This window comes from Eleutherodactylus coqui, chromosome 2 (assembly GCF_035609145.1).
Source record: "Eleutherodactylus coqui strain aEleCoq1 chromosome 2, aEleCoq1.hap1, whole genome shotgun sequence".
NCBI classification, from domain to species: domain Eukaryota; kingdom Metazoa; phylum Chordata; class Amphibia; order Anura; family Eleutherodactylidae; genus Eleutherodactylus; species Eleutherodactylus coqui.
Genome location: NC_089838.1, coordinates 89,309,365 through 89,381,453, shown reverse-complemented (window position 1 = coordinate 89,381,453; position 72,089 = coordinate 89,309,365). Strand labels below are relative to the sequence as shown.

Genomic DNA, 72,089 nt, shown 5'->3' with positions numbered 1-72,089 from the left:
CAACAGGATCCCTTTAGTATGGGAATCCTCCGGCTCAGGGGCTCCAAAACTACGAAATAAAGCATTCGCTCTGACATTCTTAGAACGTGGAATGTATGTAACCACAAAATTAAAGCGTGAAAAGAACTAAGCTCACCGGCCTGTCGCGTATTGAGACGTTTGGCAGACTCTAAATATATCTAATTTTTATAATCAGTAAATACTGTAACTTGATGCTTAGCCCCTTCCAGAAAATGTCTTCACTCCTCAAACTTCCACTTGATAGCCAATAATTCTCTATTGCCAATATCATAGTTTCTCTCTGCCAGACCGAACTTCCTGGAAAAGAAGGCACATGGTTGCAACTTAGTCAGGGAGGCGGAACCCTGCGACAAAACCGCCCCGACCCCATCTTCGGACGCATCTACTTCCACCACAAAAGGAAAGTTAAGATCTGGTTGTACCAGTACAGGGGCTGATTAGAATGCATTCTTCAAACTTACAAAAGCCTCCGTAGCCTCGGGTGACTAGTCAACCAAATCAGCACCTTTCTTAGCTAAGTCCGTCAACGGTTTGGCTACCACAGAAAAAGTTTCTGACAAACTTATGGTAGCAATTTGTGAAATCAAGAAAGCGCTGCAGTGCCTTGAGACTGGTCGGTTGGCACATTCGATTATGGCACGAACCTTATCGGAATCCATTTGTATGGTGGAAGGAGTTATCACACAGCCCAGAAACAACAGTTTCTGCACCCTGAACTGACATTTCTCCAATTTGGCAAACAAATTATTGGGAGAGCAAATTAATGTCATCCAAATATACCACCATGAGACCCCAGAGATATCGTGAAAAATGGCGTCCATGAAGCCCTGGAAAACGAGCATTGCATAATCCAAACGGCATTACTAGACATTCAAAATGTCCAAACGGGGTATTAAATGCAGTCTTCTATTCATCCCCTTCACGAACCCTAATCAGGTTGTAGGCTCCCCTGAGATCGAGCTTGGAGAACCAAGTAACCCCCACAACGTGATTGAGTAAGTCGAGTATCAGTGGAAGCGAGTATTGATTTTTCACAGTAATCATATTTAATGCTCGATAATCAATGCAAGGCCGGAGACTGCCATCCTTCTTCTCTACGAAGAACAAACTGGCTCCTACAGGAGACTCAGAGTGGCGAATGTGGCCCTTGGCCAAGCTCTCCATTACATACTCCTTCATAGCCTCACGTTCTGGCACGGTAACATTGTAAATACCCCCCTTTGGGATCTTACTTCCAGGAAGGAGATCAATCTTGCAATCCCACTCCCTGTGGGGGGGTAAGGCTTTCAAAAGCTGTTTGGAAAATACATCTAATTCTTCTAAATACTTAGGAAGGCCGGCCATTTCACAACCCGAGGAATGCAACTGGACAGTTGTTGAATGGTCCTTGCATCCAGTACCCCGCTGCACCAACTCCAATCAATAATGGGGTTATGTAGTTGCAACCATGGTAAGCCCAGCGCAACATCAACCGAAGGGCCTTCCATCACCAAAAATGTATAGATCTCGGAATACATAGCTTCCACCGAGAACCTAAATTACGGTGTAACCTTCTTTATCAAACCCACAGCCAGTGGGGTAGCATCAATTCTAGAGATCTGTAAGTTGGGCTTTAGATCTGGCAACTCGAAAGCTATAGACTTAACAAACTCGAAATTCACAAGATTAACTGTAGCCCCCGAGTCGACAAAAGTGTGACCAGAAATGAGGCAGTAACCCAAGCAAATGAAACACAGGAGAAGAAACTTGGAAAAAACAGAAGTACCTGAGCTCCTAGGCGATCCTTCTGGAGATCGCCCAGGAGCGGAAGTTTTCCTGCTGCCGTCTCAGGTCCCAGGTGGTGACAAGATGTCCAGGGTCCCCGCAGTAGAAACACAGCCTATTTCTTTGTCGGAAGGCCCAGCGCTTTGGTGCTGCCATGTATCCCAGTTCCATCTTCTCCACCTGGTTGCCGGAGGAACTGGGAAAATTATCTTTACAGGCCGAGGTGAGGTTCTCTGGTCTGACGACCGTTCTAGCCCTCAGGCGCCTGTCAGCCCGTACAGCTAATGTCATTGCCGTCTCTAACGTCTTAGGTTCTGTGTGACCCAACAGCAAGTCCATTACAGAACCAGAGAGCCCAGTCAAAAAGAGGTCCTTTAAAGCCTGATCGTTCCATCCTGAATCTACACAAAACTGTCTGAATTGTGAACAAAATTCCTCGGCCGTCCTCTGACCCTGACACAGGCTCAATAAATGAGCAACTGCATAACTTGCACGATCTGGCTCATCGTATATCTGACCTAAGGCAGAGAAAAATGCATCCACTGACTGACAAGAAAGGGAATGTGATAGTAAAGAAAAAGCCCAATTCTATGGGTCTCCTCTTAGTCTGGCAATCACAATTGCAACTCTCTGATGTTCAGACCCAGAGGAATGTGGGTGCAAACTAAAATATAGTTTACATTCCTCACGAAACGCAAAAAAATGCCTTAGGTCACCGGCAAAGAAGTCAGGTAAAGTCGCCTTAGGTTCACAAATGGGTATGGCCCCCGTGATACTATTGCTGAATCCCCCGCCACCGCCTGTTTCTGGTGCGAGAGACGAGCTGACAAGCCCTGTACCACCTCAGTCAAATTCTGGACTTGATTTATAACTGCTGTCACAGCCTCCATACTGCACAGATACTCGGGGTTCAACTTCAGCCCCAAATCTTTGTATGGCCAGTGTTTCTGTAAGGGTTTATTAGGAACGGAAAAACTGGAAGTCCCTAACAATCAACCCTCTCCCCTGTCCCTGCCTACTTGCCCCCCTGGGCTAAACCCCAGGGTGACAACTGGGTGGCGGTCCCTACCCAGCACTGATGGGATCCCATGGGCAAGGACAGGAGAGACCAACTAACCAGAGAGACAGAATGTACAAAAAAACAAAGTGCAAGAGAGCCAAGTGACCAACAAGAAGCAAAACAAGGTAAAGGCTAGTCAAAGTCAGAGCAAAACCGGGTCAGCAGACTGGAGAGAAACCTGAGCGGGTGTTAGCTGGAGAACAACCAAACACTGGCAGGGACTGACAGTGTCTGTGGGGCTAAATACCAAAGGCCCTGCCTAGGTCGGGGTGGTAATGGGTGACTCGCTGGCTGGTAATGCATATAGGCTGTCCCTCCGCCGGCCATGCCCGCTAACAGGGAAACTCCGAGCCCGGGCAGCGAAGCCACGACCAGCAGCGCCGCTGACCCACCGCCTGACACCAGTTCGCCCCCCAGGGGTCCTGGGCATGCTGTCACGGCCATGCCACGCCCCTTCCCCCCCCCTCCCGGCAACTGCAAGTCTCCTCCTGACAAAAGGCTTATTTTTGGGCAGATGACTTGCAGCTTTTATTGATACCATTTTGAGATGCAAGCAACTTTTTTATCACTTTTTAATACAAATTTTTTTCTTAGAAACATGGGGACCGTGGTATTTTGAATATTTTTGCTTACGGTGTTCATTGTGTATTGTGTTCAATATGCCTGACTTTAATAGTAATGACGATGCCAGATATATTGATTTTTAAAATAAAAAAAAATTGATGTTTATTCTACCACCTGCAATGTGCCAAAATTTTTGGTTTTGGGGGGCGTTTCCTCGCCGGTAGGACTGGGAATAATATCTCTTTAGCTGGGCATGAAGCAAGCACATCAGAAAGGGATACAAGCCAACCACCTGCATCCCCAAGCATTACCCAAACTGAGCCAGTGGCAGCAGCTGGAGAGGAAGTGGGACCTAGTTTACCAGCTCCAGAACAATCGCAGGATCAATGCCTGGCCCATACTACCAGTCACCGACATCAGCCAAGGGAGGAGCCGCTAGTAGGTTGTATTGTAGTCCAACAAATCCTAAATTTTCTACAAGGTCATTGCCGGGCTGACTGGGCAGACGGTTTAGCTCAGAATGTGGCTGTCACATCTCGTTGTCTGCCGGCCAAGATATAGATGCCGCTGCAGACTGCCATTACAGCTCTAATGACAATGACACAGAACCCCCAGGCATCACAAACCTATTCCATTTAGTTCAATGATACTATGTGAACTAGTCCACCAATCATCAGCAGCTCACCACTTTTCAGGGCCAATAGCAGCCCCAAATGGGCTAGTTTGAGGGGGATCAGCGGCTGTATTTCTATGGGCAGCAGCCAGAGGGGTACATGTTACCAGCATATTCTGCCCCCGCATGCGTCACGATTTGAAGAAGCAGAATCAGAGCCCTCTCACCAGCAAGCAGGAAGCCTTCACTTTTACGATTCTCGGGACAGCCAGGGGTCCTTGTTTGTTGCACTATAGGCCACAGTTTTGTTAGTTTTATTACAAGTTTTTCTGTTGGCGTGGGCCATTTTGCTTGGCCTTTTGGTAATGACCTGAATTTGTGTTCCTTATTTGTTCTTTTAAATATTACTCTATGCTTCTATTTGAACTTACACCCTTCACTACACATGTATTGTGTTTCCCCGAAAATGAGACACTGTCTTATATGATTTTTGCCCCAAAAAGGGCACAGTGTCGTATTTTTGGGGGAGCTGGGGGCCTTATACTAACCTGGTCCGCAGCGTCCTGATGTCTCCCAATGGTCTTCGGCGGCGCTGCGGTAAGCTGCGTCCTCCTCATCTCACAGCGGAGCTTCTGTTGATGATGGGGTTTTGAATACCCCGCCTCCAGCAAAGCGAGCACTGTCATTGGCTAATTGAGTGCCGGCAGTCAATCACAGCCGGCGGTCGATGACCCAATCACAGCCATTCAATGATGTCATTAACTGAATGGCTGGGATTGTCTCATCGAGCACTGGCTGCGACTGGCTGCCGGCACTCAGTTAGCCAATCACAGCGCTCGCTTTGCTGTAGGCGGGGTATTCAAAACCGCGTCACCAGCAGAAGCTCCGCTGTGAGACGAGGAGGACTCAGCTTACCGCACCACCGACAAAAACCATCGGGACGCCGTGGAGCAGGTGAGTATTTTGGGGTTTTTTTTGTGCGGCACCTTAGCTAGGTCCTATTTTTTGGGGGAGGCCTTATATTTCAAGCCTCCCCCGAAAACCCGATAGTAAGACCTATCGGGGTAGGACCTATTTTCGGGGAAACATGGTATATGTCACCACTTGCCTGCAAAAATAGGTCTCAGAACTCTTCATTTCTCGCAAAATTTCATGGGGTCTAATCTTATGGGTGCAATCATACCCCTTACCAGAGCAAGGCAATGTGCACCCAACGGCAAACAAAGCATTCAAGAATACACTTTTCCTTCCAGCTTGTTTGAATATGGTAAAGCACCACGCGTAGGCTTGTCCATAGGAATAGAGCATAACACAAACATTCTCACGATGTTTCAGTTGCTGCACGGTTTTCTGCTAGGACAGGACTTCCATTCCTTGGGGATCCACTGCTATCATGTGCCATGCATAGAAAATCTCATCACTTTCAAAAGCCTCAAACATAGTGTCTGTCTTCATGGGTAATTACCGGTGGGAAACAAAGGCACTCTTCACAAACAGATAGAGTGCTTTTGAGTGGACCACTGCGTGGACAGTGCAGGCTTTGTCCTGACAAGGCCTAGAAAATTCCTGTTATTTCATCGCTCTGCATGACAAAACTATACCTAGGGATGGCCAGGTAGCCTTTGCCTTCTCTCTGCATCCACAGGGGACAAGTTTGTAGAGTATGGCAAATGTCTTGGTGCAGCAACGGGGATTGACACACACTCCTTTGGGCTCTGAATGAGTTTAGTTACTCCTTCCATGTCCCGACTTATAGGTCCCAATGGTTCCAATCCACAGGCACCTCATGTTGCTCCAGAAATCGCCAACCACAGTAGCCACATTGGGAGGTACAATGTTGTCAGGAAAAGGTTATCTTGACCTTTTTGTATATCAGGTTTTTTTTTTCTCCTTTAGGGTGCCCACCCACTGGCGTTTTTTTTTTTCCCTGCGAAATTCGCAGCATTTTTTTTCTGCAGGGGTCTATGGGACTTGTAATGTTAAAATCGCGATCGCGCAAAATCGCAATTTACCCCTGCAGAAAAAAAATGCTGCGAATTTCGCAGGGAAAAAAAAACGCCAGTGGGTGGGCACCCTTATGCTTATATTTTTGATCTGCGGTGTTACAGAAGTTATTTTTAGGGTATAATCACTGAGAAAAAATTCAGTCAAGTTATTATCATTATTTTAAAATTTAAACAAATGACATTTTATATCAAATGTTGTAAAACATTAATTGTATAATTAAATTACAATCAAGAAAAGTGAAGTATAAAATGCATGCGTCGGCCTCTGCCTCTACGACTGCCATGAAGCACTGAACAAGCTTCTGCACAAAAAGAAGGTGAACTTCCTCTGGTCTCTCAAGCATTACGTTAAGCGTGGGAAAAAGCAGGACGTGAATCTGATATTTCTTTTTGCGCTGCTTCTGGTTGTAAAAATAATAGATCCTCAAAATAGAAGCTTACTGTAAGGCTAGTCTCACACATGCCGTCGGGAAAACACTGCGATTTCGATCGCAGAGTTTTGCTGCAATTTTACTGTCATTTTCTGATGCAAGTTACTGCCTCAAACAACATTTTTTAGCACACCCGATCATTGTGACGGGTGATGAGGTGCATTAGGGTGGCTTCACACCAGCATGCTTTTGCACGTACATAGGTGAGTACATAGGTGCACACCCATGTATGTGCAAAAACACGCATGAATGCAGGTCCGTGCATTGTCTTCAACTGAGCTACGGCTGTTGCCGGCGGCTCCATTGAAGGCAATGACCTGCCGACATCCCTGAGTTGTTTTTTAGGGAAGGGCTTTACATATAAGCTCTTCTCTGAAAAAAACAGAATTTTAGTGTAAAAAAAATATACTTACATCTCTGCTGCTGCCGTCACCCCCGCCGGGATGAAGAACACATGTGACGCATACGGCAGATGTTTCCTTCATCCATGCTAGGTTAAATAATTCCTTGCTGCTACATCTGCCACATCTGTGACAGATGCAGCAGAGGAATTCTTCAATTCTTTACCGCAGCTGTCACACATGCCAGGTACGGTAGAGGATTATGCTGCCGGCAGCCGCTTCAATTGATTTCAGGGAAGGGCTTTAAATATAAGCCCTTCCCTGAAAATCCAGTAAAAAGACATTTAAAAACAAAAAAATAAATACTCACCTCCCTTCAGCTGCTGGGGCTCAGTCATGTCTTCTTCTGCTGTCCCCTGCACTGTGGTACTGATCTATCAGCAGGCGAGGATTTAAAATGCCTGCCTGCTGAAAGAACTGAATGTGATTGGCTGAGGTGCTCAGGCAATCACAGGCAGCTCTCCCCGAATGAATGATGGGCAAGATCTGGATTTCACATATCTGGAAAATGGCCAAATAGCAGACGCATGTGCAAAAGCCGCGGGTTGCCTGAATAATTTAAAATCTCTCTGCTCCTGGATACAAAACATAGGTGAAAGACTGGAGGTAGGCGGTCCCTGGTCACATGATCGCCGTTATCTGTTGGATAACGGCGGATACGTAAAAGAAAAAAAAGTTACTTTCACTTACCATCACAGGTCTGATCAGTGAATGAAGGTAAAATTACTTACCTAAGGCCTCCGGCGATTTCCCCTGGCGGGATCCTTCTCTGCAGACCTTTCCCCATTTGTATGCAAGCGCAGATGCTGGGGAGGGCCTGGAAAATTTAAAATCTCCTTGCTTCTGGCTACTAAAGGTAGCCGAGAGCCTGGAGCAGTGACCGAGGGCCATGGTAAGCGGTCCCTGGTCATGCGATCGCTGCTATCCATTGGATAATGGTGATCATATAAAAGTTAAAAAAAACAGTGGAAGTTTAATGCTTCTTTCGCTTTGGGCTCCTTTGTGCATACGGACAACAGGTGTGTTTCTAAACACCCCACAAATGGGTATTTATTTCGAGTTAAAGCCTTCCTTCATATGTGATTTATACAAAAAAAAACTGTTTAAAACGACACAATTGCCAAAAAAATGGAAATCATAATTTTTTTCCTTCTGCTGTGCTTAGATTCATTCAAAAACTGTAACAGTAAAATATGTAGTACACCCCTAGATGAATTCGTTAAGGGGTCTAGTTTTCAAAATAGGGTCATTTGTGGGGGTTCTCCATCGTTATGGCTGCTTAAGGGCTTTGCAAGTGTGCAATGGGGCTTAGAACACCTTCAGGGCTTAGTCACACAGGCGCATCGGCGCCCGTGTTACTGCAGGAAGAAGACGGCCACACTTCAGGACGGACGTCTGTCTGTAGCGCCAGGAGAAAGAACATGTGACCAGCTTCATTGCCAGTCATGTGTTCTTTCTTCAGCACTGTGGGCAGTCGTCCATCTTGAAGTTTGGCCATCTTCTTCCTGCAGTAAGGGCTCAGTCACACGGGTGCATCGGCACCCGTTCATGGGCGCCCTCAAGCAAAGCCCTCAAGCAAAATGTCTGTTCCGAAAGCCACATGCTGCTCCTTACGGTTTGGGCCCCGTTGTGCATACAGACAGAAGATTGGGGCCATAACGGGTATATTTCTCAACACAGGAAAATCAGGGGTATCCATCTAAGTGTGTAAATCCTCATTTTCATGTGTACTATAGAAAAAAAATAGGTTTTTAAAAATATGAACTTTTATTTTTTCCCCCCTAAATTGCTTTAAATCCTGGAAAAACTGTGGGGTCAAAATACTCATGACACCACTCAAGGAATATAATAAGGGGTGTAGTTTATAAAATGGGGTCACTTGAGGGGGTATCTATCATTCGGAAACCTAGCCTTGCAAGCTTGGCTTGGTGTTCCTCAAAATGTTGATAACTAATGTTAAATTTGTATGTCTCCTAAATGGTTTAAAAAACTAAAGTATTTCAAATGTGCGTCCAGAAGAAAGTAAACAGATGGAAATACATATCTCATAAAAATGTACACAGTATTTTTCCACGATTTTGAGTGAAAAAAAACTATTTTTTCCAAATTTTCTTAATTTACACAAATTCTATCAGTCTATTTTGACCACCTAAATTAAGTATAATATCCAGCGAAAAATAGCAGAATCACTTGGATATGCAAAACCTTTACAGAGTAAATATCCATTGCCTTTCCAGCGCTAGTCATGGCGAAGGATCTTAGACGCGTGTGTTTGAGTGAAAGTTTTTATTTGCCAGAAAGGTGCGCTGCGGTTTGGTAGTGCTGTTTTCAACCACAATTTCTATATTGCCATTAGAAGGGAATAATAATATGAGACAGGGCACATAATTCGTGGTGATATAATGCAATTACAATGCTGTGACCTCACTTTTTTTAACATGCACTGCGTATTTTTGAGCGATAGTCATTATGTGTTTCCACACCTGCTATGGCGCTCCCCTTTGTTTGCATATGTCAATCTTCCACTTCCCCATGCAAAATGTGCTTACGCACGATCACTTAAAGTATGCTTAATTTATTATGTATGCAGCTCTGCCTCTAGGGCCGTCTATAAAACCCTTCAATTCAGCATGGGTTAATTACGGCAGACACTTATACTTGGAGCTTTGGCTTCTTAGGCTGTCTCTGCATGGGAATCCATTGCTTTTATATAACAAAGTGGATAAAAAAAGCACTTTACAGGGCCGCAGAGAATAAGCCTGCTCTTTGGGACATGCTCTGCACCTCCTATAAAAACCGTAGCCAGAGGGCGCATTTCTGGGAGGTGGTGTGCCAAATGGCATACAGGAGGCGCTGGCAAACTTTCAGTCCCACAACACGGCGGGCAAATGGTGAGTTTTTTTGGATAAGCTGTTTTGCCATGTTCACACTATGTTTGTGCTGATGCAATATCATTAGAACCACAAATCCCCTCTTTTGCTTGCAAAAGTTTTTTCAATGTTATCTGTGTGGCTATAGTTGGCCCTCTTTGTAAGTGCTCTCCGGTTGCCTTGTATGTAGGCCTAGGTGCTTTACCCTGGGGTTTTTTTTGCCTAATGGGCTCTAACACCTGCATGCCTTTTCAGTCTACCTTGCCCCTCTTTATAGGAGTTTTTTGTAGGTCATGTTATTTGTGCACACTATTGTATTTAGATGTAGTTTTCTGCCGTTTATTAACTTAATTTTTTTTCCACCGCCACAATTAAACTCATGAAGACAGCCTTGCATTCCATCCGCGACCATTTCAAACATGAGATGGCTCGACAAGGGCAGCCTGGATCTGCCACAAGGGATCTTTACAAATTTTCATACTTACTGCAATTTCTGAAGCCAATAATGGAGTTGCCCCTGTAAGTATATAAAGTAATCGCACATTTGGGAGAAAGTGGTCGTGGTGGTCTGGAAATGGACTCATTAGCACACATCGTGCAATTCAGTATGCATCGTGCTGGCACTAACAGCGTTTTGTATTCACTCAGTGCTGGAAATAGGTAGTCCAGCTTTTTAAAACCTCACATTGCTTTGTAACCCCTTTTGCCCTGCTGTAATTAGGCAGCCAGTGTGTACAAACCCTGAGTCTATTTGCCTCCATTATGGCCATTTTGGTGTCCATACAACTTGCCTCTGGCAAATGGTTGGACTTTTCATACGCTCTTCATTTTCCTTTCCTAAATACAACACATGAAATTTTTTAGCCAAGTTGCTGTATGGTTGTCCATCATCTCCAATCCTTATACAGGGTAAAGCGCTCTATTGTAAAGGGGCCTGCCACCAATGCAAGTATGGCCTTTTTAGAAGGTGCGTGTGTTTTTAGCCTAATGGCTCCTGTCCACTGGCACAGTGATATCCAGCAGCTGATCTCCGCCGCGGATTCTCTTCTCAAGGACAGTGGGGCTGTGCTTGCTATAGTAGTCTATGGAAAGTGGTCACTGCGTTCCCCGATTATTGCAGCGGGAATGCAGTGAAAATTCGCCTGAGGACAGGAGGCCTAAGTCAACACATCACAGATAGTCTAAATAGATCTGGGCCAAACAATATTATTATTTGGGGCCACAAACAAATTGGTTATGCACAATGGAGGCTACAAACTGAACTGAGCTTATTTGTGTCACTTGTTTAGACATGTGATAAGGCCCACTTAGACACAACGATTATTGCTCAAAAGAATCTTTTGAGTGATAACCATTCTGTCTAAATGCAGGGCCATTGGTCAGTTTTTGTGCACAAGTCAATGATCGCTAACTTCTAGTTTGCTAGAAGTGAGCGATCAGCTGTTATCAGGGGAGCAGGCTGTTATCACAGCAGGCTGCACTGATACGATTCTCTCTGCCTATGTCCCACTGTCAATATATAGCAGGAATGCTAGCAATAAGCGAGAAGAACAATAAAGCTGTTTGCTTATGCAGAACAGATGTATTATTCGCCAAGAAATAGCAGCAGTGTCCCGCTCTGCTTGCATAGCTCTATAGTAGCTATTTAGCTATTATAAAGTATGCAAAGATGATCGCTCAAATCTGTCACTCAAACTGTTGTTAGATGATCGCTTCAAAGTCACTCAATCAGTGTAAATGAGGCTTAAGTTTGACTTGGAATTTTGACTAGTATGCAGAATCTTATTGGGTTTTTTTTTGCTTCCCTTTCCTGCCCTTAGGAGATACAGCAATATTGGGAAAGAGGATGAAGAAGAGGAGGAACCAGAGATGGCATCTCCCACGTCTGTGGGCTTGCATCTTTCTAGCCATGATCAGCAGTGCCCTGTGTGAGAGAGGCTACCTCAGTGGGGTCACTCGGATCTCAGGTTCAGGGCTCCCACTTGGGCTTCTCCTTGGGAAACCCTAGCAGGGCTGTCCAATGCTCCTTCGTCCGGCATTTAGGTACAGATTTGAGTGTTGGACTACTTGAAAATCCGGATGCATGAGGATTGGGCTGACTTTTTCTGCTGAGTGCTCGCACTTCCTTATGACAGCTCCCCAGGAGCATGGGGTGTATAGTGAGGGTAACCGTTGAGATGCTTTTAGATGCCGCTCGGCAGCCAGAACCAGGATTGGACGTATTTTGGTTTCTTGCCTTGTGGCATCCTTATGGCAGGAAAATGCACCACCAGAGGGGGACCTATGAGCGCTGGGTCCGAGATATGCTGATGCCTAAGTGGTGGATGTGTATTCCCCCACAGTTGTCTTCAGCTCTGGAAACTTCAATGCCTTCCTCAGGTCTGGAGAACAGGGCCAGGTGCCAAGGAGGGAAGACAGAGTGTTAAACTGACCTGACTTGAATGCAAAAGTACACATGGGAGAAGAACCACCAGTTATAGGCAAATTTGGATCAGAAGAACGGAAGGAGGCTGCTGATCATTTGGTTCAATGCTGTAAAGAACATTGTTTATTTTTTCAAGTGCATGCTCCTTTAAAACTCCAATAAAACTATATTGATGAGATGTTTTCTACTAGTTGTTGCTGAACGCATCCCTCAGCACACAATGATGGACATGCATATAGGACACTTCTTATTGTGTTTCAGCAGACTAGTGATCATCAACTGAACAGACTGTAATCTCCTGGCATTTTTTAAACAATACAGTTTCTGCTAATCTACATTGGACTGATGTGTCTTCAGGAACCTGATATGTTTTGTCCAGTGATAGTATAACCCAGTAATATAGCATTCTGCTAGGAGCTGCTGAATGACTCTTGCATCAGCTTTAGAACTTCATAGCCGTTTCTGCCCGCAGATAGAATGCCCAAACCCCTCCAAAGGTCCTCCCACAGGGGCAGCATCTCCAACACAGGGCTCCGTTCCCCCTGACACACAGATGTAATGCTGAATGCAAAACTAAGGGCCCCTGTCCAATCTCTGACCCCTGCTGAACCACAAGGTCATTTTTAGACCCCTGCTGGCCAACTGGTTCCCCTACGGATCTTGCAGGCCCTTCCCAGGCATTTCAGGTGTCTCACTTCCCTGCTGCCCAACATGACATTTCAGGCAGCTATTCGAGCCAGCAAGTAGTTGGCTCGGAGTCCTAGCCACTCTCCCCTTATCCTTCCCTTAAGGACAGCTAAGAGGTGACGTGGCCACCCGCCCAGGGCAATACAGGCAGTACAACAACAGCAACCAGGGTCGGCCAGGCCCTGGTATCACCTTTAAGTTTAAAATTACAAATGCTACCCACTTGGCTTTTTCTTTGTATAATATTGTCATATTGAATTATGCAGGCCATGGCCTGTGATTTTTGCTGTGGTCGTTTGTCTTTACATTCTGTCAAAATAAATTTTTCTTGGTTGACATTGGAATTGGTTGTTTCCTTTCTTTTATTTATGAGGGGTTTTTTTTGTTTTGTTTAACCAATATAAATTTGGGGCCATGTTTAGCAAAGGGCAAAAACTCCGAAACAGGATACAGTCTTGGGAGGCAGCGTTGTCTATGGTTTTGTTTGCAGAGTCAACATAGTGTAAGGATTTGGGGCTAAGGTTTTTTCCAGTTGCATTAGGGGCTCATGTTCCCCAGTTTTTTGTGGCCAGGCCTTTGGTCAATAGGCTGTTCAGAGAAGCCTCCAAGCCCCCCACAGAAGCATGTGCTGGGCGAGGTGGTGCGGCACATCCACATCAAACCCTTACAGTAGCCCATATTTGCTCCAAATTTTAAAAGGCCGAGGCATGCCTTGGTTTTCCCCCATGTGCGTTTTTCTTTTGTTATTTGCCAGCAACCCTTTTAGTGGTTAGTTAAACAATTTGGCCTAGACTTTGTTCCAACAATCATTTGGGCCTTTACCTTTTTTTTCTCTGTGGAAACTTTGAAGCATGCATAACAATCTAAGATGGCCCAAATCTGGTGGCAATCTTTGGTTTTGTTTAGACATGGCTTAACCAACCTCTTACATTGACTGCAAAGGCGCTGTAGCTACATTGAGGGTTGCTGACTATGTATTGTAGTCTTCTCCTCAATTTTCAGTGTGTTAAACTAACCTGACTTAAAAGCAAAAGTACGCATGGGAGAAGAACCACCAGTTATAGGCAAATTTGGATCAGAAGAACAGAATGAGGCTGTTGATCATTTGGTTCAATGCTGTAAAGAACATTGTTTATTTTTTCAAGTGCATGCTCTTTTAAAACTCCAATAAAACTATATTGATGAGATGTTTTCTACTAGTTGTTGCTGAACTTATCCCTCAGCACACAATGATGGACTTGCATGTAGGTCACTTCTTATTGTGTTTCAGAAGACTGGTGATCATCAACTGAACAAACTGTAATCTCCTGTCATTTTTTAAATAATACATTTTCTGCTAATCTACATTGGACTGATGTGTCTTCAGGAACCTGATATGTTTTGTCCAGTGATAGTATAACCCAGTAATCTAGCATTCTGCTAGGAGCTGCTGAATGCCTCTTGCATCAGCTTTAGAACTTCATAGCCGTTTCTGCCTGCAGGCTACAGGTGGAATTATAGAAGAGGAAGACTTCCTTGTCTGTTTTGGCTGTACAATGAGACCTCCTGATGAAGTAGGTAAATATCTAATGTTCCACGGGTTTTTCTGAGAAATGCTTTTGTACGGCAGCCAGCAAATTGTCTGTTATGAAGATCAACACAGAAATCTGCAATAGTTCAGCTACAGAACTGGGGTTTTATTAAATTATAATTTATTTTGATTTAATTAAACTATAATTTACAGTAATGCAGTTCACTATGCAGAGTTAATAAAAGCATCACTTTTCTGCCTGTCGTTACGGTTGCTACGATGCCAAAATTTAATATTCTTTAGCTTTTCTATATAATTAAAAAATAAGGACCTGTTTTTAGAAATGATTTGCTTTTTGCATTGTTGGCAGCATGGGGCGGCTGTTAGGCCTGCAAGTTGAGATGCTTTTAGATGCTGCTATGCAGCCAGAACCAGGATTGGATGTACTTTGGTTTCTTGACTTGTGGTATCCCAATGGCAGGAAAAGGCACCCCCAGAGGCGGGCCTATGAGCGCTGGGTCCGAGATATGCTGATGCCTAAGTGGTGGATGTGTATTCCCTCACAGTTGTCTTCAGCTCTGGAGAATTCATTGCCTTCCTCAGGTCTGGAGAACAGGGCCAGGTGCCAAGGAGGGAAGATAGAGTGCCCAAACCCCTCCAAAGGTCCTCCCACAGGGGCAGCACCTCCAACACAGGGCTCCATTCCCCCTGACACACAGATGTAATGCCGAATGCAAAACTAAGGGCCCCTGTCCAATCTCTGACCCCTGCTGAACCACAAGGTCATTTTTAGACCCCTGCTGGCCAACTGGTTCCACTACGGATCTTGCAGGCCCTTCCCAGGCATTTCAGGTGTCTCACTTCCCTGCTGCCCAACATGGCATTTCAGGCAGCTATTCGAGCCAGCAAGTGGTTGGCTCGGAGTCCTAGCCACTCTCCCCTTATCCTTCCCTTAAGGACAGCTAAGAGGTGACGTGGCCACCCGCGCAGGGCAGTACAGGCAGTACAACAACAGCAACCAGGGTCGGCCAGGCCCTGGTATCACCTTTAAGTTTAAAATTACAAATGCTGCCCACTTGGCTTTTTCTTTGTATAATATTGTCATATTGAATTATGCAGGCCATGGCCTGTGATTTTTGCTGTGGTCGTTTGTCTTTACATTCTGTCAAAATAAATTTTTCTTGGTTGACATTGGAATTGGTTGTTTCCTTTCTTTTATTTATGAGGGTTTTTTTTTGTTTTGTTTAACCAATATAAATTTGGGGCCATGTTTAGCAAAGGGCAAAAACTCTGAAACAGGATACAGTCTTGGGAGGCAGCGTTGTCTATGGTTTTGTTTGCAGAGTCAACATAGTGTAAGGATTTGGGGCTAAGGTTTTTTCCAGTTGCATTAGGGGCTCATGTTCCCCAGTTTTTTGTGGCCAGGCCTTTGGTCAATAGGCTGTTCAGAGAAGCCTCCAAGCCCCCCACAGAAGCATGTGCTGGGCGAGGTGGTGCGGCACATCCACATCAAACCCTTACAGTAGCCCATATTTGCTCCAAATTTTAAAAGGCCGAGGCATGCCTTGGTTTTCCCCCATGTGCGTTTTTCTTTTGTTATTTGCCAGCAACCCTTTTAGCGGTTAGTTAAACAATTTGGCCTAGACTTTGTTCCAACAATCATTTGGGCCTTTACCTTTTTTTTCTCTGTGGAAACTTTGAAGCATGCATAACAATCTAAGATGGCCCAAATCTGGTGGCAATCTTTGGTTTTGTTTAGACATGGCTTAACCAACCTCTTACATTGACTGCAAAGGCGCTGTAGCTACATTGAGGGTTGCTGACTATGTATTGTAGTCTTCTCCTCAATTTTCAGTGTGTTAAACTAACCTGACTTAAAAGCAAAAGTACGCATGGGAGAAGAACCACCAGTTAAAGGCAAATTTGGATCAGAAGAACAGAATGAGGCTGTTGATCATTTGGTTCAATGCTGTAAAGAACATTGTTTATTTTTTCAAGTGCATGCTCTTTTAAAACTCCAATAAAACTATATTGATGAGATGTTTTCTACTAGTTGTTGCTGAACTTATCCCTCAGCACACAATGATGGACTTGCATGTAGGTCACTTCTTATTGTGTTTCAGAAGACTGGTGATCATCAACTGAACAAACTGTAATCTCCTGTCATTTTTTAAATAATACATTTTCTGCTAATCTACATTGGACTGATGTGTCTTCAGGAACCTGATATGTTTTGTCCAGTGATAGTATAACCCAGTAATCTAGCATTCTGCTAGGAGCTGCTGAATGCCTCTTGCATCAGCTTTAGAACTTCATAGCCGTTTCTGCCTGCAGGCTACAGGTGGAATTATAGAAGAGGAAGACTTCCTTGTCTGTTTTGGCTGTACAATGAGACCTCCTGATGAAGTAGGTAAATATCTAATGTTCCACGGGTTTTTCTGAGAAATGCTTTTGTACGGCAGCCAGCAAATTGTCTGTTATGAAGATCAACACAGAAATCTGCAATAGTTCAGCTACAGAACTGGGGTTTTATTAAATTATAATTTATTTTGATTTAATTAAACTATAATTTACAGTAATGCAGTTCACTATGCAGAGTTAATAAAAGCATCACTTTTCTGCCTGTCGTTACGGTTGCTACGATGCCAAAATTTAATATTCTTTAGCTTTTCTATATAATTAAAAAATAAGGACCTGTTTTTAGAAATGATTTGCTTTTTGCATTGTTGGCAGCATGGGGCGGCTGTTAGGCCTGCAAGTTGAGATGCTTTTAGATGCTGCTATGCAGCCAGAACCAGGATTGGATGTACTTTGGTTTCTTGACTTGTGGTATCCCAATGGCAGGAAAAGGCACCCCCAGAGGCGGGCCTATGAGCGCTGGGTCCGAGATATGCTGATGCCTAAGTGGTGGATGTGTATTCCCTCACAGTTGTCTTCAGCTCTGGAGAATTCATTGCCTTCCTCAGGTCTGGAGAACAGGGCCAGGTGCCAAGGAGGGAAGATAGAGTGCCCAAACCCCTCCAAAGGTCCTCCCACAGGGGCAGCACCTCCAACACAGGGCTCCATTCCCCCTGACACACAGATGTAATGCCGAATGCAAAACTAAGGGCCCCTGTCCAATCTCTGACCCCTGCTGAACCACAAGGTCATTTTTAGACCCCTGCTGGCCAACTGGTTCCACTACGGATCTTGCAGGCCCTTCCCAGGCATTTCAGGTGTCTCACTTCCCTGCTGCCCAACATGGCATTTCAGGCAGCTATTCGAGCCAGCAAGTGGTTGGCTCGGAGTCCTAGCCACTCTCCCCTTATCCTTCCCTTAAGGACAGCTAAGAGGTGACGTGGCCACCCGCGCAGGGCAGTACAGGCAGTACAACAACAGCAACCTGGGTCGGCCAGGCCCTGGTATCACCTTTAAGTTTAAAATTACAAATGCTGCCCACTTGGCTTTTTCTTTGTATAATATTGTCATATTGAATTATGCAGGCCATGGCCTGTGATTTTTGCTGTGGTCGTTTGTCTTTACATTCTGTCAAAATAAATTTTTCTTGGTTGACATTGGAATTGGTTGTTTCCTTTCTTTTATTTATGAGGGGTTTTTTTTGTTTTGTTTAACCAATATAAATTTGGGGCCATGTTTAGCAAAGGGCAAAAACTCCGAAACAGGATACAGTCTTGGGAGGCAGCGTTGTCTATGGTTTTGTTTGCAGAGTCAACATAGTGTAAGGATTTGGGGCTAAGGTTTTTTCCAGTTGCATTAGGGGCTCATGTTCCCCAGTTTTTTGTGGCCAGGCCTTTGGTCAATAGGCTGTTCAGAGAAGCTTCCAAGCCCCCCACAGAAGCATGTGCTGGGCGAGGTGGTGCGGCACATCCACATCAAACCATTACAGTAGCCCATATTTGCTCCAAATTTTAAAAGGCCGAGGCATGCCTTGGTTTTCCCCCATGTGCGTTTTTCTTTTGTTATTTGCCAGCAACCCTTTTAGCGGTTAGTTAAACAATTTGGCCTAGACTTTGTTCCAACAATTATTTGGGCCTTTACCTTTTTTTTCTCTGTGGAAACTTTGAAGCATGCATAACAATCTAAGATGGCCCAAATCTGGTGGCAATCTTTGGTTTTGTTTAGACATGGCTTAACCAACCTCTTACATTGACTGCAAAGGCGCTGTAGCTACATTGAGGGTTGCTGACTATGTATTGTAGTCTTCTCCTCAATTTTCAGTGTGTTAAACTAACCTGACTTAAAAGCAAAAGTACGCATGGGAGAAGAACCACTAGTTATAGGCAAATTTGAATCAGAAGAACAGAATGAGGCTGCTTATCATATGGTTCAATGCTGTAAAGAACATTGCTTATTTTTTCAAGTGCATGCTCTTTTAAAACTCCAATAAAACTATATTGATGAGATGTTTTCTACTAGTTGTTGCTGAACTTATCCCTCAGCACACAATGATGGACTTGCATGTAGGTCACTTCTTATTGTGTTTCAGAAGACTGGTGATCATCAACTGAACAAACTGTAATCTCCTGTCATTTTTTAAATAATACATTTTCTGCTAATCTACATTGGACTGATGTGTCTTCAGGAACCTGATATGTTTTGTCCAGTGATAGTATAACCCAGTAATCTAGCATTCTGCTAGGAGCTGCTGAATGCCTCTTGCATCAGCTTTAGAACTTCATAGCCGTTTCTGCCTGCAGGCTACAGGTGGAATTATAGAAGAGGAAGACTTCCTTGTCTGTTTTGGCTGTACAATGAGACCTCCTGATGAAGTAGGTAAATATCTAATGTTCCACGGGTTTTTCTGAGAAATGCTTTTGTACGGCAGCCAGCAAATTGTCTGTTATGAAGATCAACACGGAAATCTGCAATAGTTCAGCTACAGAACTGGGATTTTTTTAAATTATAATTTATTTTGATTTAATTAAACTATAATTTACAGTAATGCAGTTCACTATGCAGAGTTAATAAAAGCATCACTTTTCTGCCTGTCGTCACGGTTGCTACGATGCCAAAATTTAATATTTTTTAGCTTTTCTATATTTGAAAAATAAAGACCTGTTTTTAAAAAATGATTTGCTCTTTGCATCATTGGCAGTATGGGGCGGCCGTTGGGTCTGCAAGTATCCTGCAGCTGGTGAAATAGGTCCCACCGCCTCTCCAGCTGCTGCCACTGGCTTAGTTTGGGTAATACTCGGGGATGCAGGTGGTTGGCTTGCATCGCTTTCTGATGACCTTGCTTTTTCCAGCAGAAGGAATATTATTAGAGATGAGCGAACGCGTTCGTCCGAGCTTGATATTCGTGCGAATATTAGGGTGTTCGGGATGTTCGTTATTCGTAACGAACACCATGCGGTGTTCTGGTTACTTTCACTTCCTTCCCTGAGACGTTAGCGCGCTTTTCTGGCCAATTGAAAGACAGGGAAGGCATTACAACTTCCCCCTGCAACGTTTAAGCCCTATACCACCCCCCTGCTGTGAGTGGCTGGCGAGATCAGGTGTTCGCCTAATATAAAAGTCGGCCCCTCCCGCGGCTCGCCTCAGATGCGGTGTGAGTTAGATGAGGGACAGTGCTGTTTATACCGGAGCTGCTGTAGGGAAAGAATTGGTAGTTAGTGTAGGCTTCAAGACCCCCCAAAGGTCCTTATTAGGGCCACTGATAGCTGTGTGTTGGCTGCTGTTAGCAGTGGGATTTTTTTTTTTCTCAAAATCGCCTCTGCAGACCGTTGCACCTGGCATTAGGGACAGAAGTGCTGCATAGGCAGGGAGAGTGTTAGGAGTGAGTGTAGCCTTCAAGAACCTCAACGGTCCTTTCTAGGGCCATATTTATCAGTGTGCAGTACTGTCCAGGCTGCTGTTAGCTGTGCTGCATTTTTTGTGGGCTTCTCAAAATCGCCTCTGCAGAGCATTCCACCCTCCATTGATACTGCAGGGAAAGAATTGTATAGGCAGGGCCACAACACAGTTATTATTCATAGAATATACGCAGTGCTGCCTTTTGGTGGGAAAAAACTGAAAACAAATCTATTTGTCCAGCCTCTGTCCGTCCTTACGGGCTGTGGACACGTGTGAGCTGCGTGAAAAACATTGCTAAATCATACGCACCCAGCTACGCTTTACTGCTGGCTTCGCCATTTGCTTTCCTTAATTGGGAAAAAAAATACCTGCTCTGCCAGAGTTATAATAACTCTGCTACCCTCACGTTCTGTGACACATAAGCAGGGACACAGCACAGTTATTAAACTTCTCCTGTTCATAGAATATATGCAGTGCTGCCTTTTGGTGGGAAAAAACTGAAAACAAATCTATTTGTCCAGCCTCTGTCCGTCCTTACGGGCGGTGGAGACGTGTGAGCTGCGTGAAGAACAGTGCTAAATCATACGCACCCAGCTACGCTTTACTGCTGGCTTCGCCATTTGCTTTCCTTAATTGGGAAAAAAATACCTGCTCTGCCAAAGTTATAATAACTCTGCTACCCTCACGTTCTGTGACACATAAGCAGGGACACAGCACAGTTATTAAACTTCTCATGTTCATAGAATATACGCAGTGCTGCCTTTTGGTGGGAAAAAACTGAAAACAAATCTATTTGTCCAGCCTCTGTCCGTCCTTACGGGCGGTGGAGACGTGTGAGCTGCGTGAAGAACAGTGCTAAATCATACGCACCCAGCTACGCTTTACTGCTGGCTTCGCCATTTGCTTTCCTTAATTGGGAAAAAAAATACCTGCTCTGCCAGAGTTATAATAACTCTGCTACCCTCACGTTCTGTGACACATAAGCAGGGACACAGCACAGTTATTAAACTTCTCATGTTCATAGAATATACGCAGTGCTGCCTTTTGGTGGGAAAAAACTGAAAACAAATCTATTTGTCCAGCCTCTGTCCGTCCTTACGGGCGGTGGAGACGTGTGAGCTGCGTGAAGAACAGTGCTAAATCATACGCACCCAGCTACGCTTTACTGCTGGCTTCGCCATTTGCTTTCCTTAATTGGGAAAAAAAATACCTGCTCTGCCAGAGTTATAATAACTCTGCTACCCTCACGTTCTGTGACACATAAGCAGGGACACAGCACAGTTATTAAACTTCTCATGTTCATAGAATATACGCAGTGCTGCCTTTTGGTGGGAAAAAACTGAAAACAAATCTATTTGTCCAGCCTCTGTCCGTCCTTACGGGCGGTGGAGACGTGTGAGCTGCGTGAAGAACAGTGCTAAATCATACGCACCCAGCTACGCTTTACTGCTGGCTTCGCCATTTGCTTTCCTTAATTGGGAAAAAAAATACCTGCTCTGCCAGAGTTATAATAACTCTGCTACCCTCACGTTCTGTGACACATAAGCAGGGACACAGCACAGTTATTAAACTTCTCATGTTCATAGAATATACGCAGTGCTGCCTTTTGGTGGGAAAAAACTGAAAACAAATCTATTTGTCCAGCCTCTGTCCGTCCTTACGGGCGGTGGAGACGTGTGAGCTGCGTGAAGAACAGTGCTAAATCATACGCACCCAGCTACGCTTTACTGCTGGCTTCGCCATTTGCTTTCCTTAATTGGGAAAAAAAATACCTGCCCTGCCAGAGTTATAATAACTCTGCTACCCTCACGTTCTGTGACACATAAGCAGGGACACAGCACAGTTATTAAACTTAGATAATTCATTCACTAGAGGCAGTGGGGCCTTTCGTTTTCCAAAAAGGGCAAAAATTATATTTGGCCTGCAGTCTTGCGCCAATTTATTTCCTGCCTGTGAAATCAAATCACTGGTAATACAGCATGCTGAGGGGTAGGGGTAGGCCTAGAGGACGTGGACGCGGCCGAGGACGCGGAGGGCCAAGTCAGGGTGTGGGCACAGGCCAAGCTCCTGATCCAGGTGTGTCGCAGCCGACTGCTGCGCGATTAAGAGAGAGGCACGTTTCTGGCGTCCCCACATTCATCGCCCAATTAATGGGTCCACGCGGGAGACGGTTATTAGAAAATGAGCAGTGTGAGCAGGTCCTGTCCTGGATGGCAGAAAGTGCTTCGAGCAACCTATCGTCTACCCGCAGGTCTGCGCCGTCCACTGCTGCCAATCCGAATCCTCTGTCTGCTGCTCCTCCTTCCTCCCAGCCTCCTCACTCCACTACAATAACACCTGCTCAGGAGCGGGAGCACTCCCAGGAACTGTTCTCGGGCCCCTGCTTAGATTGGGCAGCAGCGGTTCCTCTCCCACCAGAGGAGTTTATCGTCACTGATGCCCAACCATTCGAAAGTTCCCGGGGTCCGGGGGAAGAGGCTGGGGACTTCCGCCAACTGTCTCAACAACTTTCTGTGGGTGAGGAGGACGATGACGATCAGACACAGTTGTCTTGCAGTGAGGTAGTAGTAAGGGCAGTAAGTCCCAGGGAGCAGCGCACAGAGGATTCGGAGGAAGAGCAGCAGGACGATGAGGTGACTGACCCCACCTGGTGTGCAACGCTTACTCAGGAGGACAGGTCTTCAGAGGGGGAGTCAAGGGCATCAGCAGGGCAGGTTGCAAGAGGCAGTGCAGTGGCCAGGGGTAGAGGCAGGGCCAGACCGAATAATCCACCAAGTGTTTCCCAAAGCGCCCCCTCGCGCCATGCCACCCTGCGGAGGCCGAGGTGCTCTAAGGTCTGGCAGTTTTTCACAGAGACGCCTGACGACCGACGAACAGTGGTGTGCAACCTTTGTCGCGCAAAGGTCAGCCGGGGAGCCAACACCAACAGCCTCACCACCACCACCATGCGCAGACATATGATGGCCAAGCACCCCGCAAGGTGGGACAAAGGCCGTTCACCGCCTCCGGTTTGCACCCCTGCCTCTCCCCCTGTGCCCCAACCTGCCACTGAGATGCAACCCCCCTCTCAGGACACAGGCACTACCGCCTCATGGCCTGCACCCACACCCTCATCTCCGCTGTCCTCGGCCCCATCCAGCAGTGTAGTTCAGCGCACCGTTCAGCCGTCGCTTGCGCAAGTGTTCGAGCGCAAGCGCAAGTACGCCGCCACGCACCCGCACGCTCAAACGTTAACCGTCCGCATCGCAAAATTCATCAGCCTTGAGATGCTGCCGTATAGGGTTGTGGAAACAGAGTCCTTCAAAAGTATCATGGAGGCGGCGGCCCCGCGCTACTCAGTTCCCAGTCGCCACTACTTTTCCCGATGTGCCGTCCCAGCCCTGCACGACCACGTCTCCCGCAACATTGTGCGCGCCCTCACCAACGCGGTTACTGCCACGGTCCACTTAACTACGGACACGTGGACAAGCACAGGCGGGCAGGGCCACTACATCTCCCTGACGGCACATTGGGTGAATTTAGTGGAGGCTGGGACAGAGTCAGAGCCTGGGACCGCTCACGTCCTACCCACCCCCAGAATTGCGGGCCCCAGCTCGGTGCTGGTATCTGCGGAGGTGTATGCTTCCTCCACTAAAGCACCCTCCTCCTCCTCCTCCTCTGTCTCACAATCAAGATGTGTTAGCAGCAGCATGTCGCCAGCAGTCGGTGTCGCGCGGTGTGGCAGCACAGCGGTGGGCAAGCGTCAGCAGGCCGTGCTGAAACTACTCAGCTTAGGCGATAAGAGGCACACGGCCCACGAACTGCTGCAGGGTCTGACACAGCAGACCGACCGCTGGCTTGCGCCGCTGAGCCTCCAACCGGGCATGGTCATGTGTGACAACGGCCGTAACCTGGTGGCGGCTCTGCAGCTCGGCAGCCTCACGCACGTGCCATGCCTGGCCCACGTCTTTAATTTGGTGGTTCAGCGCTTTCTGAAAAGCTACCCACGCTTGTCAGACCTGCTCGTAAAGGCGCGCCGGCTCTGCGCACATTTCCGCAAGTCCCACACGGACGCTGCCACCCTGCGCACCCTGCAACATCACTTTAAGCTGCCAGTGCACCGACTGCTGTGCGACGTGCCCACACGGTGGAACTCTACGCTCCACATGTTGGCCAGGCTCTATGAACAACGGAGAGCTATAGTCGAATACCAACTCCAACATGGGCGGCGCAGTGGGAGTCAGCCTCCTCAATTCCTTTCAGAAGAGTGGGCCTGGTTGGCAGACATCTGCCATGTCCTTGGTAATTTTGAGGAGTCTACCCAGGTGGTGAGCGGCGATGCTACAATCATTAGCGTCACCATTCCTCTGCTATGCATCTTGAGAAATTCCCTGCAAACCATAAAGGCAGCTGCTTTGCGCTCGGAAACGGGGGCGGGGGAAGACAGTATGCCGCTGGATAGTCAGGGCACCCTCCTGTCTATTTCTCAGCGCGTACAGGAGGAGGAGGAGCATGAGGAGGATGAGGAGGAGGGGGAAGAGACAGCTTGGGCCGCTGCTGACGGTACACCGGCTGATTGCCTGTCATCCTTTCAGCGTGTATGGCCTGAGGAGGAGGAGGAGGAGGAGGAGGAGGAGGATCCTGAAAGTGATCTTCCTAGTGAGGACAGCCATGTGTTGCGTACTGGTACCCTGGCACACATGGCTGACTTCATGTTAGGATGCCTTTCTCGTGACCCTCGCGTTGCACGCATTCTGGCCACGACGGATTACTGGGTGTACACACTGCTCGATCCACGGTATAAGGAGAACCTGCCCACTCTGATTCCCGAAGAGGAAAGGGGTTCGAGAGTGTTGCTATACCACAGGACCCTTGCGGACAAGCTGATGGTAAAATTCCCAGCCGACAGCGCTAGTGGCAGAAGGCGCAGTACCGAGGGCAAGGTAGCAGGGGATGTGCGTAGATCGAGCAGCATGTACATCCCAGGCAGTGCAACAGTCTTTAAGGGCCTGGCCAGCTTTATGGCTCCCCACTAAGACTGTGTCACCGCTCCCCAGTCACGGCTGAGTCGGCGGGAGCACTGTGAAAGGATGGTGAGGGAGTACGTAGCGGATCGCACGACCATCCTTGGTGACGCCTCTGCCCCCTACAACTACTGGGTGTCGAAGCTGGACATGTGGCCTGAACTAGTGCCCTGGAGGTGCTTGCTTGTACTGCGGCTAGCGTCTTGTCGGAGAGGGTGTTTAGTGCGGCTGGGGGAATCATCACAGATAAGCGTAGCCGCTTGTCAACCGACAGTGCCGACAGGCTAACACTCATCAAGATGAACAAAGGCTGGATTTCCCCAGACTTCTGTTCTCCACCAGCGGACAGCAGCGATACGTAAGCAATACGTAGGCTGCACCCGCGGATGGAAGCTACGTTCTCTCTCACCATCCAAAACGGGGACATTTCTGCTTCATCAATCTGTGTCTAATATTCCTCCTCCTCCTCCTCCTGCTCCTCCTCCTGAAACCTCACGTAATCACGCTGAACGGGCAATTTTTCTTAGGGCCACAAGGCTCACTCAAATAATTTTTCAGAACAATTTTTATAAGTTTCAATGCGCTTAAAAGCATTGGAACTTTAACTTGAACCAATTTTTCGTTACACTGGGCTGCCTCCAGGCCTAGTTACCACTTAAGCCACATTAACCAAAGCGATTAATGGGTTTCACCTGCCCTCTTGGCTGGCCATGGCCAATTTTTGGGATGTACATTAGTACTGTTGATACAGCAATTTTTGTGGGCCCTCGCCTACAGTGTAATCAAATTAATTTTTAGCCCACCTGCATTACAGCTGACGTTACCTCAGCTGTGTTGGGCAATGCAATGGGATATTTTTATGTACCGCCGGTGGGTTCCAGGGAGCCACCCATGCTGTAGGTGCACACTGAGTTTTTAATACATCTGTACACTTCTAAAGAACCCGTCTGACTGGGGCATGCAGTGTGGGCCGAAGCCCACCTGTATTACGCACGACATTACTACCTCAGCTGTGTTGGGCAATGCAATGGGATATTTCTATGTAACGCCGGTGGCTTCCTGGCACCCACCCAGGCAGTGGGTCCACAGGGAGTTTAACCTACATGTGTCCACTTGTAAAGAACCCCAGTCAGACTGGGGCATGCAGTGTGGGCCGAAGCCCACCTGTATTACGCACGACATTACTACCTCAGCTGTGTTGGGCAATGCAATGGGATATTTTTATGTACCGCCGGTGGGTTCCAGGGAGCCACCCATGCTGTAGGTGCACACTGAGTTTTTAATACATCTGTACACTTCTAAAGAACCCGTCTGACTGGGGCATGCAGTGTGGGCCGAAGCCCACCTGTATTACGCACGACATTACTACCTCAGCTGTGTTGGGCAATGCAATGGGATATTTCTATGTAACGCCGGTGGCTTCCTGGCACCCACCCAGGCAGTGGGTCCACAGGGAGTTTAACCTACATGTGTCCACTTGTAAAGAACCCCAGTCTGACTGGGGCATGCAGTGTGGGCCGAAACCCACCTGCATTAACCCTTTCCAGTCCACTGTGTGACCTTTGAAGACATTAGGGTTTAAGGCTGTACAGCTCCGTTGTTGGTAGACGTCCGTCGGGGTTCTCTTACTGTATATTGCCAGCCTCTCTGCTGTCGGAGCCTATCCTACGTGTCAGCTCATGCAGTACTGGCTTTAGCCAGCATATAGCGCCGTTGTATAACAGCAGAAAAAGAGTAAGCCCCCTAGGAAAACCATATACAAATTGGATTGGAAAGGGTTAAGCACAACATTACTACCTCAGCTGTGTTGGGCAATGCAATGGGATATTTCTATGTACCGCCGGTGGCTTCCTGGCACCCACCCATGCTGTAGGTGCACACGGACTTTTTACTACATCTGTACACTTATAAAGAACCCCAGTCAGACTGGGGCATGCAGTGTGGGCCGAAGCCCACCTGCATTAAGCACGACATTACTACCTCAGCTGTGTTGGGCAATGCAATGGGATATTTCTGTGTACCGCCGGTGGGTTCCAGGGAGCCACCCATGCTGTGGGTCGACAGGGACTTCACAATAGGGAGTTGTACCTGCCTGTGTCTATGAATTAAAAAGCCCGGTCTGACTGGGGCATGCAGACACCTTGACAGAATGAATAGTGTGTGGCACATAGGTTCCCCATTGCTATGCCCACGTGTGCAGCTCCTGATGGCGGTGGCACAGGATTCTATTTCTCATTGCTTCTGTACAGCATTGTGGGCTATCGCTCCGCCACTTTTAAAGAGGGTCGCTGCCTAGCCGTGCCAACCTCTGCAGTGTGTGCCTGCGGTTCCTCCTCATGGCAGACGCAATTCTAAATAGACATGAGCGTGGTGTGGCATGAGGGCAGCTGAAGGCTGCCCAGGGACACTTTGGTGTGCGCTGTGGGGGGGGAGGGGGGGCGGTTGGGCAGCATGTAACCCAGGAGAAGTGTCAGTGGAGTGTCATGCAGGCAGTGATTGTGCTTTGTTGGAGGTAGTGTGGTGCTTAGCAAAGGTATGCCATGCTAATGAGCGCTTTTCAGAAGTAAAAGTTGTTGGGAGGGGGGGGGGGCCACTCTTGCCGCTATTGTGGCTTAATAGTGGGACCTGTGAACTTAGGATGCAGCCCAACATGTAGCCCCTCGCCTGCCCTATCCGTCACTGTGTCATTCCCATCACTTTCCTGAATTGCCCAGATTTTCACACATGAAAACCTTAGCGAGCATCGGCGAAATACAAAAATGTTCTGGTCGCCCATTGACTTCAATGGGGTTCGTTGTTCGAAACGAACCCTCGAGCATCACGGGAAGTTCGTTACGAATAACGAACACCCGAACATTTTGGTGTTCGCTCATCTCTAAATATTATCAATAGTCCTGCACGCAAGAAACCCCAAGAGACAAGAAAAAAAATTCTAGCACATTGAAGGTGGCAGAATAAACATCACATTGTATTTTTTAAAATGTCAATATATCTAGCATCACCGTGACTTTAAATACAGGTCTATTAAAATGATGTATTATTTTCCTACACAATGAACACCGTAAGCAAAAATTACACTATTTTTGTCACTCTGTTTCCAAGAAAAAGCTGTATTAAAAGTGATTAAAAGTTGTCTGCACCTCAAAATGGTATCAATTTTATCCCACAAAAATAAGCCTATACAAAACCCCATTGACAGAAAAATAAACACATCATAATGGTTAGAAAATGGCGACAGAAGGTAATTTTGATGAAAAAGTTATGTTTTTAAAGAAGTAGGACAAAAAAAAAACTGTTACGAGTTTTTACGTTTTGCAGTTTTCATAAATCTATTCCCAATGCAGTAGAATGACAAATAAGCACATACTCACATCTCCCTGGTAGAGAGACCAGCCTGTAAATGTAATGTCAGAGAGAAGACCAGAAGGAGCGCCGCGGGACACAGAGGGAGTGCCGAGAGGTGAATATATCATTATTTTTTATTTTATGGCATAGGAGTCTGGATTTACAGTAAATGTAGATCGTGGAAGACCCATTTAAGGTCCTAAGGCTCTTAAATACGGATGTGTATTCGGGCTGTGTGTTGTCCATATATTCCATGGACAGCTTGCTTTTTCATGTCTGTCCCTTCATCATTCTTCTCATTATTTTTCCCCCTTTGTATTTTCTGGATAATACCCAGCTATCTGGGAGAATATTATTGTTATATTGGAAGTGGCATGTTACGGTTTATCATTGCCTTCTCACAATTTTCTAAGTGAAGCTCTTGTAAGACTCCAATAAGAGTATATTGATGTAATATGTTTTCTACTAGTCGTTGCTGAACTTATCCCTCGGCACACAATGATGGACTTGCATATAGGACACTTCTTATTGTGTTTCAGAAGACTAGTGATCATCAACTGAACAAACTGCAGTGCAGCCATCTTATCCTGCAGGAAGACGGGCGCATCGGCGTCCAGATGCGCCCGTGTGACTGAGCCCTTACACTATAATTTACAGTACTGCAGTACACTATACAGAGTAAATGAAAGGATAACTGTTCTGCTTGTCGGCACGGTTGCTGCGATGCCAAAATTATTATTTTGTTTATTTTGCACATATGGAAAAGTTAAAGACCTGCTTTTTTGGGTCTTCCCTCTGATGTCACATCTACAGACTGACCTCTCAATTGCTGAGCGCTGTTATTGGCTACAGTGACTACGATATTCCGTAAACTCCGTGGGATTACAGCCTGTACACGAAAACACACACAGAGGACCAAGGAGCCCCGTGGGGGATCAGGAGACGGTATGTGCTTATTTGTCATTTTACTTTATTGGGGCTGGATTTATGGAAGTTGCGAAACTTAAAAATTCATTTCATGGACCCCGTCATTTCTCTTTTTCCGCTGCGTTTTCTGCTCTCCACTTTCATAAAATTATATTTTTTTACATTTATTGTCGATATAGCCATATGAGAACTTGTTTTTTGCAACCCAATTTTTATTGAGAGGTAATGACTAGTACACTGTACCATATAATTTACTGAAAACCTTTTAAAATTGTATACATGGGTTAAAATAGAAAAAGCACAACGCCATTTTTTTAGGGTCCGGTTAATGGCGTATATGTTACTCCGAAATAACCTTGCTAACCTTAGGCTGCGGGTTCGTATAATTCCAGCAATACCAAACTGTAAGTTTTTTGTTGTCCTACTTCTTTAAAAACAATCTTTCCATCAAAATTACCTTCTGTCACCATTTTTTGACCACCATGATGTATTCATTTTTCTGTCAATGCATTTTTTGTATAGGCTTATTTTTGGGGAGATGACCTGCAACTTTTATTGATACCATTTTGAGGCGCATGCAACTTTTTATCAGGTTTTTATACAAGTTTTTTTCTTGGAAACATGTGGACCGTGTAATTTTGGCATTTTGAATATTTGTGTAGGAAAATTATTTTAATAGACCCAACTTTTACAGTCATGATGATGCCAGAAATATTGATTTAAAAAAATACAATGTGATGTTTATTCTGCCACCTGCAGTGTGCCAGAATGTTTGTATTTTTTGGGTGGTTCCTTGCCTGCAGGACTGTGAATAATAATTCTTCAGCTGGCCATGAAGCAAGCACATCAGAAAGTGATGCAAGCCAAGCGCCTGCATCCTCAAGCAATACCCAAACTGAGCCAGTGGTAGTAGCTGGAAGGGAGGCTGGTCCTAGATCACCAGCTCCAGTACAATCGCAGGCACAATGCCCGACCCATACTACCAGTCACCGGCATCAGCCAAGGGAGGAGCCGCTAGTAGGTTGGATTGTAGTCCAACAAGTCCTAAATTTCCTACAGGGTTATTGCCGGGCTGACTAAGCAGACAGCCCAGAATGTAGCTGCCATGGCTCGTTGTCTTCTGGTCAATATATAGCTGCTGATGCAGGCTGCCATTACAGTACTAATGACAATGACACAGAACCCCCAGGCATCACAAACCTATTTCATACAGTTCAATAATAGTATGTGAACTAGTCCACCAATCATCAGAGGCAGCAGCTCACCAATTTTCAGAGTCAATAGCAGCTCCAAATGGGCCAGTTTGAGGGGGATCGACACACACTCCTTTGGGCCCTGAATGAGCTTAGTTACTCCTTCCATTCCTTCAATGTTTCTGTGCATCCCAAAGCAAGGGTCAGGGTGTGGTAGTCATATCATACCTGTTTGGGGCTACACTACATCCCAGGATGCTTTTGTAAAGCAGGATTTTTAACAAGTATGCTTGATTTTCAAAAAAGGCTAACATGGCCATCTATCTATTGTTATCTTGTCATTATATCCTGACTTAAAGGTCACAAAGGTTTCAACCCACATGCACCTCATGTTCCTCCAGAAAACGCCAACCACAGTAACCACATTGGGAGGCACAATATTTTCGGGAAAAGGTTATCTTGACATTTAATGTACATCAGGTTTTTTTCTTGTTTAGGTTTATATTTTTGATCTGCGGTGTTGCGGAAGTTATTTTTAGGGTATAATCACTGAGAAAAAATTCAGTAAAGTTATGATTATTATTTTGAAATTTAAACAAATAACATTTTATATCAAATGTTGTAAAACAGTAATGTATAACTAAATTACAATCAAGCAAATTGAATTATAAAATGCATACGTCGGCCTCTGCCTCTACGACTGCCATGAAGCACTGAACAAGCTTCTGCACGAAAAGAAGGTTCCTGGTCTCCAGATGAACTCTCCCCGGTCTCTCAAGCATTACGTTGAGTGCGGGAAAAAGCAGGACGTGAATCTGATATTTCTTTCTTTTTTTTTTAAATCATTTTTTTTTTTTTTTTAAACTCCTTTTTATTGTCATTTTTTCATATTAACAAAAGTAACAATATCACAGTGAACATATAACATTACATTGTTATCTTACTTCTGGACCGTTGTCGCATATGTAGAGATTACATCTTGCATTGGTTACACATAAAGAAAAGAAAGGTAAGTGGAAAAGCACCACATACTTATATGGTTCCAGAATTTCGCATAATAGCCATTGTCAGCTGTAGCTCTGTTCAAGTGGGCCAATTAAGATAACAAAAATTCGACAAAGTCAACCTCAAAATTAAACCTAACGATCGTATAAATAAAAATAAGAATATAGGTGGTAAATTACTAACGTATCCTCTTAGTCTCATCTTTGTTTAAAGTTAAATTAAATTGAAGCTGCAATGATAACTCGCACCTCAAGGCTTATACATTTGTCGTCTAGAGCATCTCGTGTATATTCAAATGTCCCTAGTTATGTTATTTTTAGTTTCCCCAGGCGATCCGCACCATCTTGAATATGATACCAGGTTGTGTTGCTGAACGGCCTCATACATTCAATGATTTCGTTTGAGTCTAGGAACTTTTCTATAAATGTCCGCCACTTTTCAAAAAAGCCCTCAGCCTGAGATTCTGCACACCTCTCCAGCTCTAGTCTCTCCATCCGTAAAAGATATTTCAATTGTTGTAGGATATCTGATACTGATGGGGTTTGGGCTTGCAGCCATTTTGTCAATAAGCATCTCTTACTTATTAAAAGTATAGTATGTGTCATTTTAAGACTTTTTGGTTGCTCACGGAAAGAGTGAAATATACATTCTTGTGGTAATAACTGTATTGTGTGGCCCCCAATTACGTTCACGAGCTTCTGAGTATCTTTCCAAATTAAATAATTTTTTATTAAGTTTTATTAATAGTTACATACATTGAAAGATTGCATAAAATAGGCAAAAAAGACAATGTTGTCTTTACTAACATAACTTCTAGAACAAATCAGAGTACGTGGTTACAATTTCTTGGGATGTGTTTTTGGATAAGGCTATAGTTGTCTGAACATCCCTACAAATAGTCTTACAATTAACAAACTACTTAGTACTATGAGATTCTGTACCTCCATTAGTATTCGCATTCCCACTTAACTTAAGGAACTGCGTGTTGGGTACAGACATCAACTGACACTTATAACACATGGTACAGAGACAAGGGAGCAGGGAGGGTGGGTAAGTTGGGGGGTGGGATCATGGGTAGACGAACATGTGAGGGGTGGGGGGGGAGGAGGATTGAGGCAGGAAAGGGTGATTTGGATTTGAGGCAATATATCTTGTTATGGTACTTGCTCTGCATTTCCCATCTTTTCCACTGGTTCGCCACCCGGGGTCTCACCGCGTTGATACCTGTACGCAAATACATTAGCATCTGCTTCCTATCCTCACAGGAGACTCAGACCAAGGCCTTCCAGGAGGTCCACATTTCCACAAACCCATCATGTCTATTGTTTGCCCAGCTCACTAGTTCCTCTAGATTGCAAATTAGGTCTACTTTTTCTTTCCACTGATTTAGAGTAGGGGGGATTTTCTGGAGCCAGAGAAGAGGAATCAAGGCTTTTGCTGCATCTATCAGTAGTGCTGTTAGTTAATTTTAAATGTGGGAAAGTTAGCTGATGGTCTCCAGAGGTAGGAAATGTCGGCTGTGATGACAAGGTTAGGTGAGATGTTTTGGAGGGCTCTCTCTACTTCTTTCCAGAAGGGGGTAATGACTGGGCATATCCCCCAGATGTATATGTAGGAGCCTATATTAGTGTCGCATCTCCAGCATTTATTGTGGGGTGTCAATTTGTATGCGTATAACCATTGTGGGGTCCTGTACCATCTTACTAATAATTTATAATGGCTTTCGCTGCCATGTTCCCGCTGGGATGAAGAACACATCTGCCACATGCGGCAGATTTTTCCTTCATCCCCCTGAGGAACAAGAGTTACCTGCTGCACCTGCCACATCTGTGACAGATGTAGCAAAGAAATTCTTCATCCCTGTGGGGAATAAAGAATTCTTTACCACAGCTGTCACAGATGAGAGCTGCAGTAGGGGATCCAGCAGCCGGCATCCTGTAATTCTTTTTCAGGAAAGCACATTAAATATAAGCCCTTCCCTGAAAAACAAGAAAAAAAATGGTGATTAAAATAAAAAAAAAAACCATACTCACCTTTTTTCAGCTGCCGGGGCTCAGCCGCATCCAACCAGCTCTTCTCCCTGCACTGCTCTCAGTAGTATTCAGCAGGCGGGGATTTAAATTTCCCACTTGCTTAATGGGCTTCCGCTGATTGGCTGAGCACTGTGACCAATCAGAGGCAGCTCTCATTCAATAAGTGCAGGAAAAGAGGCGGCTAGACGCGGCTGAGCCCTGGCAGCTGAAGAAAGGTGAGTATTCATTTTCATTTTAATCACCATTTCTTCTTGTTTTTCAGGGAAGGGCTTATATTTAAAGCCCACCCCTGAAAAAAATTACGGGATGCTGGCAGCTGGATCCCCTACTGCAGCTGTCATCTGTGACTGCTATGGAAAGGAATTCTTTATTCCCCGAATGGACGAAGAATGCCTTAGCTGCATCTGTCCCAGATATGGCAGGTGCAGTAGGGAATTCTTTTTTTCTCGCGGGGATGAAGGAAACATCTGCCACATGCGGCAGATGTGTTCTTCATCCCTGCGGGAACATGGCAGTGGTGGACAGGTACATTTTTTTCTTTTTTTTAACACTAAAATTATTGTTTTTCACGAAAGGGCTTATATGTAAAGCCCTTACCTAAAAAACAATTCAGGGGTGCCGGCAGACCATTGCCTACAATGGAGCTGCCGTCAGCAGCCACAGCTCCATTGAAGGCAATACACAGACATTCATACACGTGTGTTTTTGCATGTACATAGGCACTCACCTATGTGCGCACCCATGTAACATGCTCGTGTGAAGCCACCCTTACTATCAACTACTGCCAACAGAAACACATATGTCAAAAGAACTGCTTATAGTTAAAATATCAAAACCCTGAGTTTGGTGGCTTTCTGACACAAATATGCTTCCCATCCAGTGCCCCGATGCAGTTTGGAAACTGTGCAGCATCCAGAAATCCTCCAGTGAAGTCCATCCAATCTTAACGAGAGGGCGGAGCCATCACCTAAGGCACCAGATGCTACCAAATGACATCACAGGTCTCCCTGACAATTCCACAGATAGTAGAGCTGCCAAGCCAAAAATCCAAATGTGGTGAAGCAAAAGAATTCCCAGTGGCCAGGAACCTGGTGGAAGAAGAGAAAGATCAGAGATATTGTAAAGAACCCTTGCAGCTTTAACTGACAAAGACATCGGTAAAAACCACAACCACAAAATAAAGAAAAACAATGTGAAAATATGGCCTCACAGTGACTTACCATACCCCACCAACAGTGTGGTTGGTTGAGTGCAAAAACCAACTACAATAGCCGCATGTTGACACTATGTGTTTTGTCCAACATTTTGCATAAAGAATTTATTTTCTCTATTCACACAGGCTCAGTTTGTGGGCAGTAGAAACGGCTCCAAAAAGGGCATTTGCAATACTTTGTGTGTTTTTGGCAAGAATTGATCACAAACATTGCACAAAGGCCCATTTTGGGACGGATGTAATAGCAAAAGATATGTCCCATGTACATGTAGCCTTTTACATTATTTTATTTACAGGTCTACAGTTGTCCCATGTGCATGAAGCATTTAAAGCTGCATGCAAAAAAAACAAACAAACTGGCAAGTAAAAGAGCAAAATCCAACAGAGGGCAGGAAAAAAAAAATGTACTGATAAGCATCTTAGAACATTGAGGCACACATGAACTTACTGCATAGTGCTCATGACTAGGGTATAACGGAGTCGTCTGCTGTAAACCCTCCCCCTTTAACACTTATCTAAAATAACCACTGACAACTTTAATTTTTTGGATAATTTTTCGGACACAGCAGCCAATTTATTAAAACAAACACAACAATAAACATACAATCTTCAACCCCAATGGAAAACTATTTTGGAAGAGATCCTTGGAGCCCCTATGTCTGTTGCCTCACCAACCATGGGAAATAGGTGAAACTGCCTCCCGTCGCCTACCATGGGACTCGGGAGACCCTATTTCCCAACGAACCACGCCTCCCGACGCAAATCACCTGACTCGGGAGGCTCGCCAACTAGCCTCTAGTCACCTTCCTCCCGACACCGAGGCCCACTAGCCATACTCAGGCCAGCCACACACACCATCGTTGCAGGGCCACCCCTGTCAAAGCCAATAGGCAACAGACCCACCTAGTAATTAATCACCACCAAGGATCCCTACGCACAACAGCCAGCATGGCTTGACCCCCTCAAGCCTGCGCCACCCTCCATAAGACTAAGGCGTGCTCTATTCCCTCCTGAATGGCCTCCAGCCATAAGTCCATTTTCCAAGTCAATAATTCCCCGGTCCATCTTCCAAGTCAATGTGACATACCGCTACACTTCGATTTCTGGCCACAGAGTGAGATACTTCCCTGTTCAATTTAATTCTCGCCTTATCAAGCCCTTTGGCCGAAAGCACACACCTCAACATTTTACGGGGAACTATTTTTGACCATATCACGATTAATTTTTTATGGGACGCTAACAGCCTCAAGATATCATGTCTGATATCCAGAGACAAAGACCTTCTTCCCAAATCATTCCCCCCCGCATGTACTACCAATATATCAGGCACCCTATCCAGGCCCGCCATCCTCTCAAACTCCTGTAGAAACTTGCACCAGGACATTCCCCTTATGCCCAACCAGTGCAACACAGCTTCTTCCCTCGGAAACCGAAACTGCCTCCCATCTCGCCTAACCCCTGTCCTCTCTCCACCCTAAAAAACGTATGAGTGCCCCATAACCCACACAAGGGCCGGTTGATGACCTGCAACAAAAGAAAAACAACATTGAAAAACCCTCCATATCCCTCGATAGCACCCATCCTAAAGCAGCTGAGGTCGCACATATAACTTGTACCTCCCCCGACAGCCATCTCCCAATCCTCCTAGCTATCTCACCCCCCACCGCCTGAACAGAAGCCTCCGGGCTGCCCCAATCCTAAAGGAGTGTGTCCCGAACTGCGAACTAATTAAACCTATCTTCTCCAGCGCCTTCTTAAGGATCGCCGAAAACTGAGACCTGCCCATTCTCATGTTTCAATAGGGGTCCCGAGTTACCCTTCGCCATGCTTCTGTAACTCTCCCATGCACGCAGAGGGCACATTACTGCCCCCTCTACTTCCCCTAACCGAACGACTTGTCCCCGACCAGTCTGATCTGTCTTAGACCGCCGGATCCGCAGTTTTTCTATCCCCCTTTTATGGGTTTCACATCGTCGACCTGTAAACCCCCCCCCCCCCAACCATCTTGCTAGGCGAAACTAGCTCCCCTACATGTAGTGCTCCAAAAAAGGCCAGTGAAAAGCCTAATCTAAATAAAGCCCTTTCAAAAACATCTCCGCCACCCTGCCCTAACACGCACCCCATTCTTTTCAATTAATCAAATGGCCTACACGCATCAACTCTACTTTGTCCCCTCCTAAAAGTTTTTAAAGCTTGTTTAACTAAGAATTGCTTTATGTCCCCCACTCCCCGTAACTTGCACCCAAATGCCACCCCTGTAATAAAACAATTAACCTGAGCTACTGTCCTCTCTTCTGACCCTACTGTGCCCAGCCAAGTTAATAACGCCCCCACCCATTCCTCCTCTGAGTTTCTAATGTGATTGTGCACCAACCACCCCTCCCACTCCCTCCATGCTGCCCCGTAGGAAGCCCTAGTACCCTGAGCCAGTGACCTGTCAATCAGGTGCCCCACAGCTCTCTTACCGGATTCCATAGCCAAGATGGGGACGTCATCCCTTCCTCTTCTGCCATGGGGGCCAAAGTCCTGAACCGCTTCCACTGGAAACGAGAGAGAGCATCCGCAATTAAGTTTTTAACCCCCGGAACGTGCACCGCCGTCACCCACATATTCAGCTACAATGCCTCCAATACATTCACCACCGGGGGAGACGATACCGTCAGAGAATTAATGACCTGCACTACTCCCATATTGTCACAATGGAACCTCACCTTCTTGTTCTGAAAGCGAGTGCCCCATAGCGCAATAGCCACCACTATTGGAAACAGCTCAAACAGTACCAAATTTTTTAACAAACCCAACTTTCTCCAATCTGCAGGCCACTCACCCGCGCACCATTGCCCTTGGCAATAGGCGCCAAATCCTCCGCTCCCTGCTGCGTCAGTAAACAACTCCCAATCTACATTCTCGCTCACCTCCTGCATAATAACCGTTTTTCCATTATATCTGTCCAAAAAGGATGACCAAACCATCAGGTCATCTTTATGGTTTTTTTCTAAACGTATGAAATGATGTGGGGCCCGCGCCTCTGCTGTAGCCGCTGCTAGTCTCCTACAAAAAACTCAGGCCATAGGCATTACCTGGCAAGCAAAATTAAGCTTGCCCAATAATGACTACAACCCTGGCAATGTGATCTTGTTCATACTCCGTGCCCTAGCTACTTCAAGTCCCGCAATTTATCACCGTGTAATCGACACACCATTGCCGATGTGTCAATGGTGATACCCAAAAAATTCAAACATGTTGTGGGTCCTTTAGTTTTGTCAGGAGCCAACGGACCCCAAAATGTTGAGCGACCCACTGCAACGTTCCCATTAAAGTCGCGTAGATTGGCAACTTCTGGGACCAAGAAATCATCGAGGTAGTGGATGATCGACTGCACATTTGCAGTGTCCTTCACCACCCACTCCAGAAACGAGCTAAATGCTTCAAAATTTGCACATGAGATCGAACATCCTATTGGCAAACGCCTATCCGCCAAGTAACTCCCGTTCCAGAAACAGCCTAGTAACCTTATACTGTCTGGCGCCCGTGACAAGAAGCGAAAAGCCGATTCAATATCTGCTTTTGCTAATAGTGCCCCCTCCCCATACTCGCGCACCCAACGTAGTGCTGCATCAAACGAGGTATAAACCACTGAACAAAGTTCGGCTCTATACCATCGTTGACCGACGCCCCGTTTGGGTAAGATAAATGGTGGATTAACCAAAACGTATTTGGCTCCTTCTTCAGGACTTCCCTCTAATGGCGATACCACAAACTCAGGCAGAGGCAGCTCATGAAACGGACCCGCCATGCGCCCCAAAGCAACTTCCTTAGCCAGCATCTCAGTTACTATCATCAGACTCTTCAGAGAAGATTGCAAGTTTTTTGTGGAAAACGGAACTTTGTGTAATTGGGGCGGAATATAAAACCTATCCCGAAAGCCCTTAAATAACAACTTGGCCTTTTCTCTATCATGGTACCTACTTAGGAATGATACCATCTCTGCCAGCCTCACTGGTATCATCCCTTTTTCCAAAACTCCAGGGAGCTTTACCCTTTCCTTTCTTAAAGCATCGAGATGCTCCATGCGACCCTGCATTGCAATGGGAGCAGATATGTTTGAATCTGCAACCCGCCCCAACTTGCATTGGCCTTCATTAAATTGCCAACACAAATCCAGTCTATTGCCTCCTCTTCCTCGCTGTCCCCCTGACTTCTGGCCTGAGGACTGGAGGCCGAGCCTGCTGGCCCAGCTCAACCCTGAAAGGGCTGCCCATAACGCACTGGGGCCATCACCCTCAGCCATAACCCTATGTCCCTTTGATCCCAACAGATGAAGGGCCTGAACGCCTTTCTCTGCCTAAATTGCTCGTCGTAACGCAGCCAGGTCTGCTCCCTGTAGACCCTATAAGCCTCTCCTATCGAGTCTAAGTAACAAAACAGCCAGGAGCAATTCTCTGGCGCTTTCTCCCCAATTACACTAGCAAAAATGGCAAATGCTTACAACCAGTTTGTAAACGTCTGTGGGATGAGATGCCACCTACGCTTTTCTTCCTCCTCCTTTTTATACTCGGTTCTCTTCCCCTTATCGATATTGAATTTTTCCAGGGGAAGGAGGGAAAATATTTTAACATATTCATCCTTCTATATTTTCTCACTCCTGACAGTGGCTCTCTGCTACACCTTCCTACACCACTTCCCCCCGCAATACTATCCCTACTGGAGAAAGACCCCAACGGCGTGGTCCACGCTGATGTCGGCAATGGTCCACTACCTATGTTCGCCGCACCCGCCGCCTGTTCTAACCCAGTCCCCCCGGCCGAGCTTCCCAAGGCTCCCACCAGCGCCCTAACCTCACTGCCCCCCTGGGTAGACACCGTGGCGTCCCCCAGACTCCCTAACTCCTGTAAATTACCCCCCGCAGGTGCCACTCGGCTTACGTTAGTTAGACTGGACAACATGGAACACTCACCGGGCTGCATAGGTGCTGTGTGCCCACCAGCCGTCGCTCCGTCTTCATGACGATCTGTCTCTACTTCCGTCATGTTCCTGTTTGGTCCCGCAGCCTCTTGGAAGGACTGCCACCTCACCGCTGTGCACACAGCCGCCTCCCTGCAATATGATGCAGAATTGTATCGCTGTCTGGAACCGGCCGGCTGCCATCCCCCTCCCTGCTTTCTTCTCGGGACACACATGCTTCCAGTACCTCCCCTCTCCCACCGGGCTGTGCATGCTGCTCCAAATGTGGGGAATATTGTCCCCTTACTCTGTCTGAGCTCCCACTGTGGCAGGGCTGTTCCCCATTCTGCTGGTCCCCTGCAGGCAGCCCCCCTCTCTCTCCCCTTCACTGTAGCTGTCGGTACTGGACTACGCCCCGCACCCCTGGCAGCTCGGGGTCAATTACTGCATGCCGTGCTGCGCCGCATGGAAGGATTCCTCCCAGCCCTGCTCCCCCGCTTACCAAGGTTGCGGAAGGGAGCCTGGCTGAAGGGACCTGAGACGGGCTTCTTATGCGGCGCCTGTGCGCTGTTGACTGATCGAGGCTAAGCTGCTCTGGTGGCCTCACTCGCGCCTGCTGCGGTCTCCTCTCACTCAGCGCCACGGCCTCTGCCTCCTCTGCACTCAACGCCTCTCCCGACAACTTCTCCAGCCAGCCAAGTCCCCTTTGCTCCGCCACTGCCCGGATCCTCTTTAGCAACGCCTTCATCTCCTAGTAAGTGTTTTTCTTCAGGGCTCTTCCTACTTCCTTCTTGGGTCTTCTCCTCTAATCTTCCCCTCGGCTCGTCCTGCAACTCTCTTCCTCTTCTTCTGTGGAGGTGGGGGTCTTTTCTTTTTTTCTAAGGTCTTTACTCTTCTGCTCCACGGTCCGTGTTCTTCCTTCTCCTACCCTGGACTGGCTCCTTCCTTGGCTATTCACGCTCTTTCTCTCCCTGAATCCCTCCCCCCTTTCCTAGCATGCCTTTTATTTTTTTTCTTAACCCTTTCCCTCCCTGTTAACCTCGTCATGCTAGCCTTCACCTACAGCCCTGCGGGCTTCAGCTCCGGCAATACTGGAGTCTTTGCTCAGGACAGGTACACTCACGCATGGTGGCATCTCTGTGGGTAATCCCGTAACGCATCTCCTCCAGAAGTTCATTGAACATAGTGACCGACAAATGAAAGAAAGCAATGAGCTTTTCCAGGTGGCGACTCAAGTCTGCGTAAAAAGGGAGTAAAACTGCCCAATTTTTTACTTAAATTACGTAATGCTATAGCATTATGTCATACTGCATTCTGACAGGCAGCCTAATCAATTTTTCAGACGCCAAAACTTGCACAACTATTGTTATTTCTCTTGTCCTTTTCCTCATAGGATATAGTAGGGGAGGAGAAATTCAAAATAATCGGCCTTTCAAAGTTCACTTTATACAGATACCCCATTGGGTTGGCTTGATAGGCAGTCTCCCAAGGTAGCCCTGGGGCCTTTCAGAAGGCCCCCGGCAGCCATGACACCTGCATAGCTCCCCTGATCCCACTGCGCGCGGGGGGGGGGGGGGGGGGAGCATACAGGACCCCCGAACATTGTTTTGGCTTTAAACATTGGCTTTAAATGCCACTGTCAGAACTGACAATTATTACTAAATGATTACATTTATAGTACTTTCTTATTTTAAAAACTTTAGAACCTAAAAACATAATTAATTTAGAATCCTGTGCATTTAATCACTGCACGTACAATGGGACACAAAGCAAATATAGAATGTTTAGAATAAAATACATCTTTTTGATAAGTATAGACAGTAAGAACTTCCAAGTAATAAAATTTTGGCATAGTGACAACATTTACTACTGTGCCAATCAGCAAATAAGGAAAGATGACAACATCGCCCTCAAGCATCATCTTGGATGTATATAAAGGGCGCCCGTAACGCTAAGGTTTAAAACCAGCTCTTATTTTCTCTTGAAGTCAAGAGCTTAACTACAACTGCATCATGAAACTTGCAGTCATCTTCCTCTGTCTGAGCGTTGCCAGCTTCATTGGTAAGATTTACATTAATTGCATTTTATTGGTTAATTAGATAAATTAATTGTCTTATTTTTTTAATAATGTTTATATGAAAATGTCTGTCAAATTAGTTTAAATAATGACTTTAAAATTAGTTTTTGCAGTGCTTGGTGCACTATGGGTAAGAAAAATAACTCCTGTCTCTCATCAAACATTGTCCCCATATACAAGTAAAGAATAACAGCTGAGTATAACGCAAACTTTGCTTCTGCAGGCTTGTAAAAGGTCACGGTAGAATTTAATTAATTGAAAAGCAATAAATTGTTAATATTAGTAAAAAAGTTAGGGTGGGAAAAAAAAAATCATAAGTGAAAGATTATAATTCTTTTTTTATTATCTTATATTTTTATATTCTACTGGATAAAAACAAACAGTAATGCCATGTACAATTTCTATTTTATATCTGTCTCATCTATGCAGTCAGTTTAAATTCTGATCAAAGGTTAAAATAAGATTTCATTTCTATGTAATAAAGTGTTTCCATTTTTAAGTAGTAAATCGGTTATCTATTAGAAGACATAATATCATAATAGAAGGTCATTTAACTGTCCCTGAAAATGTATGTGTAAGATTTGTGTTAATTCCATAGTTATTACCTTAGTAGCCACCAAGACTTGTTTGGGCCTTTATGACAGTCTTTATTCTATTTTGCTTCTCTGAGTTTCAGCAACCATAACTTTATGCTTTTCCATTGACTTTGATGACTCTGTTTTAAGAGGGTGACATTGTAGCTTTTTATGCACTATTTGGAGATACATATAACTCATTGTGTCATTTATAGACTATTTTTACTTAGCAGATACAAAAAAAATAAAAATGTGCCCTTGTTTATAGTTATATTTCAGAGTGCTTGAGGTTCACTTTAAACAACCTTTTATAACTTCTTCTATTTTTAATGGTTGTGTGGATGTCTAGTGTTTGGTATTTTTTTGTTTTCATACAACATATCCGTGACAAATGTTATTTTATGCTTTGGAAATACATCTTTATGGTCTTTTCTAGGTTCTTTGACCCCTTTGATCATAATCCACTCATATTGACTATGGGAATTAATGAGTCAAATGACTGGAATCAGCATTTCCTTCTATCCTAAAGGATAGAGTAGAAACAAAGTTTTTATTAGACAGCTGGGCACCTGTGTAGGATACATTCATTCAAAGTTTACTTTATTGCTTTTGTGTATCCTTTGGTTTTCTTTATATGTAGGATATGGACAGTGATTGTCCTTGGGCTCTCAAATGTTTCTTAACATCAAGGGATAACAGGTTTCTGGTTTTGTTTACAATGATGTCTGCCCTTTTGTATTTCCTTACAGGCACTAGCAAAGTACTTGCAGGCGGACTACTTAATGGTGGTAGTGGCGGACTACTTAATGGTGGTGGTGGAAAAAAAGGGAACGTAAGAGCAATTTTTTTATGCTTTTATATCTTACATAAGATACTATTATCTAATTGCCATCAAAGATAGAAGACCAGTTGAGTGTGCACAAAAGTGTTAATGAAAACACACGAGCTTTTCCAAATCAGATGCAATAGTCATCTTCTATGGATTGCGCTAATAGAAGAGTGGGCCATTCTCTAGATAGATGTGCAATAAAGATAATGATTAGTTTGCTGCTTGTCCAACTTCTGCTTTTGGATAATTACCATCAAGCCCAGGGTGAAGGGTAAATGGATTGTAGAGAGTTGTTGAATGAAGAAAGTAAGAATCAGATGGTAGTGTGTAAAAAAACTCATAGATGGATTTCAGAACTTCTATTTGTTAATATCAATATTGATTCAAAGGAAAGCAAAAAAAAAAAAAAGAGGTAGAAACCAATTTTCCACATTTTAGGGGAAAACATCCCTTGTTGACTACAAATCTGTCAGTCAGAATAAATATGTAATATTTATTATTATTTAAAAGAAAGACATCCAAGCTGTTTCCTAAACTCTTCTAGTGAGTTACTCATCACTACATCCTTATTCAGAGGACATTGTCCCAGTCTATAAGGCTAAGGGCATCTCTAAGCTGGTTCAATTTTGTCTTCCTGAAGTTCAGCATTTTTGAGGCTCCCCAACAACAAAACATCCGACTGAAAGACAAGTGGAAATGTATTATATTATGGTCACCATTTCCTTGGTTCCCCCTGAGCTGCACCTTTGATAGTGGCATCTCAGGGGCTTTATTCAATGAATGATATTGATCAATACAAGACAATGATTAGCGCTGTATATTTCCCACCCCTCACTGAGTGCATTTGTAAGATGAGAGAGGTATAGAGCTACTAATCCTATAGTGTAGAGAGAGTTAAAGAAAGTTTCCCTCATCACCCCCTTCTCATACCTTTCACCCAAAAAGTAAAGAACACCCATATTCACTTTTATGTTCACTTTTTAATTATTTTTTGTTTGGTGGATCTCAATGTTGTATAGGGAGCATTTCACTATTACATGCAGTTAAGTGCTTTTTATCTTCTTCAGTCAAAAAAAGCGTAAAATTACAAAAGCCAACAAAAAACAAACATGGTAGAAAATTTTTTATTAGTGTTCTTTCTTTTTTTTTTTTTTTTATGGTTGTAACGCTTTTAGGCAGCATTACATTATTACATCCATTTTATCTCTATATTTTCTTTTTGGCTTATATATCATTCTTTGTAGAAATAAAATTGTAAAATGGCAAGTAGGAGGTGTACTGCAGAATAGGTGTACACAGAGCTGTTACAGCAGTTTTAGCTGCAATAGTAATACAGAAACTGCATTTTAAATAAATTCTGGCATTGAAAACTCTAGTTCTAGCACTAGCCCTATGGTGGTTGAAGAAGTTGTTGAGTCGTCAGGGCTGAGCAGTGCAATGCTTCCTGCAACATGTGATTCTGCAGTTTTATTTTCCCCAAATACCCCAATTTGTAGCGACTCCAGGTGTAAATGCGGTTTTTGCCAATTGTGCCCCCTTGATTTTTTTATTTATTTATTTATCAGTGATAAAGTTGTGGAATTAACTGTCCAGTAGACCAACTTCTATGCTAGACCACCATCATTCACCCCACAAATGTCCCAAAATAAAAAAACAATTGTGAATCATAAAGTTAATAGCTTTAGCACAAAACTCTTACATCCGTTCCTACTGGTCTACCAGTGCTGTGCATGCGACCCTCGTATTTGCGGCAGTTATTCCCTGGAGCTGTTTTAAAATGCTAATGTTTTTCTTCCATTTTAATGATAATTCCCAAGTCCCCCCAAAATATGACCCTGCCTATGATCAATTAAATAAATTGAGGCCCAAATCTCCCTGCTAAAAGAATTCTTTCAAAATGTATATACCACTGAGAAAAATCTGTAAGTTGATGAGTCCCTGATAAGCTTCACAGGACAGCTTTCTTTCTGGCAGGTCATCCTATCCAAACAAGTCAGGAATGGAGTCAAATTATATAAGATGTGCGAGAGCACAACAGGCTATTATATCCTGATTATATATAAAAATGAAAAGACAAAGTCCACTGTCTTCATCCCCCAGATACTATTGGCATGAATGGAAACATATTTTGAGAGCTAATGGTGGTGGTGCTCTTACACAAGGGATACCATGTGTATATGCACAACTACTATAGTAGTATCTTACTATTCAAATGCCTCCATGCCACAAATACAGGGGCCTGCAGGACAGGGACAAGAAAAAAAACAAAAAACCCTGGTGTTTAGGCACGTGGAATAGGGGGCAAAAAAGTCACCCACTACTTGCAGTCAAATGGCAAGACAAAAATGATGTCTGCATGCTCTCAACTGTGCATGCACACGTCAGTAGTGTTAAGGAAGAGGGGGGCTGCCACATGCAAGAGAAAAGCTGTTCATGTTACACACTACAGCAAATTTATGGGGGGTGTAGACCTCTCCGACCAGGAGTCTAAGGAGGTACAAAGGCTCACAGAGTGCTGCTTTCTACACCCCGTCCGTACCATTAAAGTTGATAAATTCCCCCAAAAAAGGGGTCATAAATACAGCAAGCATGGGAGGAGGGATACACATTTTTCTTGCCCCATGTGCCCATCCTAACCAGGCCTCTGTTGTTACCCCTATTTTTAGACATTTCATACAATCATTCTATGTAAGTATTTAGGGAATTCAAAAAAAGGAGGGGGCGGATTCTTTTTACATAGTCAATTTATTTATCTTTTCTGCATGTGTGCAATAGGGCCTCAAATGTATTTAGTGATACCCCAAAAGCCAATGGATGTTCCCTCAACTACAGGTCTAGCCATGTCTCCAGTGAGCAGATTTGGGCCCCAATGGGAGTATTGCTGAACACAGAACTAGAGGAATAAAATTTGAGGTGCATCTTCTCAGTTTCCCTTGCTTTATTAAAAAAAAAGTCTTTTTTTTTTCACCTGTTTTACATTTATTCCTGCAAAAAAATGCTATCAAAATGCCTATTTCATCACTAGATGAATTCACTATGGCCTCTGCTTTTCAATCTGGGATCATTAATGGGGGTTTGCCATCATTTTGGCAGCTCAAGGGTTCTAAAAATAGAGTCCAGAAAATAAGCAAAATTTCTGTTCTGAAAGCCACTGGGTGCTCCTTTCCTTTTGGGCCCAATTATGCACTCAAACATTAGATTATGGCCATTGTGGGTATATTTCTGAGCACAGGACAAACAGGGGTAAACATTTCAGGGTGCAAGTCCTTATTCATATGTGTGCTCTATAAAAAAAAAACGGTCATTAAAATGACACAATTGCCACTTTTTTCCTTCTGTTTTGCTTATATTCATTCAAAAGTTATGGGGCCAAAATACACAGTACACCCATAGATAAATTTGGCAAGGGGCAAATGGGATCATTTGTGGGGTTTTCTATTACTCTGGTAGCTCAAGGGCTCTGCAAGTTCGAAATTTCTGTTCTGAAAGTCACTGGCTGCTCCTTTCCTGTTAGACCCCATTGTACATCTAGATATAAGATCAGGTTCACAATGGGTACATTTCTGAACACACGACAACCAGGGGTATATGTTCTGGGATGTGCATTATCATTTTCATGTGCACTATACAAAAAAAGTGGATCTTCAAAATGACATGTTTGCAAATATATAACATTTTATTTTTTTCTCCTCTGAAAAAAACAAACTATGGGGTCAAAATACTCATTGATAAATACATATAGGGATGTCATTTTTAAAATAGGGTATTTATCATTCTGACACCTATTACCCTTTGTAATCTTTACTTGGTGTAGAAAAACAAAATATTCCTCAAAATTTTAGCAAGTAATGTTAAACTTGTACGGCTCCCAAATTGCTTAAAAAACAAAAAAGTTTTTCAAATGTACTTCCAGAATAAAGTAAGCAAGGAAATATATATCTTATCAAAAATTTGTATAGTATATTTGCACATATTTGACATACTGCAGTTTGCAGTTTTACTGTATATTTAGTGGCTTCTATCAGGATCATATTACTGTCTTTCGCTCCCGGTATTTCCACACATAGAGACTTCACATATCTCCTCAGAGTGCTGGCTTTAAACAAGATTTTACATCAAGTAAAAACCCTTTCTGGCTTTTACCATCCCTTCTGAACGAACTGTAACCGTTTACATTAAACATGCAGTCACAGCTCTCCTCCAACCATGTCTTGGTCATTTCCACTAGGTCATACCTTTTCTCAGACATTATTGCTTCCAGTTTGCCAACTTTATTAGTCAGATGTCTAGCATTAGGCAACATGCAGTTCAGATGTTTTTTTTTTTTTTGCTTTGTGTGTCTCTATTAACTGCACTAACTGTACCACTCCTATCATTCCATTCTACATTTTTATTACTTAGTCACTGTTTGCTGCATCCTCCCCCCTATCTCTGTGGTTGCCCACCTCTCAGTTCTTAGTTTAAACACTCTTGTAGTCATCTAGCCCACGTCTCTCCAAGCACAGCTGCACATCTCCCCATTGGGATTCAGTTCATCCCTACCGCAGAACCTGTAACCAACAGCAAACATTTTTCAGTTTTCACCCATCCACTGGACGGGTAACTAGTGTTGGACAGTGCTTGGCTTTTTCCATCAGTCCCATTGAAATGAATGAAGCATCACGGCTCCATTCATTTCAGTTGGGCAGACAGAGATTGCTGAGCAGAACGCTCGGCTGTCTGCGCCTTTGAGAGGAATGGAGCCTCTGCTGCCCATGTGTGACCAGCGGCTCCATTCCCCACTGCACTACAGAAATGGGAGAATGGATCTTAAAATGTGAAATAGGGGCTACAGGGGTTTCCCATTCTCAGGAACAGTGGGGGTCCCAGCGGTCAGTCCCCCACCAATCTATCAGTTCTCACCCATCCAGGAAAAATATATCCCATCACCAAAATACCCCAGAGGACACACTACACTTTAGGCCATTATACACACACATACACAAGCTCCTCACTTGCTTTTTCTGCTTACTTATCAAGCTCATAGCTGTAGCAGCTCCTGCAGAGTAATACTTTGCTTTCTAGAAATTGATGAACGTGTCTGTCTGTTTTATAGTAACCCTGTATAAACTGTATATAGTTATTGGACATGCTCTCTGCTCCAATAGATGAGGGTGATAAATATAAAGCTCCCCTCTATTAACTCAGCGGGTCCTAAAAGGGTATTTGAAGAGAAGTTTTCCAGACCTAAAGGCCCCTCTGACGTTTCTGTTCTGTCATTTAAAAGGAGTTCTCAGCACCACAATCCCATTTTTAATGAAAGCCACATGAAAAGCACAGCGACCGACAGATATCACAGAACAAGGTTGCAGCTGTCCCCAAATTCCCCTTGTGGAGACAATTACTAGGAAGATGTAGTATCATATGGAGTTCAATTAAGTGAATGTTGTTGTCTCGTCCTCCAAAAAGGCTACCGTATATACCGGCGTATAAGACGACTTTTGAACCCCGAAAAATCTGCTCTGAAGTCGGGGGTCGTCTTATGCGCCGGTAATACAAAAAAAAAAAGTGTAAAAAAAAAAATCATTACTCACCTCCCCCAGCGTTCTGTCGCGCTCCGGCAGGAATAACGCTCGCTCCTCGTCCCCGGCGCAGCATTGCTTTCTGAATGCGGGGCTTGAAATCCCCGCTTCCAGAAAGCTAATACACACGCCGTCAGCCAGTCAATGACAGCATTGAATGGCTGTGATTGGCTAAAACACACATGGCTTCAGCCAATCACACTATTCAATGACATCATTGAATGGCTGTGATTGGCTGAAGGCGCACGTGTGTTAGCAATCACACCCATTCAATGATGTCATTGAATAGTGTGATTGGCTGAAGCCACGTGTGTTTTAGCCAATCACAGCCATTCAATGATGTCATTGAATGGATGTAACTGGCTGACGGCGTGTGTATTAGCTTTCTGGATGCGGGGATTTCAAGCCCCGCATTCAGAAAGCATTGCTGCGCCGGGGACGAGGAGCGAGCGACATCCTGCCGGAGCGCGACAGAACGTCGGGGGAGGTGAGTAATGATTTTTTTTTTCTCCACTGTAATACCGGCGTATAAGGTGAAAGTTGGGGGGTCGTCTTATACGCCCTGTCGCCTTATACGCCGGTATATACGGTAAATAGAACATAAATAATAATGCTCTCTTTACTGGTATTTACTGATCTGTTTGTTACTTGTCAATTTTATTTCAGCAACAGGATTTATGCTGCTTAGTGTTCTTCCTTACAGGCTGTATAAGCTCCTGGAACGATGCAGAGGTAAATTTTAACCTAGATATATAAAACATAATATTAACCCCTTTTCCTTCAGAGGTATCGGCTGGGTATGACGTGGGCTTCCTGCTATATTACAGCAGTACATATACATCACAGGGGTACCGGCTGGGTATGATGTGGGCTTCCTGCTATTTTACAGCAGCACATGTACATCACAGGGGTACCGCCTGGGTATGAGGTGGGCTTCCTGTTATATTACAGCAGTACATGTACATCACAAGGGTACCGGCTGGGTATGATGTGGGCTTCCTGCTATATTACAGCAGTCCATGTACATCACAGGGGTACTGGCTGGGTATGACGTGGGCTTCCTGCTATATTACAGCAGTCCATGTACATCACAGGGGTACCGGCTGGGTATGACGTGGGCTTCCTGTTATATTACAGCAGTCCATGTACATCACAGGGGTACCGGCTGGGTATGACGTGGGTTTCCTGCTATATTACAGCAGTCCATGTACATCACAGGGGTACCGGCTGGGTATGACGTGGGCTTCCTGCTATTTTACAGCGGTACATGTACATCACAGGGGTACCGGCTGGGTATGACGTGGGCTTCCTGTTATACTATAGCAGTGCATGTACATCACAGGGGTACCGGCTGGGTATGATGTGTGCTTCCTGCTATATTACAGCACAACATGTTCATCACAGGGGTACCGGCTGGATATGATGTGGGCTTCCTGCTATATTACAGCACAACATGTTCATCACAGGGGTACGGGCTGGATATGATGTGGGCTTCCTGCTATATTACAGCAGTCCATGTGCTGATGGGCTTTCTAGTGACCCCCCGCCAGTATATAGTCCAGTGCTGCATATGTTATACTGCGGCAGGATCAGCTCCTCATATAGACATCAGTCTGTATTGTTTCGCTGGTACGCTGTGTATATTGTACAGAACCCTGAAGAAACTCTTGTCCTCCAGACTGAAAGTGATTTCCCGAATTCCAGAAGCTGTTACTGGTGTTTATATGACTTGCTTTATTTGTATTAGTTATCCTATTTCTTCTTATGGCTGCCTGTCCATGGGCAAATTTTCATTGCGTTCCCCACGGCGCTAATCCGGCCACGGGGAACGCAGTGAAAGCTCTCCATAGCGTTGCTGACTGGTGGAGATCTGTCTGACAGCTCCTGCTCCTGGGCGGAAATCCACCATGGGATACCGCTACGCCCGTGGACAGGCAGCCTTAGAAGGGTTATCGGAGGTGTTTAATTAGTTCTCCCTATGTCAAAACATAATACATGGTCCTATATTCACCCCTCCTGGGTCCCTGCAGCTCCAGCAGCACAGGCCAGGTCTCTCCTATAACACTGGGCTTACAGGCTGCAGTCAGGCTTTATACAGGACATCAGAGGCTGCTGCAGCCAATCCCGGACCTTAATGTTAGAACGCTGCGGTCTGTGATTGGCTGCAGCAGTCTGTGATGTCTCATTCAGTGTGAGACATGCAGGGGCTTGGGAAAGTAAGTATAGGATAATTTATTGTGTATTGACATGCAATGACCTTAGACAACCCCTTGCATTCTTATTTTGTCTTATTTTAGATTTTGGGCTTCAGAGCCAATTACTAGTTTTCCATAAATTTATGGTCTCAAGTTACAATGCTTGCATTAGAATAAAATGTTATAACTAGAGTGTAATATGTAACCAGATGTGAAGCATAGGACCAGCATGCACTGGGGGCGGGCCCATACCGTACCCTGATAACCATGGGTACCGTTCCCCTGGGGTGGACACTGCGCAGCTTACTTACTGGAGATTAGTTAGTGTATAATGATATTCTGGGTCCAGACAAATATCACTGGTGGAGCAGGGAACTGCAACAGAATGTTACTAGAGACTGGATACTGCTGGGTTACAAGGTATCAGATACAACACAGATCATAACACATCACTGTTAGAGGTGGAGGGATTGGTAATATGAGTATAGTGAAGATGTTCGTCTAATCAGCAATAGATTGTCACCATGTCACTCACAATATACCTGGTCAAAAGCAAATCAGCTAAAGTTTACTTTACTTTACAGAAATGCGATGATGGTGATGAAAAATCTATCAGGCTGTTGATTCTAGCAGGACAACTATATCGTTTACTGGTAATTTTATCTTAAGTGTGGATTATAGTTGTTTTTTTTTTCTATAAGCGCTGTTAAGGTATTTCACATTAATATGACATAATAAAATACAATATAACATTGTAATGGTGGTAAACCATCAGTGCCTTGAAGCAAAGATATCAGACTAAGGCCGCCTGCAGACGGGCGGGTCGGATCCGGCGGCGAGGATTCTCGCCGTGGGACACGAGCACCTGCAGAGAGGGGCGCGTATTCACACGCGCTCGCGGCTCCGGCTGTTTGATGTGTCGGCTTGCTGAATACTACACAGAGCAGTTCAGGAGAACTGCCGGCCGGACACGGCTGAACTCTGGCTGCAGGGACAAGGTGAGTATATATATATTTTTTTTTATTTTTACACATTCTTAGATGATTTTCAGGGAAGGGCTTATATTTTTAAGCCCTTCCTGAAAATTCATCCTGCGCTCGCCCGCAGCCCATTGCTTTCAATGGACCTGGCTGTATTGCCGGCTCCATTGAATTCAATGGGCGAACATCATTCTTCTCTGCCACAGCTGTTACAGCTGTGGCAGAGGAGAATGATTTTTGTAGTATATGTTCTCAATGGGGTCGGCGCTGTTGCCGCCAGCCTCATTGAGCGCATACATAGAACACAAGGAATCGCAGATCGCAGACCTTGTGTCCTATAATTTATCGGACATTCGCATAAAAAACGGACATGTGTCCGATCCCATTGCAAAGCAATGGTTCTAAATATGCGCAGATCGCATGCGCAAATCGTGGTAAAAAACGCCCGTGTGACCGAGGCCTAACACTGATACATTATATGTGCTATATAATAACATAAAATATTTAAACTCCTTCAGCAAGTTGATTGCTCACTGCAGATTGGAAGGCCTCGATACAAACAGATCTGGCTTCATTTTGGATCTCTACTTCTCAGTGGTAAATAAGCAAATGGGCTATATTAAGCCAATGGGAAAACTAGACATATGTTTGGGACAGCGACAAAACGGCTAATAGTTCTGAGAGCATCGAGCAGAATGAACTTATAAATAATAAATCAGAATAAAACAATCACATGTTTCTGTAGGACGAATTCTATAAATGATGACCACGTAATGCGCAAAATATCTGGCTAGAGGTATATCCAACACAGATAGATTTAAGGGCAACACTGGTTAATATTCCATCTATATATATAAAGACGACAGCCCTCACTGACTCACTGACTCACTGACGGACTCGCCAAAAGTTCTCCAACTTCCCGATGTCACAGAAACATGAATTTTGGCACGAGCATAGATTATCTCCAAAATAGGAAAAGCTAATGGGTCGCAACTCAATTATTAAATTCTAGCGCAAAAGAACTAGCGTCCAAATTTTACGTATGGAATCTAATTTTCCAACTTCCCAATGTCACAGAAATTTGAAATTTTGCACGAGCATTGATTATCTCATAAATAGGAAAAGCTAATGGGTTGCAACTAGAGATGAGCAAACGTACTCGGTAAGGGCGATTTCGCAATCGAGCACTGCGATTTTCGAGTACTTCACTACTCGGGTGAAAAGTACTCGGGTGCGCCGGGGGGGAGCGGGGGGTTGCAGAGGGGAGTGGGAGGGAGAGGGAGAGAGAGAGGGCTCCCCCCTGTTCCCCACTGCTACCCCCCGCTCCGCCGCACCTCCCCCTGCCCCCCGGCGCACCCGAGTACTTTTCGCTCGAGTAGTGAAGTACTCGAAAATTGCGGTGCTCAATTGCGAAATCGCCCTTACCGAGTACGTTCGCTCATCTCTAGTCGCAACTCAATTATTAAATTCTAGCGCAAAGGAACTAGCGTCCAAATTTTATGTACGGAATCTAATTCTCTCACTTCTTGGTGTAATAGAAAGTTGAAATTTGCCACGAGCATTGATTATGTCATAAATAGGAAAAGTTAATGGGTCCCAACTCGATTATTCAATTCTAAGCACAAAAGAATTAGCGTCCAAATTTTACGTACGGAATGTAATTCTCTCACTTTCCCGTGTCATAGAAACTTGAAATTTGGAACGGCATTGATTATGTCATAAACAGAAAAAGCTAATGGGTCCCAACTCGATTATTCAATTCTATGCGCAAAAGAATTAGCATCCAAATTTTACGTACGGAATCTAATTCTCTCACTTCCCGGTGTCATAGAAACTCGAAATTTGGCACGTGCATTGATTATGTCATAAATAGGAAAAGTTAATGGGTCCCAACTCGACTATTCAATTCTAAGCGCAAAACAATTAGCGTCCAAATTTTACGTACGAAATCTAATTCTCTCACTTCTTGGTGTAATAGAAACTTGAGATTTGGCACGGGCATTGATTGTGTTATAAATAGAAAAGTTCATGGGCCCCAACTCGATTATTCAATTCTAAGCGCAAAAGAATTAGCGTCCAAATTTTACGTACGGAATCTAATTCTCTCACTTAAAATTTGGCACGAGCATTGATTATTATGTCATAAATAGGAAAAGTTAATGGGTCCCAACTCGATTATTTAATTCTAAGTGCAAAAGAATTAGCTTCCAAATTTTGTATACGGAATCTAAGGCCTCCTTCCCACGAGCGTGACGGGCTCCGCCGCGTAATATTACGCTGTGAAGCCCGTCACGGCGCCCCCCAGAGCCCCTATACTTACCTGCGGGAGATAGCGTGAAATCGCTTCCCCGCCCACCGCCGCCGCGTCACCGCCCGTCACCGCCCACCGCCGCCGTGTCACTTGCACGGCCGGCTGTGTCACGTGACGCGGCCGGCCGCGTCATATGGCGTCATATGACGCGCGGCGGTGGGCGGGAAAGCGTTTTTTCACGCTATCTCCCGCTGGTTACAGCGGGAGATAGCGTGAACGGACGGCTTCCATTGACTGCAATGGAAGCCGTCAGCGCGTACAGCCCGTCCTCACCCGCAGAAAATAGAGCATGCTGCGGGTGAGGACGGGAGAAATCGCGGTGCGTAATTCCGGGGTGGAATTACGCATCGTGAGCATTGTGCTATTAGGTTCAATAGAACCTAATAGCAGGGGGCAACGCAGCGGATTTTTGCCGCGAATTTACGCGGCGTTAATCCGTTCGTGGGAAGGAGGCCTAATTCTCTCACTTCCCAGTGTCATAGAAACTTAAAATTTTGCATGGGCATTGATTATATCATAAATAGGAAAAGCTAATGGGTCCCAACTCGATTATTCAATTCTAAGCGCAAAAGAATTAGCGTCCACATTTTACGTACAAAATCTATTCCCTCACTTTTTGGTGTAATAGAAACTTGAGATTTGGCCCGGGCATTGATTGTGTCTTAAATATGAAAAGTTAATGGGTCCCAACTCGATTATTCAATTAGCGTCCAAATTTTACGTACAGAATCCAATTCTCTCACTTCTTCATGTCATAGAAACGTGAAACTTTGCATTGATTATATTATAAATAGGAAAATCTAATGGGTCCCGACTCGATTATTCAATTCTAAGCGCAAAAGAATTAGCATCCAAATTTTACGTACAGAATCTAATTCTTTCACTTCCCGGTGTCATAGAAACTTGAAATTTGGCACAGGCATTGATTATGTCATAAATTGGAAAAGTTAATGGGTCCCAACTCGATTATTCAATTCTAAGCACAAAAGAATTAGCGTCCCAATTTTATGTTCGTAATCTAATTCTCTCACTTCCTGATGTCATTTTATATAAAGGAAACGTTACATGGTTACCTCCACGTGGTGTTTCCTGGGTAACGCAAAGAACCATGCAAAATGGTGAACATATGTTTTTCCCGGTATCTCTAAAGTAACCACGACTTTATAAGATTTTCCGTGTGAACACCAGATAAACACCAGTACCAAATTAACTCGGGCGAAGACGGGTATATCAGGTAGTCCTTCATAAGTAGTTCTTGCAATATTGAAAAGGTTCACTCTTAATTGATACTTTTTTTTACTTTTTAGTTTCTCATATGTAATACTCTTGGCTGCACAATGGAGGAGCTGTTAAAATCTTTGGTAAGAACCTTCCTTCCTATTTTAGGTTATTGGCTCATTGATAAACCTTATTTTGTAAAGGTAAATGATTATGTTATTTCATTGACTTCAACGGCTATAAGGGGACTGTTCAGGACTGGGATAAAGGATCTACTGTTTATCCTCAAAACAGCGCCATAACTTTCCATAGGCTGTGTATGGTACTGCAGGTAGGGATGAGCGAACGTGTCCGTTACGGACACATCCGCACCCGGACACCGGCTTTGCCGAACACTGCAGTGTTCGCGCGTAAGTGTCCGGGTGCCGCCGGGGGGCGGGGAGATGCGCGGCGGCGCGGGCGGCAGTAGCGGGGAACAGGGGGGAGCCCTCTCTCTCTCCCTCTCCCCCCCACTCCCCGCCGCACCCCCCCGCGCTGCCACGGCGGCCCCCGAACTTTTTCGCCCGAACACTGAAGTGTTCGCAAAGTTCGGTGTTCGGGCGAAAAAGGGGCGGAGCCGAACGTGTTCGCTCATCTCTAACTGCAGGTCATCTGCATTCATGCCAGTAAGGCTGAGCTTCAATACCTCAAACAGCCAATAAAAATACTGTGGAAATAGCAGAATCTCAGTTCTAGTCATGGGAAGCCCCTTTAACCCCTTGAGTGATGGGTTTCTTACCACCCTGTTGTGCCGACCAAGGCAGGTTTTTTAAATGGTCTAATCATTTAATTTCAACTAATTTTGCAGTCGCGTTCCAAGACCCATAACTTTTTCATTTTCCATTGACACAGCCATACGAGGGCTTGTTTTTTTTCGGGACAAGTTGTACTTTTTGATGGCATCATTTTTGGGTATATATAATGTATTGCATAATTTTTGTTAAAAAATTTGTATGGAGATTGGGGAAAAAAAAGAAATTCTGCCTTTTGTTTTTTGGATTTCATTTTTTACGGCATTTAGCATGCAGAATAAAATAGGTGATAACATTATTCTCTAAGTCAACACGATTCCGGCGTTACCAAGTTTATGCAGTTTTTTTTTGTTTTGCTATTTTTGTACATTTAAAATATTTTTTTTTCTTAAAGGTTTGCTTTTGTGTCGCCACATTCCAAGAGCCGTATTAACTTTTTTCCATTGCCAGAGCTCCAGAAGCCCTTGTTTTTTGCGGGATGAACTCTAGTCTTCATTTATCTACTTTTTAGGAACATGTAAAATTTTGATCGCTTTTTATTCAATTTTTTCTAGTGGCAAGATTAACAAAATCTGTAATTCTGGCATGTTTTTTATTTTTATTTTTCACTGAATTCTCTGAGCAGTAAAAATAATATATTAAAGTTATTCTACAGGCCAGTACGATTATACCAATACCAAATTGTAATAGTTTTTTTTCTTTTTCACAATAAAAAAAGTAATAAAAGTTTAATCACCCTCCTTTTCCCATATCTATATTTAAAAAATTCTTAATCATAAAAGAAAAATACATATTTGGTATTGCGCGTCCGTAAAAGTCAGATCTATCAAAGTAGTTCATTATTTACCCCACACTGTGAACATAGTCCAAAAGAAAAATAAAGAACACCAGAAATGCACTTTTTCAGTCACCCTGTCTCCCTGAAAAAATGCAATAAAAAGCGATCAAAACGTCGTATGTATTCTGAATTAGCATTAACGTAAACTACAGCACATCCCTCAAAAATGAGCCCTTGCTCAAGTAGAAGCCCTCATGCAGTAATGTTGATTAATAAATAAAGGAGTTATGATTTTTTTAAACAGGGGGAGGAAAAAAAAAGGGGCCATGTCATTAAGGGGTTAAATAATGTACTAACTTCCTTCTCTGGCTCATTACGATGCAGGGATACCACATGTGTAATTTTATTTTTTACAAACTAAAAAGGAAGAAGTGTTTTTATTTTAATCTTTTTAAGAAGTTTTTTCTTTTTTTTAAAACTATTTTTACATTTTTTGTCCCTTTAAGGGACTTCCACAGAGACCCATCAGGACCACCTGATCAAATTCCGGGGGTCCGATGGTGACAGCCCTTTTTACATGCTGCAGTCGCATAGACCGCGGCATGTAAAGAGTTAACACAGAAGAGATCAGAGGTTTTCCCTATTCTCTGCTGTGTAAGAGCTGGTGCCCGGCTATCCTCTGACACAGGGAGCTGCCTCCCATTGTCAGCCCTTTACATGCTGGAGTCACATAGACCGCGGCATGTAAAGGGTTTACACGGCAGAGATCGAAGGTTTTCTCTATTCTCTGCTGTTCTAAGAGCTGGTGCCTGGCTATCCTCTGACAGCCAAGCACCAGCTCTTTTTGCCATAGAGACCATTGGCTGGCTTTGGACAAGCCGATGGTCTCCATGGCAACTAGTTAACAAAGCAGTGCAGGGGTTTGAAAATAGAAGCAGGAGATTGCTGGCAGATCGGTAATATCCCCCTGTTTTTTTTTTTTCAAAGTCCTGAATTGTTCTATGAGGGACTGTGCAGGCAGAGCACAATGTCACAGCTTATGGCATTGTACTCTGCAGGTCCCATAGTGAAACATAGCCCAGGCGTACCACTCAATGGGTTAATCTGGAGCTTACATGGAATCTGTCAATCTGTTAAGCTTACATTGAAAGCCAGATTCATGGAGCATCTTTCAAAATTACAGCAAATGTGCACAAAGAGGCAGAACATTTTTGTTCCTTTTTTAACAAACTTGCTTAAAATGAGATTTTTTTTTTTTTAAATAAACATTTTTGCAAATTCTCTTGAAAAGTGCAGCTTTTACGAAACTCATGTAAGAAAACATTATCTTTCAAATCTAAGAATTCTGCATTGTGTTTTTACCTTTATCTTTGTTAGGATTGCTCAGATGACGAGATAGCAGCATGCGTGGTAAGAAGCAATCTACAATTTAAAGGGGGGGTTTATAGTAAATAATGGACATATAAGGTAAAGTCCCCTGGTGCAAGCACAGAGTCCTGACATGACGTTTTCTCGACAAACTGTTTTTGTGGGGGGGTTTGCCATTGCCTTCCCCAGCCATCTTTTACTCCCCACCATGCTGGGTACTCATTTTACCAACCACAGAAGGATAGAAGCTTGAGTCACCCTTGAGCCAGCTACCTGAACTACAGGGGGTTGAACCTACAACCTTCAGTTTGTAAGTGAGAGCTTAGAACTGCATTTCTGCTGCCTTAACACTCTGTGGCACGCAAGTCTCCTAGTTACGTCATAAACACTACGTTAAACATATGTATTTAATGAGCAGAGGCATTACTATTAGGGCTTAGTCACATAGGTGCATCGACGCCCGTGTTACTGCAGGAAGAAGACGGCCGTACTTCAAGATGGACGTCTCTCTGCAGCACTGGGAGAAAGAACATGTGACCAGCTTCATTGCCGGTCATGTGTTCTTTCTTCAGCGCTGCGGGGAGTCGTACATTTTGAAGTATGGCCGTCTTCTTCCTGCACTAAGAGCACAGTCCCACGGGCGCATCGGCGCCCGTGTATTGGTGCCATTGCACCCATGTGACTAAGCCCTTACTGTTGTTCGGCTTTCTTGTAGCTTCTATTTTAGCGGACATACCAACAGCAAAATTAGTTGTCAAGCATAAATGAAACATGCCAGTACATCGCAGTTTAAGGGATTTTACAAAAAGGTATTGCTGTATATGATGATTGGAACGTTCTGATGGAAGAAGGCATTTTAAATGTATGTCTGAGAGTATAGCTGCTGCCTATTGAAAGCTTAGCTGATTGTTTTACTCGGCTCCGATAGGGCAGAGCTGTGACCCCTGACTACAACTTATCTACGGGGTCTACGGGAAGTCAGAGTAACATCTCCTGACAAATCCTTGGTCCAGTCTTTCGCTCTCTCCCCTTTCCCTGCCGCTCTGCTGGTTCACACTGGCTGCTGTGTATAAAGACAGGTCTATTGTGCGCTCACTAACGGAGCTTGAGGATTGTTTAATGGGTTAATGCATCTTTACATGTAATTGTTACTAATGGTTACTAAAGGTATTATATTAAAAAATAAACCTTTATATTTCAGAGTGGGAATGCCGATAGCATTCTGAAAGCATGTCGTGGTAATCTTACGGCACTTCTGAAAAAACTTATGCGCGTGGTGGTAAGCTACATTTTTATTCTGCTTCTCCTTAGAAAATAACAAGAAAATAGCAGTGAAGCGCAGACATAATATAAGAGTCACAGACATTCTCTGTAGTTACAGCTGATCCTCTGAGAGCCTGCGGCATCTGAGATTTGTCTGTTAAATACTGTGATTACCAACAATAACATTGTGTAAAATGCACTCAGGAGTCACAATATTGAAAATGACTGTAAAACACAGGAAATTATATTCTGATACTGAAAATATGGTTTACGTTTTTCATGATCCGCAGGAATACATCTTCGCGCTACTTAATATTCTCCTTCTAGACCTACTGACAGACATCTGTAACTCTTGGGTAAGTGCGTCACTTAGATGTAGATGTGCATGCTCTTTGCAGTTATGTGACTTCTTACTTGCCAATGGAAGACACCTTTCATTAAGACCTCTTTCACACAAGCGTGGTTTTCACACAGAATAGGCGCATGAAAAAAAATTCCATCTATTAGAACCAATGGTTTCCTATAGAAGCGGTCAGATAAAGAAATTGTAGACACGCAAAAAACTCGCACCTTCCAAGAATATAACATGTGTGTCTACAATGCCCGCATCTATGGTCCATGGTGTGAGTAAAGAGAGGACCTGACCTGTCTTTGGTGTGAGCTTCTCCATAGACTCCTATGGGAGCGGGAGTTTATGGATATAGTCCTCACCATTCTTCTAAAAACCCCTGGATGTGAGCTGTTTTCACATGGAAACAGCCTCGCATCCCTGCGGGGCTGAAGGAATCCCCTGCTGCAGCTGTCACAGCTCCTGGAGCAGCTGCGCTTTTTTGACACAACAAGCTGTTCCAGTAAATGAGCGATTTTCACACGCATGAAGCTCGGGGCTTCTGCACGTGGAAAAAATAAATTAAAAAAATAAAAAAAAATCGCCCGTTCACGTGATTTTCTCCTGAGCATAATGCAATTTTTTTTTACGTGCCTATTAGGGCATGAAAACCACGCTTGTGTTAATAAGCCCTAAGAGTAATTTCATCCTATGACAATGACCTAAAATCAACCCATTTCTAAACTGTTCCATTTCAATTTCATAATACATTATCAGTGACTGCAGCAACACAGTTTGCCATACAACAATTATACATGTCATAGAAGCAATTAGTGTGCTGGAGATGCGGAACCTTAACCCCCTAACACACATGCGCTTTTTACCGTGACTACAGTGGCATTTTGTGGTAATCACTGTAAAACGTTCCTATTGTTTTCAATGGGGGCTCGCGATTTTCGATTGTCGTCTGCTCTATTTTACCATGTTTTTGTGGTACGCACCTCATCACACATCAAAATGATAGGGTGCGTTAAACACCCCGCCATCATTGTGGGACACAGATCTAATAACATCATGTATTAATGTATCTGTAACCAGTCCTCCACCCCTGCGCCCATCATATGACTACTAAAGATGGTTATCCACTGGAAACAGGCAGTGAATGTCTCACTCAGAATTTTGAAACCCAGGAGGAATTAGAAATCTTGGGGTTTCTTCACACTTACGATCGCAATATCGCTGCAATTTTTTTTAACGCAAATGTCAATAGGACTTTCTAATATTAAAAACGCATCGCACAAAAATTGCGAGTTTATACTTTTGCGATTCTTCTGAAATCTGTTTTTAAATCCTATTGACACTTGTGGTAAAAAAAAAAGCGATATTTCGATCGCCAGTGTGAAGTCACCCTAAATGAGAATTGTATATCTTAGTGTTCAACTAAAAATAGCATTTAATGGCTGAAAAAGCATCTTAAAGAAATCGCTGCTATATCAAAGATAATGGCTCATTGTCATTAGCCTGTTAGGCCGAATGCACATGGCCGGATTTGCATTGCGGAATCCAGAGGGAGCGTCCGCCTCTAGATTCCACAGCAAATGCCATAAGCATTCAATGCAAAGGAGGGTTTTCATGCCAACGAGTGGAAATCAATCACGATTTTCTGCTCGCGGGGGACAAATCGCAGCATGCTCCATCTTACAGTGATTTCTGTGCTGACGGCTTCCATTAAAGGCAATGGAAGCCGTCTGACCCGCGGCCCTTCCGCAATCATTATTGCGGAAAGGCCGTGGAATCCGCGTCCTTGCCTAGCACTGGCGCGGCATAATCTGTGCTGTGCATGAGTGCCGGCCAGCACATCCACAGCATAGAGAAGAGGAATCTGGCCAGGTACACAGGGGTCACCGGCCGGGTACAGGGTCAGATTCTGCTGCGGGATCCCACATGCAGGATCTGACCCGGCCGTGTGCATTCAGACTTACAAGGTAAGGGCCACTTAGGATCTTCTAGAGGAGTGTTGGAAGCACATAGAAAGCCATCCCCCATTTGTCATTATGGTACTGGATACAATAGTATAAAGGCAGTTCACATGTTACATACGTGTCTGGTTACCACATATCACCTTCATTCCTGGAGCGCTGAATACACTGAGTGGCCTCCAGGGATGAAAGCAAGACTATCCATCCCCTCTCTTCCCATGAATAAGATTTCTTTATTGAAGTCCCGCCATATAAAAGCAGTGACTGGCTTCTGCGCTGTGAGCTGTCGCGCTCTTAGGATGTCGGTTTAAGCTGCGGCACTTTTAGTCATGGCCTAAGATCGCCACGGCTCAAGCCATGGAAGTGAATCATTGCTTTTATATGCCAGAAGTCACATAAGCATGTTTTATTCAAGAGACAAGAGTGCGGGATGCTTTTGATATGATGCTTCGCTTATTGCATACTTCATCTTTGAACACCATTTTGTTTCGTTTTTGAAACTGCAAAAATAGTCAAATATTCCATAGTTATGCCATAGCACAGCTTATAGGGATGTTTTGTCTAACAACATAGACTTAGAATCAAATAATAAGAACCTGACTGTCTGTCACCACCACTAGGGGGAGCTTAGGAGCTAATTATATATGATTTATACATCAAAGTCAACAATAAGATGCAGTAAGCCCCAAAATTCTCTTTTAGGAAGGCTAGATGAGCAGTTAATACTAATTTTCAAGAAAACTTCTTATATTTAGCATATTTTCTCTAATCCTTCAGGAAAAAAATGTACTTCACTTTGCAGTGTCACAATTCGTGGACATAATGAAATCGAATGCTCAAAGTGAATACATGGTGAATACAGAAAATCTCAACTGCCATTCCAAGTTTGTCCTTAAGCCGCCTGCACATCCATGCATACCTATCAGCTGTTTTCTTTCCTGTGCTGTGGATGTGCCGGCTAGGCGATGATGCGGATCCCGCGTCCTTTCCGCAATGATGATTCATTCACTGCCTTCAATGGAAGCCATCAGCACGGAAATTGCTCTGAGGAAAATCGCAGCAAACTCTATTTCACATGCGCAGTAACTATGATGCTGCGCCATCACTAGGCGATGAGGAGGCTCCTATTGACTTCAATGGCAGCCGTGCATGCACAGCTCGCACAATATCGCGGCATGCTGCGCTTTATTCTCTACAAGCGGAAAATCGCAATCGATTTCCGCTTGTAGACATGAAATTGTGTATTGCCATAGTATGCTAAAAAGCTGGATCTGCTGCGAATCTAAAGGCGGACCTCCTCTCAGGATTTCGCAATGCAAATCCAACCATGTGCAGACGGCCCAAATGTGTAGAAACTAGTTTTAACATGTGCAAAAAGCAGCCATATTTAGTCCAGCGAAGAAGTACCCCATTTGTACAGCACAAGCATAAAAATATCTTGCTAAGCTACTTAAAATCATGTAGAAGAAAAGCTCAACGTCTCTTTTACACTTTACAAATTCACCTCACACTTAGCCATAGCAAAAAGGATGGACATTTTTCAGCAGTCATCTTACTAACATCACAGGCAGGATTACAATGTCAGGTAACACCCATATGTAGATAACGCAGACATGTGACTCCTGCAACGAATGGATACATGACCGCTTAGACAATCACTGGCTCTACCAATGATTGGCTGCAGTGCTCATATGTCTAAATAACAGGGATCAAACATACAGAGTGCTGGGTGATAGTTAAGATTAAGGCCTCGTTCACACGGGCGACATGGCATCTCCGCAAGAAAATCGCTGTGATATCGCGTCGCTGGTCCTTGCGATACCACTGCATCTTCTCACAGAAATACCACGATTTTGTAGCACTACAGAGTCACATGTGGCGCTACAAAGTCGTTTTTCAGGTGGGGTACCTTGAAATATAAGCCCTATCGCCTTAGAAGCACTGCCCAGGGCTCCGCTGTAGCTTCCTCTCGCCCCAGGCACTGGTCTCCTTCATCTTTTCTGGCCGGAGATTGAAAAATCCTGGAAGAGCTGGCTGTGATTGGCTGACGCTTAGCCAATCAGAGCCAGTGCTCGATGAATGGTTGTGATTGGTTCATCGACAGCTGGCTGTGATTGGCTGTACTGCGGATGAACTCGGCGTATCGCCAACGCACATGCACAGTACAGATTTTTTTCTTCAATATTTTTTTTCTCCTGTGCTGTCACTAGGCGACGCAGAATCTGTAACCTCTACGCATTGACTTGAATGGAAGCCGTACACGCAGAATCTGCGGAAAAATAGAGCATGCTGCGATTTTTCCTCCGCTCGCGGAAACCGCAATTGGTTTCCGCAAGTAAGGAGGAAGAATCGATTATCCATAGCATGCTATGGGCGCTATTTGCTGTGTATCCGCAGTGCAGATGATCGTCACCGATTCTATAGCAAATATCCACCCGTGGGCAGTAGCCCTAAATATAGACGCCATCTTTCATTTTATACTGCGCTCCCACACTAATAAGTTAAAGGTGTTTGCCAGGTATTATTATTGATGATCAATCTTCAGGGTAAGGCCTCGTTCAGACAAGCGCTGTCCGCGCACAGTATAGTGATGTGCAAAGATCATGGCTATACTGCTCTAAAGATCGCGTGAACGGGTTTAACTCAAGCTACTTAACCCTTCACAGTTGGGACTAAAATTAAAACTTCCAATTTTTATTAGAAATAGCTTAAAAACATAACACAGTAATCCCTAATGAATAGGGCACTGAAGAGACAGACAGTAATATCTAGAGGTATCAAATAGACACCTCATCCAGGTAAGTATAAGGCTATGGATACTCAGCCCTTGATAGCAAGATACCTATTATAGTGCATAGATGTACTGCTGAACTGTTTGTATATATCGTCAAACAGACTGTCCAGAGTTTAGTTCATAGATGTAACTACTATACTTTTACTGGGCAGTAGAAAAATGACGTGCTCGGATTGGTTATGAAGAACCAGGAGGTATTTGCTGTCAATAGTGTCCAAGCAACATAATTATTTTACATATCTTAATATAACAAATGCACTATAATTTAAAAAAAAATTCTCTGAAGTTACAATCAAATTGTATGTCAATGAATTGAAACAATGGCCTGGAAGATCTTATATGATTGGTTGTATAGCATGTTTCCATTCATACTACACACTTCCTTTATTTATTATTTCTGAAATATTCATATTCCCCATGTAATTTATTTGTTACTCGACGCGTTTCTCCGCTGATGCGTAGCGGTTCATCAGGAGTATATAGGGTTTACAACATATTTATTAGACAGTAGGTATGGTCATGTTCCATGAGGTTGGGCCAGATGTTGTGAACATTGTATGTATGTCCCGGCCAGATGAAAAAAGTTTAGCTATTGATAGTAGATAAACTCGTAAACTTTACAGGTCAATGGCAAGAAGAAACAATAAGTGAGGGGCTGATGATAACCGCTCTATTATATCATAATATCAGTAATGGTTGCCATTGTAACCTGAAAGTGCATGTAATTATGTCATCAATACACTTGTGAATGCTTCTATAGGAAACCATTGGTTTCTGTAGAAGCATGTTCTGTGCGCATCTCTAATGCGTGTGGCCAGCGTTCATCTGAACGAGGCCTTAATCATCAATAGATTATTGGTTGAGGTCTGCTGCTGATCAGTTATTCCGGCACCCACTGCATGGAGCAGAAACACGTCGCTCCAACCCCTGTGTAATGGCTGGCAGTGATAACTACAGGTGCAGCTCCCATTAAAATCAGTGAGAGCTGCACCTGCAGTTACCAGCTCTGGCCACTACACAGGAGTTGGAGCAATAAATTTCCTCTCCCTACCCTGTGTTTTATACCAGTGACAGCAGGCACTGCAACAGCTGATTGGTCAGGGTACTGAGCAGCGGACCCCAGCCGATGAGCTATTGATCACTTATTCTGAGGATAGGTCACCAAGAAAAAGCACCTGGAAAACCCTTTTACCATGAGTCATCTGCAAAGAATTATATCCTGACATGACCATGGTGCGGCCGACCGTACGACCAGGTGGTAATGCACTGAATGTGCAGTTGTATGTAGCAGAGGGCGGCCGTTGCGGCCCCTGGCAGTCTGCCTATGCTTGTACAGCATGTACTGTTCCTCCGCTCTCCTTCTCAAGTCCCAATACTGTCACTGCACGGTCAGCCGGACATCCATCCTGATCCCCACACAGCTCTGCTCCATCCATCATGACCCCCAGACATCACTCACACACACACAGCTCTACGCCATCCATCCGGACCCCAGACATCACACACACACACACAGCTCTACACCATTCATCCGGACCCCCAGACATCACACACACACACAGCTCTACACCATTCATCCAGACCCCCAGACATCACACACACACACAGCTCTACTCCATCCATCCTGCCACCAGACATCCCACACACACAGCTCTACGCCATCCATCCGGACCCCCAGACATCACACACACACAGCTCTACTCCATCCATCCTGACCGCCAGACATCACACACACACACAGCTCTACTCCATCCATCCTGACCCCCAGACAACCATCAGGATCACCGGGGGAGGATGCATGAGGTATATACCTCGTAATACTACTGCTCCGCTCTCCTCCTCGGCTCCTGGCACTGTCTCTGCACCACTTGCCGGACCAATCACCCAGCCGACAGTGCAGTGACAGACTGCAGTTGTGCCCAATCACACTTGCAGTGCATCAGTGCAAGGGAGGAGCGTGCGCACGGAGGAGTCTACAGAAGGTAATTGGCTGCCTGCTTCCCATGTAACAGTCCTCTGGCAGTAAACGTTTGGCAGGGGCCTGCGGGGCCCTGTTCACAATTGCGACCCCTCACGGTACGCCAGTGAATGCAACACTTAGCGATTAGTGTAGCGTTGTTGGGGGTTTTTACCTGTTTAGTACTTTTGAGGTACCGGTTTATCCAAATGTACAATAATGTAAGGTACTTGGCCATGTAAATACATCCAAACCCTCCCCAGACACCACTGCGGCGCCGGTAGGAGGAGCTGCAGCAGAGATGGCCATCTTTGTTCATTTCTGTCAGCTAGGAGTAAAAGTTCTATAAGACAGTCTTCGGCCGAGCAAAGACCCCCAGGGCTGCCTGGTGTAAATGTTGGCTCGGACACAGTATATCTATATCCGTATAGGTGTTGGTTCTTGTTTCTACTGCCAAGGCAATAATACAAGGCAGAGTAATAAAGGCAGACCGGTTACATGTTACCATGGAAACCCCTCATTGTAAAGAGGTTGTGATGAGACACCCCTCCAACATTACAAACATCATTAAATTATCATAATAGGGGAGGTCAGATAGTGAGGCCCAATGGGGACGGAAGGAAGTGTTCCCTGTACCGCGCCGCAGATCATGTGTGCGTTATATAAAAATGAGTAAAATATAGCACATACATTTTTAATCCGGGGAATTAGAAGATATATTTGTATTGCTTATTTCCTTGCAAAATTCACATGTTGATAAATGTTTTTCTTAACAGGGTTTGGATGATTTGCTTTCCGGGTGTTCTTGTCTCTGTACTAGCATTGACGAAGTTCTAGACATCGTGGATATACTACTTGCAAATCTTGTTGGTGGTCTAGTCGCTATTGTATTCGGTACTCTACTTGGTACCCTCAGTGGCCTTGTAGGCCTTGCAGGCCTCCTCAGCTTGGCATGCTAAAGTAAGGTAATAAAATGAAGTCATTTTTATCTGTTTCCGCTATTTACAATTCATCCTAATCAGACAAACTAACCCGTTATATGTCTACAGAACTAATTTACTATCCAGTACATCAAAATAAATGCTAATTACTTGTTGCTGTACTGATTTTCTTCATTGCGCCATTCTATATATTGGAGAAAATAAACCGGATGCAGCTTGGCTTTCCATTGAACAGCGCACTTCATAAACTACATAATTTGTGCTCCAGAAACGTACTACTGTCATCAGATTTTGATTTGTACGGTGTTTGCATTGATTGGTAATATTTTCTATTGGGCATACGTGGATCTGTGATTGCCCAGATGAAAGTACACTGACAGATACAGATGAGATACTGATGATATAAGGATGCAATATCCTAACATGCTTGCATTATGGATCCATATTCTGGACGTGTTACAAAACGCTTGCATGAGGCGGGTTTTAACTACTATTTTTAACCACAATGTATTTTGGCGTAGGTTATGCAGTGGTGTTTTTTTTTTTCTGGTAGAAATCAAAGCGCCCAAATGTTTGCTATATGTCAATAGTAAAATGTGAAAAGCCCCACAAATATTGTTGTTTTTGCAGCTGTGCCTTATGGGGCCATGGGGTTTTTATCAAATACTCTGGATATGGTGTTTTTTTCCTGTCATTTTTCAGGCAGCTTCATAGGAAAAAAAGTGAGAAAAAAAGTAGAAAAATGCATGAGTGTATTAGAAAAAAAAGTCAGTAAAAAATGCAGACAACATCCAAAATACACTTTTAGGTTTTCTGCTTTTTTTGTTTTTTTCAGACTTCTATGGGAATTTTGGTGAGCAGGACTCAGACTCCTGGGACCCCTATAGCTAGACTGAGTCAAGCAGAGCGGACGTGACATGAAGTCCCATGGAGCTTTCCCAGTGCATTCCAGGGGTTAATGGGTTCCCAGTACTTGTGTGGCATATCCTAACCACCAATGTCTGTGCTGAGACAGCCCTGCAGGTTCCTGGGTTCACGGAGCGCCCATTTAGTACAGAGGGAACAGTCTGCTGTAGAGGAACAGACCGTCACTACGTAATAGGAACCCAGTGGGATCAATGAGGGCTTCCCTGCTTAGGAAAGTGGTGGCAAAGAAGAGCGATGGCAGATATTGTGAGAGGGGGGCATCCTCTGAGCGCCCGCTGCTTGGGAACTATCAGAGGTTGACCACTCCCTGCTGCTCACTCCTCTAAATACCATAGCAGGATTTTCCTACTGAAAAGACATGATTGGGCCCTGAGGATACCTGTCCATGTAATAAGGGATACAGTTACACACACAGTACATATATGTAGTATCTTCCATAATCCCCACTAACCATGGCTTCTTGTGTTTTGCAGGTACCTTACATCACTATGGCACAGGCATGCCACAAGATCTGATTTCTTTCTAATCACCTCTCTATCTATACATTTGGATAATAGAATGAAAACTGTTATCTGAAGAGAAGTAATTGTACCTCTGATTGGTTCTTTTACAATAAATTACTTTCTGAGCATTACATTGAGATTGTCTGTTACATTATTGGAACCCCCAAGATAATGGGGAGAAATAGTCAAATGCTTGATCCCATCATCTCAGACTGAATGTGGCACATTGATGCCAACAATAAGCCTTGTATACAGCCTCCAACTACAAATGTAATGTGCGTTCCATAGACTTTCTTCCATTAGTTAATAACATTCCCCAAAGGTTCCGATCTGAGCTGCAACTATTGTAACCAATTAGTAGACATCATTTAAGCTTCTACTCTGCAGATCTTATTAAGCACAGAAATGAGCATCACGATACACAAAGCTAGGACTCCCAACATGCAGTGGGGGAGGGGAATCACAGGCAACATTCAGCGGGCGAGTGGTAAGGTGAGGGAGTAAACCATGCTAGGGCATCCTGTGTGGAGGGGGTTAACCATGCTAGGGCATCCTGTGTGCTGAGTGGGTGAACCATACTATGGCGTCCTGTGTGGTGAGGGGGTCAACCATGCTAGGGTGTCCTGTGTGGTGAGGGGGTGAACTATGTTAGGGCATCCTGTGTGCTGAGTGGGTGAACCATACTATGGCGTCCTGTGTGGTGAGGGGGTCAACCATGCTAGGGTGTCCTGTGTGGTGAGGGGGTGAACCATGCTAGGGCATCCTGTGTGGTGAGGGGTGTGAACCATGCTAGGGCATCCTGTGTGCTGAGTGGGTGAACCATACTATGGCGTCCTGTGTGGTGAGGGGGTCAACCATGCTAGGGTGTCCTGTGTGGTGAGGGGGTGAACTATGTTAGGGCATCCTGTGCGGTGAGCCACTAACTCTCTTCCCTATCCGGCGACTGTGTCCCTATGACAACTTCTACGGGGACACTCCACTATGCTGCTTTCTTTACCTATAGCAAACTATCACTATCCTACTGACAACATTTGATTGTTCTCAGTAATAGAAACCAAGTAATCATTTAGATATGATACTTTTCAGTAGCAAAAAAAAAATGCATGATGTTAAGTGAGCTTTTGGGTCTTCTATTAACCCTTCGTCAGGCAATAATGAAACTGGTTTGGATGGGACACATATATAATATACAAATGCAGAGATGACACCCCTCTTGATCTAAATACAAATGTTCATACACAGAAATATGAGACTCTTTTGCACTCAAAACACCGGACAACCTGAGTTGAGACATAAATATGTAATCAGTAGAGATGAGCAAGCACACTCGTCCGAACTTGATGCCCGTTGAGCATTAGGGTACTCGAGAGGCTCGTTACTCGAGTCAATTCCATTTCCTTCCCCACATGTTTAGCACAATTTTCTAGCAAAGAGACATGCAGGGAAGGCATTACCACTTCCTCCTGTGACCTGCCAGCCCTATCTCACCCCCCAGCAGTGAGTGGCTGGTGAGATCAAGTGACTGCCGAGTACTTAAAGCTGTCCCGCCCACGGCTCGCCTCAGACACACACTAGCAGAGTATAGGGAAAGTGCTGCTGCTGATATACGGAAAGTGTTAGCGTAGGCCCTGTCTTCAAGAACCCCAACGGTCCTTCTTAGGGCTACATCTGACCGTGTGCATTACTGTTGTGACTGGCTGGGAGCAGTTTTGCACACTTTTTTTTTTTCATCTCGGGCTGTGCAGGCCATTACAGCTATAGCGCTCTCAGTCTGCAGTGTATTATACAGAGTATAGGGAACGTGTTGCTGCTGATATAGAGAAAGTGTTAGCGTAGGTCCTTTCTTCAAGAACCCCAGTGGTCCTTCTTAGGGCTACATCTGACCGTGTGCATTTTACTTGGTGCCTGCTGGGAGTTGTAGTGCTTCCATTTTTGTATTATGTAGCTAGGCCTGTTTGCAGCCTTTCGTAATATTTTATTCTGGCTGCGGTGCCGTAGAATACCGCTCTCACCGTGAAAGTGCATGCAAATAATTCCTAGCCTGCTGCAAACAAACTTATTTATACCGTTCTCTGTCTGCAGTGAATTAGACGCAGAGCGTTGGGCCACAGCCACCTCTAGAGGAAAAGTTATATACACTATACAGTCTGTATCCTCTGTGCAAAAATCCAAAATCTCCTTCGTTGGGCTACATCTTACCGTGTGCATTTTACTTGGGGCCTGCTGAGAAAAGTAGTGCTTCCATTTTTGTATTACGCAGCTAGGCCTGTTTGCAGCCTTTCAGTTAGACTTTTTTTCTGGCTGCAGTGCCGTAGAATACCGCTCTCACCAGGAAAGTGCACTCAAATTATTCCTAGCCTGCTGCAAACTACCTCATTTATACCGTTCTCTGTCTGCAGTGAATTAGTCAGCGGTCTCACCACTAAACAGTACTGTAATATTACTGGGGCCACTGCACAGTCTTTCAGCTCAGCCGCTCTGCAGAGCGTCTCACAATACCATTTCAGTGGGTGGGGTTAAGATTGCCGCAGTTACCAGCACTATCCAGTGCCTTTAGAGTCTTCTCCCACTCCACACAACCTCTATTATCTACAAGTCTCTGCGAGCAGTAAATTACCCCTAGGTATCAGCGCAAGACAGCGGGTTACATTTTTCAAGTCACAGCATAGAGCCTCCACTATCTACAAGTCTCTGTGTGCGGTGAATTAAGGCCCAGTTGTCAGTGCTGTACAGTGGGGTAATTTATTTGGGCCCTGTTCTATTCTTATTCCGCCATGATGAGGGGTAGGGGTCAGGGTCGAGGACGTGGATATGGACGCGGACGTCCAAGCAAGGGTGTGGGCACAGGCTGAGTTCCTGGTCCAGGTGAATCACAGCCCAGGTTGCTGCGGGATTAGGAGGGAGGC

The 72,089-nt window shown here is 44.6% G+C and overlaps 1 protein-coding gene across 1 annotated transcript; it reads left to right on the top strand.

Moving 5' to 3' along the window:
* Positions 1-41,739: 41,739 nt before the first annotated feature.
* Positions 41,740-69,314, top strand: LOC136611526 (uncharacterized). The gene is made up of 10 exons (XM_066591197.1): positions 41,740-41,869; positions 43,210-43,292; positions 49,517-49,582; positions 51,630-51,698; positions 55,644-55,697; positions 58,501-58,533; positions 59,693-59,770; positions 60,045-60,110; positions 67,589-67,777; positions 69,154-69,314. Exons 1-9 carry the CDS (start codon positions 41,821-41,823, stop codon positions 67,769-67,771), a joined length of 681 nt encoding a protein of 226 aa, XP_066447294.1. The 5' UTR covers positions 41,740-41,820; the 3' UTR covers positions 67,772-67,777; positions 69,154-69,314.
* Positions 69,315-72,089: the final 2,775 nt, after the last annotated feature.

Excerpts from the sequence above, each read along its gene's own strand:
- LOC136611526 (XM_066591197.1), top strand. The coding sequence starts at position 41,821 with ATGAAACTTGCAGTCATCTTCCTCTGTCTGAGCGTTGCCAGCTTCATT. Across the intron at positions 49,583-51,629 it reads GCTCCTGGAACGATGCAGAG|AAATGCGATGATGGTGATGA; the intron begins GTAAATTTTAAC and ends TTTACTTTACAG. Across the intron at positions 51,699-55,643 it reads GACAACTATATCGTTTACTG|TTTCTCATATGTAATACTCT; the intron begins GTAATTTTATCT and ends TTTACTTTTTAG.